The sequence below is a fragment of the Chelonoidis abingdonii genome, chromosome 11 (genome assembly GCF_003597395.2).
Source record: "Chelonoidis abingdonii isolate Lonesome George chromosome 11, CheloAbing_2.0, whole genome shotgun sequence".
In the NCBI taxonomy this organism is placed as follows: Eukaryota; Metazoa; Chordata; order Testudines; family Testudinidae; genus Chelonoidis; species Chelonoidis abingdonii.
Window position 1 is genome coordinate 48,601,080 of NC_133779.1, and position 69,844 is coordinate 48,670,923.

A 69,844-nucleotide genomic window follows, 5' to 3' on the forward strand; every position below is an offset into this window, starting at 1 on the left:
GAGTAACAGCGCTAATTGTTTCAAGGACTATGGGGAAAATGTATTCAGCTGCATTACTCTGGCTGGGGCTTGGGTCAATATTGACCTAGGGCTCTGTCTGTTTGCCGGCTGTTATTCCCATGGCACCAAGGATCCAATCCAAAGGCCATGAAAATCACTGGAAAGGCTCCCCCGGGGACCCCAGCGGGCTTTGGATCCAGCCCTGAGGGTGGCCCTGAAGATCCTTGTGCTCCAGGAGGGAGTCAAAGAGGCCCAGCCCGTGACAGGATTGGGCCTGTAATAAAATAGAGGTGGTGTATGCCCTATGGGGCTGATTTTCAGAAGGCATTCAGCTCCCCTCCCCCCCCACATGAAGTCCATGGGAGCTGGGAGTGCCCAGCGTCCCTAGGAATCAGGGCCTAGGTCACAAACAAACATAAAACGTGAAAACAAAAAAGCTCCTGTTTGCGCCTTCCATGCAGAGATCTCAAATGTTAGTGAACAAAGCCTCCCCTCCCAGGGCTAGGTCAATACCCTCCCCATTGTACCGAGGGGGAAACCAAGGCATGAGGGAAGCGGTTTACCCAAGGCCATGCAGCAAGAACCCAGGCGTCCTACCTCTCAGTCCCCACTGCTCTGCTGAGGAGGGACTTGCCCACACATGCAGTTACTTGGGAATAGCTGTTTGCACTTTAAATTCACGCCCTACTTTAATCTAAATTAACTACGCCCTAAATCCCTTTACAGAGAGAAGAATAGACCCTGAGCCCCAGTCCCCACTGCTCTGATTAGTGTATCCTGCTCCCTCCCAGGGGCAGGAATAGAATCCAAGAGTCCCGCCTCCCCGTCCCATGCTGTAACCACTAGACCCCACTCCCTGTAGTGACAGGAACAGAACTCGGTTCACAAGCTTTTTGAGGCAGAAACTGTCTTTTTGTTATGTGTCTGTGCAGTGCCTAGCACCATGGGGCATGGGCCTTTAGACGGTACTGCAACACAAATAACCACACAGGTGTCCTAACATCTAACGCCCCCTTTCTCTACCCACTAATCCACCCTGCTTCTCAGAGGTAGGGATATTCACAGGTCCTGTCTCCCTTTGCCCCCCTGCTGGGCAAGGAACCTAGGAGTCCTGACTTTAACCTCCTTGTCTCTCCCCGGATCAGCTGCTGCCCCCTCCCCTTCCTCTCTAGGTGGGGGTCTTTAATAGGTTAGTGTCCCTTTGACCCGAGGCTTGGGCCTGAGAAAAATAAATGTGCTAGCCCGGCTGAAGCAAGGCAGGTGGGTATTTCCCACTTAGCAGCTCTGACATTGATTTCTTAAGGACCCTTGGTATTCTCTGTCTCCCTCCTTGTTTCCCCCCAGCAGCCTCCTTTGATTTCACGCCACACAGTCAGACAGAATAATAGTAAGCAGGTAAACTGAGGTCCACATGATGCTTATAAAAAATAATGCATCTCCCTCATTTTCCAATGCCGGTCTCGCCCTCTCCCTAGATATCAGGCTGGCCCCATCCCAGCAGCTGGTGGGGCACTGGGCCTCCATTAACTTGGTTTCCAGTGTTGCCTCCCAGCTGCCCCCCCAAGAAAGCATGGAGTCCTCCCAGGAGGACATTGCAGAAGCCAGGCCGACAGCTGCCAACCTGGAGCAGATCCTACCCCCGGAGGTGCCTTCAGCCGAGACCTTTAGCTGTGATCCAGCACCCTGCCCTCACCCATCCCTGGAGCACCAGGCAGGCCAGCTGGGGATGCTGTCTGGGGAGTATCTGCAGATGTGTTTAAGCAGCATGGGAGAGTCGTCTTTGCACAGCAACCTGGCATCTGCTTTGCTACCTGCAGTACCTTCCTCAGACGTTCCTTTGCTACCAGCCAGCACGCCCCCATCGCCTGGGGCCTCCTGCATGGGTGAGTCGTATCATGCCAGTTTGGATGTCCTAGGCTCTGCTTCCCCATACATTCAGCCCAACCTTGCAGTTCAAGAAGCCTAGTCCCCGGGTTAGTCTTTAAGGCTACTGTCTGAGGCTGCAGGTTGCCTGAAATGCTAGCTGTAGGAGAGATGAGAACTGCTCCCATAATCGGTTGTTAACTCTGAAACCTACTGACTGAAAAACCCATACATTGGCCTTGTTAGCTAGTCTGGCAGAGGGGGAGGAGTCTGGCATAGGGGGAGGAGTCTGTTCAGAGCTGGAACTCGACAGAGGTAGGTTTTGTTCCTCGCTTTTCCGCTGGTGGGCTAAGTGACCTTTAGGGCCCTCTTTATGCTGGTTTCCCCATTACACAGATGGGGCTAATGATCCTAATTCTCTTTTGTAAGAGGCTTTGAGCTCTAGGGATGGAAAGCGCTAGATAATAGCGAGGGGCGGTTACTAAACAGACCTGGTTGCCATTCTTTCAGAAACCAACGCGGCAGTGGATCCCGAGACTGGGGAGTGGGCACTGGCCTAACCCTGTCCATCCTGCTGCTTTTCAGAGGACTGATCTCTTCCTGTGGCCGGCCGCACCTCAGATCCGCTTCTCTCCTCCCTGGTGCCATGTCCTTCCGAGCTGGAGTAGTGACCCCCTGTTCAGCGTCCCAGCGATACTCCCTACGTCAGGGGTCTCAAACCCAAATCACCACAAGAGCCACATGTGGACTAGCACGTTGGCCCGAGGGCCGCGTCACTGACACCTTTTCATATAAAGATACAAAAGCCCCTGCTCTGCCCTGGCCCTGCCCCCACTCTACCCCTCCATGAGGCCCCGCCCCAACCTGCCTCTTGCCCAAGGTCCCCACCCCATCTCCTCCTCCTCCCTGCCCCTATTCCAACCCCTTCCCCAAATCCCTGCCCCTGCCTCACCTCCTCCCCAGAAAGCGCTAAGGAAGCACCTGGAGGTAGGCAGAGAAGCAGGAATGCAGCATGCTGGGGGTGCGGCAGCTTGGCAAGCTGCAGCAAATAACCCCGGGGCCGCGTGATTGAGACCCCTGCCCTACATAATGGGGGACATTAACCGCTTTCCTGTTAATATGCTCCAGGGAGCAGTATTTAGAATGGCAGAGAATAAACCCAACATCAAAAAACACAAGACCAAAGCTAGAGGGTCCCACAGCAGAACCCCCTAGAGCCAGTGTACCCCAAACACTGCAGAGGAAGTCTGGCTTCAGTAGTTTGAAGTTCAGGCCTATGTCATGTCTGAAAAGGAATGGAAAAGCATCCGGAAACCTTCCAGATTCACACCTAAGCCCTTTGTACCTTCCAAGCACTTTACTTCCCACCCATCCTCCATTCTAGCAAAATCAGTGGCACCTTTGCAACCTTTTCTAGGCAGGAGCTGGGCACCTGTGAAATGCAGCCAGCTCTGGGCTGGAACACAGCAGCACCACATATGTTGTTATGGTCTGTGTGCATCCCACAGGGACAATTTGGCCAGAAGCTGGGGGGAATTCAGGCTAATTTTTTTTTAAATTGCAATTTGGGTTGTCTGAGTTGGGGCCCCCACTGTCAAAAGATCAAGCAGGCACCCTCTGAAAATCAGGCCCCTTTAAAGGGGTCTCAGAGTGGGCGTTCAGCGGGAAAAGAGGATCCCCTTTACGATCTCTGCTTCTCTCCCTCCACCCTGCCCATCTTCCCCTCCATCATTCCGTCCCTGCAGCAGCTCCTGCTGCTCATGGCTTTCACTCTCCCATGTTCCCCTTCCTCATGGCAAATCCTGTAGCCTCCCTGCAGATCGAGGGCCCCGTTCAATCTCTAGGTATGTCCTTAAGACTGCCTGACTGTTCAGTCTACATCCTTCAGCGGCGATCTTCTTGTGCCCCCAAAGCTTTGGGCACCTCCCTGATGGCTGCTGTTGGGTGGCATTGTCCAAGCATTTCCATCAGCACCATTAGTGAACAAACCCTGGTGCCAGATTACAGCTGTGCTGAAGTCCCATAGAAATGGGAAACCAGACCACCCAGCTGCCCTGTTCCCCATCACACCTGCTCACAGGTGTACCGCCCCACACCCGAAAGTCCCTTATCACATTTGCAAATCTTGATCTTTGCCATCGACCTGTGGGTAGGTGGATCTGGGCTTCCACCCTACGGTTGAGAGGTGCTTGAGAAGAACCTGTGGGATATAGAAGGCACCAACTGCAGCCTTAAAGCAGTGAAACGCCATTCTGTTGCTTCCGCTCATGCGAACATTTGTTTTTCCAAAGGCTGGTTTTAGCCAGCTCTTTTTAAAAGAACACAGTTATCTGCTTTTTTATATACACTTTAGAGAGACATCAGTATTTGTCCTAGAAACACAGATCTCACAGCCTGTCTGGTAAAAGTTAGGGGCCAAAACCTCATCTAGGGTTCCATGCATTCCTTTTGCAAGCATGTTATGCAAGCTGCAGGGTGACGGGATAACAAGCTGGTAAGCCAGTGTTGTATACTAAGAGCTGTTCCTCCCTCTTAAAGAGGCATTTCATGGTCAGAAGAGAGAATTGGCACCTACCACCGCTGCAGAGGATTTTTTTTTTTGGCCCACTAGACCCTGCCACACATTTATTTTTCTTGTTCACGTGTCACTTGCAATGCACCAGCTGCAATGTTCTTGTCAGGGGTGAGTGGTTCTCCTATAGGAGGTGGTGATGGTAGATGTGGGTCAACCCAACACCAAGTGCTATCAACAGATGAATTCCCCTTGACTGCAGAGGACTGTGGATGGGGGCTTAAGAGAAAGCATGTCGGGGAGGGAGGGCTGTTGCATTTTTGTCAGTGGGGGAAAATAAATAAATAAAGGCTCTTTTACTTTCGTAAGTTGCAGAGCTTGGTACAGTCACTTTGAACTACGTAGAGGTTCTTGTATCAACAGAGTGGAGCAGATTAAAAAAAAATAATCAGGCTTTCTATCCTGCGGGAAATTCCAGTATTTCTGTATCTGTTTGCAGGCTGATTTGAGGAAAAAAACCTGTCTCAAACCTTTTAATGAGCATAAGAATGGCAATACTGGGTCAGAGCAATGGCCCATCTAGCTCAGTATCCTGTCCAAAGAGTTCTAAAAAAATTCCAATTTGCAAGTGTCTAATTGTTGTGGGTTGATACTAAGCTCTCTGCCTTCTTGAGAGGCTGCAATGACTGATGGGAGTTATAGTTCTGGGATTCATGCTTGCCTGTGGGTTCAGTTCACTGGTTAGATTACATTTCCCATGAACCACTGTAGCGTCATGCTGCTTGATGTATCATGGAAGAGTAGTCCAGGCAGGAGGCACCATGGTAGCTCAGGGAGACAGAGTGTTTAAATTTTCCTGCTGGAAAGTGTCCATATAGGTGAAACCCCCTTTCCTGACAGGAAAGTGTTTCTTCCCACTATTCTTCCAACCAGCCTGAAAAGAGAGAAAAAAAAATCCGAACTGCATCAGGCTCCTGGTGTGGTCTCATCTGCAGGAACAGCCAAAGGAAGATGAAGCCACCAGCAGCATGGAATTCCTGCCTGACTCCTTCAGGCTTGCAGCCCTGCAGCATGAGCTTGGGGTTGCTTTAGCCCAGAATCATAGATACAGAAACATCACAAGGCTGGCAAGTTCAGTGCCAAAGCCTGCGAGCACTCAGCACAAGCGTGTGGGGTTTGATCTACAACGAACACTGGAGCCGAGCACCAATTGATCCTGTCTTTTTAACAATCATCCCGCTGGAATCCTGAGGTGGAAAGTCCCACAGGTTAGACGCTCCATGTCTATAGCGCTGTGAAGCGCACCCAGGCTCCTGGGGTGAAGCCCTGGCTGCTGTGAAGTCAACGTGAGTGGTGCCCGGTGACAGGATTTTGTCACTAGAGCATATCTGCACCACGCTGTCACAGCAATGTCTGAGGCCTACTGGGTGACCATGAGCAAATCACTTCCCTGCTCTGTGCCTCAGTTCCCCCACCCCCCTCCAGTAAAGTGGAGATAATGACATTGAATTCCTTTGGTGAAGAGAGCTAGATAGCATTAGAGGTTATTACTGTTATTCATAGACAGAGCAGACAGTTGTCCCATTCAATAACTTAATTAGCTGGTGGGGGAGGGGAGTGCATAAGTTCATCCCAGAAAGGGGCAGTGCCCTCCATGCTAAAGCTCTCTCTGCTCCCCCTTACACTGCTAGACCTGTGTGCAATATATCACAGCCAGCCACTCCCCCCAGACAGCTGGAGGCATGGAGCCAGAATGGATCCCTTGTCATAAAGGCAAGAACCCTTTAGATTAGAAATGGGACTGGACCAGAAACTCATTCAACCACCCTGGAGCCGTAGCGTTTGGATTCCAACACTGGGTCCCACCTCTACTTTAGGACTGTACCTAAGCTGATGTGACTAACTCACCTGTTTCTCACATCACATGGCAGCCAGGATAGCACTAAATAACGCTACAGAACAGCTGGCAAACATGCCTTGTCTGAGATCCAGAAGTAACCTGTACCTGCTGAGACACCAGTTTCCACAGGCCCAGAGCCAGCAGTGAAGCTAGGCTCGGCTTGATTCTCCACTCTCCAGCATCTTGCTGGGGATGGAGCTGACTCAGACATTGCTCCCTTAGCAACACCCATGTTATTGCACCATGATAGACACAGCTCAAACCCAGGCAGAGAGGATGCTACTCTACTACCTTGCACCTTAAGCTATTTGGTAACCATTAAAAATTCATCACAAACATATTGGCGTGACATATAGGAATTATTTCTTCCCCTGGGGAAATGCAGCCAGTTCTGGGGCTGAACACTGTAGCAGAGCAACAGTAGAGTCATCCAGAATGGGGAGCGACATCAGGTGCCAACAGAGACTGCGGGGAGAAAGGTAAGTTCCAGCGATTTGGAATTCAGCTGGGACACTCACTTTAAACAGCTTCCCTTGTACCCAAAATGGCGTTGGGCAATTCACTTCACCTCTCATCCGATCAACTACCCCTCCAGCAACAGAATCCCACCTAGCCCCCAGCTGGGACACTGCATCAGACCACCACACCAAATCGGCCATGACCAGTTCTTCTATGGGTCTGCCATGTAGGCACCAGCCAAGCCAGGTTCACCTGACAGCTCTTATGGGATTGGCTTTTTACTGTGACCCACCCAAGAGCCAGAAGCCCTGGATTGTAAAACTAGTTGGAAAAAAAATTAAAGACAGGCTACCAGAGAGCTGGGACCCAATCTGCACTAGAGAAAAGAAACTAGGATTTTGTTTCCCAGCCAATGGTGACATCAGCAAAGACTTACCCCCTTTCAATAATTTGTACTTATCTCCACCATTATCCCTGGTGGATGTTCCTGCAATGAAGCTGGAATGCCCTTTGACCCCTGGGTCTTGCTGACCACAATGGTCAGTCCCGGCTGAGCAGGACACATGAACATTTATTTCAATCCGTGGGGCAGCGATGGTCTTTGTTCACACAGCAGCCAGCCTGGGGCCCGACACCACTCGAATATACATTTACCACCAGCCTGGCCCTACATAAGTACAAAGCTACCAAAAGGCAGAGAGGTCTTAAAAAAATGTTCTTTAATTGGTCCAAAAGGCAGATCAAAAGATAGAAGCATCTGAAGAAAACCTGTGATCACCTCTCAAACACAGAGTGAATTACATACAGCAGAGTGAGGGTGCTTGGTGAGATTTCAAGTAACATGTTCAGAGCTGGCTCCTCTGAGCAAACTCGGAGTGAGAATAGGGGCGTAACAGCAATGGGACCTGGAACTTGCCAGCTGAGGGGAGTGCTTGACACTCTGAATTTAGAGCTTTCAGGCCAAGATTTTCAAAAAGGGACTGGTGATTTTTTGGGCACCCCACCTGAGGTACCTTAAAGGAGGCCCTGTTTTGCAGGCAGGGCCAAGCACTGATAAAAGAAATAAAGATCTGGCCCCTTTTAAGTGGACTCATGCTGGACACCTAACATTGATGCATCCCAAGATCATTAGTTCATTCTGAAAAGCCTCTGCCCTATTGGCAAAAGGCAACTTTTTAGCCGTCCCAGGTACAGTTAGAATTCACGGGCAGCAGATTGCTGCAAGCTCACCAGTGAGACAGAGTGTTAGAACAACATGACAACATCTTCTCCCGCCAAGGAACTGCTGACATTACAAAACACTCCAGTGGGTGGCACGTGCGGGGTGTAACTAGGTTGATCTGCTCACATGCTGGTGATTTATACAGCAAAGGCATGTTGCCTTTTGTGACCCAGCCTTTGAGGGAGAAGATGACTAGTGGTTTCTCCTTTTTAAAAAGGAGAGAAGATCATTTCTCCCAGTGGTGAACACGATCAACCCCGCTGTCGAGCCACAATCCCTCGCTGGCTGGTTTAAAACAAGAGCAGCAATTAAAACCAGAAGCGTGGTAGCACCTTGCAGAGTGCCCTAGGGGAAGATTCTGTATTTGTGAACGCCGGGTCAGGTGCGCTGATGGGTTGAGTGAAGGGAGAAGCTAGATACTGGCCTAGAAACTGCTAATGCTTCTGACCCCTTAAGTGAGGCATTTCTCAGGCAGGCCCTGCCGGATCCCAGCCCTGCCATGGAATGTATTCTAGAGCCCCCGGGGAGACCCTCAGTGCCAGATACCCCCCCCCCCCCCAAGTCTTTTAGAAGCAGTAAGGGAGAAGTGGATCAGTCCATCCTCAAGGCATCAGACAGCCGAACAGCCATGAATACAGGGCGGGTCTCCTGCCCACCTCCCCAAGCCGAGTGTTGAAGAGCCAGGATCCAGGGTGCAGAGGTAGGATTCCAGATCATTGCACTATTCCCCTCTGAGCTGGGAGTGACGAGGGGTCAGGACCGTGGAGATAGAGAAGAGGACACGCAACCATGGCTGTTAATAAATAAAGTTCCCAGGAGCAGCCACTTCAGGAGCCTCGGGGAAGCCCGAGGGGCTGGCGAGAGAACCGTGCCCGGCACTAGCTGTTTCTGAGTCCTGCCCATGTCGATCAGTTGATGGGCTGATACTGGGAATGCCGTTTCCTCTGCGCGAACAGCACCACAAGGCCTCCCGCCAGGAGGAGCACCACAGGGGTGCCCAGGGCCACAGCCACGATGGCCATCACGAGGGGAGAGAAGGCGTCTTTCGGGGGTGCGCCAAAGCCGAGCAAGGCAGACCTGGGGGAGGCAGGGAGCAAAGGAAGAGGCTAGCCAGCGATGAAGTGGCCCGTCTGGGTCAATCAACTGAGTCCGATGGCCTCCTTCCTGCCCACAACAGGGACAGAGGACAGCCTTGGGAATAAGGCACTGGGCTTGGAGACCTGGGTTCAAATCCTGCCTCTGCCCTGCAGGCCAGTCACTTCCCCTCTGTGCAGAGACAGTTGGGGGGAGTGTGAAGTAGCCTGTGGCAGAGGAAGCTACTTGGAGAGCAGGGAGAAGTGGGGCTCAGTGACTGACCTTTCCAAGCCACAGGCCTGTTGGGAGGGGGAGGGGGCAGCAGCACTGAGCCAGAAGCTGTCAGCCAGGAGCTCTCCAGGGCAGGGGCTGCACCGTCCATGCACAGCACCTAGGACTCTGCAGGGGTAGTGGGTAGAAGATGGTGGGGAGATACCACTCACCAGCTCAGGTAGCCCTTCTCAGTGTAGATCTCCCCATCCTCACCGCCAAAGGAGATATTGATGGCGGCAATGCGGTGGCTGAGCCCCAGGCCCTCCCCAAAGTAGGCGTGCGCGATGCTGGGCCCCGGCAGTGTCTGGTTGGTTGTCTGCAGGGGGCGGTAGCGGCAGTGGATGGCGTTCTCCCGACTGGCCTCCCTGGAGCCGTATGCCGTTGTCTTCCACTGGAAGAAGCTTGGGCCGATGCTGTTATTGCGGGACTCGGACACCAGCTGGGCCATCTGCCCCACCCAGAGAGAGGGGAGAGAGCAACATGTTAAGAGGGCAGACAAAGCAAGGACATGACGAGCAACTGCTTTCACGCTGGAGCAAGGGAGCTGGGAGCCAGGACTCCTGCGGTCTGGCCCCAGCACTGGGAAGGAGCATGATCTAGTGGTTAGAGCGGTGGGAGGGCAAGAGCCAGGATTCCTTCCAGCGCCCAGGACAGAATCCAGAGAGCACACCCTGCTGGTCAAAGCTGAGCGCCAGGAGCCAGGACTTCTGGGTTCCTTTCCCAGCTTTGGCACTGACTCAGGCAAGTGACTTCACTTTCTCCATCAAAAGACAAAAATTGCAACCCAACAAGCAATGTTTCTCAGGAAGTTTTCATTTTCCAGCCAACCCGGACTTAAATCTGCGTGTCCTCCCCTGCCAATATCACCACCTCTTCAGGTCACTAGGGCCATGAAGCACCAAGGGCCTCCACCTCTACCACTTGAGGTGAAGGAGGAACTCCACCCACTGTCACTTGTAGTAGACTCTTACCCTCAATGTGTGTGTCAGCCATTAGAATAGGATACCCCCTCCCCACCCCACCAACATGGATCATATTCACTCCTACTCCAGCCTCTTCCCTCCCCATTCTGTTCTATATTGGCTCCTAAATGGCGCCCATTACTGTGGTAGCTGAGCTTCTAACTGGCATCTGTCTAAGCAGCCGGATGACTTTCAGCAGCATAGTGCTCCCTAGCCCTTACCTCAAAGATAGTGGGCGTGTACTCATCATCAATGGACCGCACAGATTGAAGCCTCTTGCGCCCGCCTTTCTCCTCCACCGTCACCACCTCCAGCATGAAGCGAGAATGGTTGCCGCGTGGAGCCACGTTGTCCATGATGAACTCCACCTTGGAGCTGTTGGCGGTGTGCAGGAGGCAAGGGAGGGGGCTGTCCCGGCCACCCTGCTCGTAGGCTGTCACCTGGAGGCAGAGGCATAGGAGAGGAATAGCACGGTCCAGTGGGCCAGGACTCAGAACTTATGGGGTCTGCTCCCAGCGCTGCCACTCACCTGCTGGGTGATCTTGGGCAAGTCACTTCCCTTCTTTATGCCTCAGTTTCCCCTCACACCCTCCCTCGTCCATTCAGGTTGTCATCTCTTTCAGGCAGGGACTGCATCATGTCTGTGCAGCAGCCAGCACTAGGCGGGTACCCAGTGCTACCATAACAAGTGTTACAGCAAGGATATGGGGCAACAAGTGTTACAGCAAGGATATGTCATCACGACACCCCTTATAACTCCATACGCCCTACAGCGACCAGAAGGAGCCTACGGTGATGAAACTATGCCAGATTACCCAGCCTAGCAGCGTTACCATTGGAATAACAATGCACCTGAAGCCCTGGAGGATTCACCATCTCTTCCAGCCTTTAAGTCAAGCCCGAATGTCTCTCTTAGGGAGACACACGAGCTCCCCGAGAAAATATGGGCTGCATGCAGAAATTGCTAGGCAAGGTTCTCTGGCCTGTGTTATACAGGAGGTTTGACCAGAGAATCAGAATGGCCCCTTCTCACCTTAATCTATGAACCCTATGAACCTCCTCCCAACAGTCTTTGCGGCTTGGAGAAGGTCCGAGAAACCATTGGGTCTTGCTAGGCCACTGGGGAACCAGTGAGGAGTGGCTCATCCTCCAGGGAACGCGCTCGCACTACAGCACATGAGAGTGGGAGCCAGGACTCCGGGGTTCTATTCCCAGAAGGATAGAATAGGGGGTTTGGTTTCTGGCAGTCGGGAAGCAGGTCCCAACGCAGCCCCGCCTAACCATGGCCCTGCTGTAAGCTCAGGGAAGAGGCGAGGGCAAGGGTACATAAGGGGGGGTAGGGGTGGGGAATGCAAACGAGGCTGGGGAGGGGACCAGAGGACCAGCACAGGACAGGGAGAGAGTCGACAGCAACAGAGGAGAGGCAGCTAAGAGGCTGGCAGGGGGCTGGGGGGTGCATGGAGAGCGTGTAGCATCTCCCCAATGGCACAGGGGGTAGACCCAAGAATGCCCAAGGGGCCCAATCCTGAGCCCCTGGGAAGCCTCCCATCAGTTTCAGTGGGCACTTGGACGGGTGGCGGCAGACTCCTCTCCCGGGAAGGAAGCAGCATGAGGGAGAGCCGCCTCACCTGAAAGGAGATGGTGCCATTGCCAAAGGCCCCCCCGGGGTCCGAGGTGTCCACCCCCTGGAACCTGGCCGTGAGCGCCGTCTGGTTCACGGTGCGGTTCACGCTCTGCCAGGAGAAGCCAGCCAGGTCGTAGGTGGGGTAGAACGGCTCCTCCTGCCCCTTGGAGAGGGCCGACACATTGGCCCCGTTGTACTCGAACACCTGGAAGCAGGAGGGAGAGGGGCCTCGGTTTGCATTGGAAGAGACTTTAAACACCACCTCTCCCCTGCACATGCACCGTTGACCCCAGCCCCTAGGCAATGCAGGGCACCATGCCTGTTCCGCCTATTTCCCCAGACTACTGAGGGAGGCACCCTCCATTGCAAACCCCTCCCCCTCCTTTCATCCCACCCGCATGCTCACTGGGGCTTGTTCCCCTCCTCCCTCCCCAGCCCCAGGAAGGAGCTGCCTCCTGCCAGAAATTTAAAGGCACAGCACACAGGCTAAGAGGCAGCAGAGTTTCCCCAACTTGCATCCACAGCAGGGTTCCCACCACCCAGGAAGCAGATAGGGGACAGCACACTAGAGAAGGCTGTGTAGGGACAGCCTCACATCAGGCAGCAAATGGGTACAAACACAGGGCAGCCGGATGCCCTATGTGGCAGAGCCAGAGGCCACCTTCTAGGACCAGCTGTGCCAGGAGCTAAGTAGGTGGCTCCTTCGACTCTGACCCAGCCTCCCTCACCACTGCCGCCCCTGACCTTGGTGAAGATGATAGCAGTGGAGTAGACGACGCTGCCGGGTGGCTCGATCCAGATGGCCCCGGCGGGGGAGGCCGAGAGGAGCTTGGTCCAGTTGACGCGCAGGGCGCTGCTCTCGCTCCGGGTGTAGAGCAGCAGCACGGTGGGCGCCCCGATGCTGCTCCACACGTAGTGCAGGGTGTCGTTCTGGCCCACAGCTCGCACGTGCAGGAGGTTGGCGGAGGAGCTGTTTAAGCCGGGGATGGCCTGCAGGGTCACCTGGGCAATGGGAGGCAGAGTGTGGGCAGCGCATTATTCACACACACAGACCGTTCCTGAGCTCATTAGGCTCCGCTCAGCACGTGCCCTGCTGGGCAGTGGCAGGACAAGTTTAGACTAGGATTGTCAGCCCTGGATTCCTTAGGGCCACTGCGGATCTGGAGCTCTGCATTATATCGGCCTGTTAGACTGCCTGTACCTCTCTGGGACCCTATTGCCACAGCATCTAGGCATGAGAAAATCTTTGCTGTGAGGTAGCAAAGTATCCACCTTTTTACAGATGGGGGGAAACCGAGGCCCAGCAAGACTAAGCGACTTGCCTGATATCACACAAGGCGTCTGGGGCCAAGTTGGGAACTTCGCCCAGGTCTCCAAAACCAGAGGCTCACCCCCAAACCACCAGACCATCCTTCCCCAGCAGACAGGGCTTCACTCCCTCTCCTCCTACAGGAATGAGGTACAATTCTATAGTAACAAACAGCTGCATTTTTTAATACAATAGACCCCACAGATACTAAACCCAGTAAAAGAAGGTTTCTCCTAATTCCATCAGCTGTGCCCCAGATAGTGTCAGTCTGGGGCAAAAGGCTCCAGATATTGAGAGTTGGAAGACCCCCACTGCATCATCCAAGCCATCTAGACAGAGCTCCCATCATCGAGCAGTCTCTGGTTTTGTTGTGTGCTTCGCTTCGACCAAAGTATCTGACCAAAAGGAGCAGAATTCAATAACCAAGGGAAGGGAAGAACACAGATTTTCAGTTTCTTTCTGACGCCGGGGAAATGGGAGAATCGAGAGGTTTGCTGCTGGTCTTGCTTCAATGCTCTGATTACATGGGACAAACGACAAAAACTCCCCAGACACATCATAAAGCCTTGTCGAAACCCACAAAAAAGTTGCACCACTTCACCTATCCCAGGATAGCTGAAGCCATACAAGTGTGGAGGCGGCACACCAGTATAAATGGGATCATGTCTAACTATCCCTCTATGGGAAGGGAAAATAGGTGATACCAGTACAAGGCACCTCTACAACAGCATAACTGCAGCCACACTGGGAGGGTTGGACTGGTATAACAATATTTCTAACAAAAAAAATATATATATCAAATAAGTTAAAATAAATCACACTCCTAACAGAGTTATATTGGGACAAGCACAGTGTTTCATAGACCCACAGAAACGAGGGCAGGAAGGGATCTCGAGGGGTCATCTAATTCATCCCCACCCTCCAAGGCAGGACTAGGTAGAGCAGATCTAAGATGAGGTTTCCCTTCTTCCAGGCTTTATGAAACTAAAAAGGAAAGTCCCAAGAAGCCAGAGTGCTTTGCAGAAGGAGAAGCCCCACAGTTGCTAGCCTGGAGCCTGCAGGCTTGGAAAGGAACCAGCTCAGCAGTTCCACTTCCTGCTTTGACAGGGCACGTCAGGGAAGGACAGAAACTCTCAAGCAAGAGTCATTCCCCCGTGAGTCACCAGGAGAGGCCGGCTGGGGAGAGCAGACTGCTGTTGACAGCCAAGAGGGCGCTGGGAGGAGAGGGCTGATAGCTGGCCATCAAAGGGGGTTATTCATGAACTATACACAGGAACTAATATACCCCAAGAACAGGACCTCCAGACGCTTGCAGGACAAGCTCCCCCCAGCATTCACTGCCATACTGAGCTCATCTGCTGGGACCCCCCACCCGGGGCCGACAGGGGTCTGCCCGAGCCAGTCACTCCCTATCCTCCCCCCACTGAGGACACAACCTCAATTATTACTGAGCAGGCCCCCATGCGGTGCCATTAGCAAGGTTCTGACCCCCCCCCCTCCATTTCTTCAAGCTGCTTATTTGGGGCTGCCAAGCTACAGGTCTCTGGTTTATTTCACTCCCAGGCTCGTCTCTGGCCCAGCTGTAGGGAAGGAGCATTAGCAGTAGCTGGCCCAGGGTAAGAATCCAGCTTCCTGGCGAGCCAGCGCCCGCCCCTCCACCCTCCCCAGAGCAGGGCAGCTTGTTCCCCTGCTGGGACTCGGCAGAGGCTGCAGCAAGATGCCCACAAACGGAAGCCAGGACAAGGCGCTTGCACAGAGAGACAGACCTCAGCCAGCAACATCTGGGGAAGGGGTGGGGGGAATTGCAGGTAGAAGTAATTGAATGAATCCAACCAGCCCCCACCCAGCCCGCAAAGCCAGGCACTGCAGATCCCCGCCCGCCCGGCCTCTGCCTAGCCCCCCAAGGCGGCGCGGTCCCCTCTTTGCACGGATGTCCCTGGGGTCCGACCCCAGACGCATGAAATTGCTACAGCCACTAAACCTGCTTCTGCAGCAAAGGAGCAAAGCCCCCGGCCCCCCCGCTCACCTTCCTCCGATAGCCCCCCGCGGCCCCCAGCAGGCAAGAGAAACTCGCCAGCAGCCACAGGCCGGGGAGCAGCAGCCCACTTCCCCCCGGCATCTTCGCTACTGTGTTGCAACTCTCCCCTCACGTGCGCCTGCCCAGCTCGTCCCGCCTTAAAGGGGCAGGGCCGGCGTCTCTTAAAGGAGAGGACGGCTCTTAAAGGAGCCGCTGCCTGAAAAGCGTGTCCTCCCAGCTCGCTCACCTACAGTCTCAGTGACAGACTTGAAGGTGGCAATTTTACAACAACAAAACACAGACTCCAAGGTGGCCATCCTGCAGCAAAAAAACTTCAGGACCAGACTTCAAAGAGAAACTGCTGAGCTTCAGTTCATTTGCAAATTTGACACCATCAGCTCTGGACTCAACAAAGACTGTGAATGGCTTGCCAATTACAGAACCAGTTTCTCCTCCCTTGGTTTTCACACCTCTACTGCTAGAACAGGGCCTCACCCTCCCTGACTGAACTAACCTCGTTATCTCTAGCTTGCTTGCTAGCATATATATACCTGCCCCTGGAAATTTCCACTACCTGCGTCTGACGAAGTGGGTATTCACCCACGAAAGCTCACGCTCCAAAACGTCTGTTAGTCTATAAGGTGCCACAGGATTCTCTGCTGCTTTTACAGACTCCAAAGAGAGACCGCTGAACTTGAATTAATATGCAAATTAGATCCAATTAACGTAGGTTTAAACAGAGACTGGGAATGCTTGGGCCATTACACTAATTGAATCTATTTCCCTGTGTTAAGTATCCTCACACCTTCTATATCAGAGGGGTAGCCGTGTTAGTCTGGATCTGTGAAAGCAGCAGAGAATCCTGTGGCACCTTATAGACTAACAGAGGTTTTGGAGCGTGAGCTTTCGTAAGCTCACGCTCCAAAACCTCTGTTAGTCTATAAGGTGCCACAGGATTCTCTGCTGCTTTCACACCTTCTATAGGTCACCTCAATTATCACTTCAAAAGTTTTGTTTTCTCCTGCTGGTGATAGCTCATCTCAGGTGATTGGCCTCTTACAGCTGGTAGGGCTACTTCCACCTTTTCATGTTCTCCGTATGTATAAATATCTCCTGTCTGTGTGCTCCAGTCTATGCATCCAATGAAGTGGGCTGTAGTCCACAAAAGCTTATGCTCCAATAAATTCATTAGTCTCTAAGGTGCCACAAGTGCTCCTGTTTTCTTCACATACACTTAATGATCTGGGGTTTATTTGACATCTGTCATCCCAAAGCGCTTTGATCCAGCTCATTAGGGCCCCGAGCCTGGGCTCAGTCCACACATGGGGCTCCATGCGGGTGCAGCAGCCAGCCTGCCTCCCACAAGGCCCAAGATCCAGGCATATGCAAGTATGTCTACACTGCATTGTAAATCCAGGTCTGGGGACCCAAGTTCGTGGAGTGGGCGTTTCTAAGACTACACCTGAACATCAGCACTGCCTTGTAAATCTGGACTTACAGTGGCTGGACCTGGGTCTCATGACCGTGCTACTGCATCCACACTGCACTGCACAGACCTCCTGACTGCAGCTCGAGCTGCATCCACGCTACAAAATGACAGGGCTTGGATCCGAGTCGCTGCAGGGCTCGGGCTCTTGCTGACTGGAGTCAGACTGATTTGTTTGCAGAAGGAAGGGTAAGGGGCTTTGGCTCAAACTTGAGTCAGAGCCCAGCCTTACTGTGCCATGTAGACGTACCCTGTATATCTGCAGGGATCACTCCCCACACAGCTGAAATGCTGCCACCTCTGGGCTGGAACACCACAGCTGTGCCACGTACAGGTGGCAAAAGACAAACATACTGACCTTGCTGCCACGCATACATTCTGTTAAGATTTTCATGGCAGAAACTCAGTAGCTGCAGCACAAATAGAGGGTGAACTGTGGGGCAGTTAATACGACCTTTATTGGGAGAAAGGGGGACTTAGTTTCTCTAACAACTTCCCACATCTCCCCTTTCAATGGTCTCACATTACCATGACCTATTATTATGTATTACTGGCATTGCAGCAGTGCTTGGGAGCCTCAGCCCTGGAGCCTACCCCATGGTGCAAGGTGCTGTACAAACACAAAACAAAAAGACGGTCTCTGCCCAAAGAGCTTCCAATCTAAGCATAAGGCAAGAAACCCCATGTAAATACAGCCAGACAGGGGAGCACAAGGAAACAATGAGACAAGGTCAGGGTGGTGGGCAGTGGTCTCAGGCCACCAGCCACCTATTCATTGTCAAGGCATAACAGCAGAGGAATCTCCGTCCATCAGCTTCGCTATGGGAATGTGAGGACTGTTCTATTCAGCACGGACAACACCATTTTGTCTGCACACACAAGTGGCCCCGATTTAACTGAAACTGATGCAAGCTAAACTGCTCTTAGCGAGCTGTAAACTGACTTAAGTATGTGCACATGGGCGTTTGCATTGGTTTAGCTACATTGGTTTTAAGATTATAGTTAAATGGGTGCAACTTATGTCTGCTCTATTCTACAGAGGTTCTGATATCACACTCATCATCACCATAGCATCTGAGTGGCTTCCCATAGTGCACTAAGCAGCACGTGTAGGTAAGGCCTAAGTTCTGGTTGCGGAAACGTGGGCCTAGATCCTCAGAGGTAGTTGAGAAGATCTGGATGACGTTTAAAACTAGAGTAATAGAAATGGGATGACATTAAATAGTGCAAAGGCATGCGCTAGGAACTAACAACAAGAATTTTTGCTATAAGCTGGGGACTTATCAGTTGGAGGCACAGAAGAGGAGAAAGACGTGAGGGTATTGGTTGCTCAAAGGATGACTAGGAGCCAGCAATGTGATGTGACTGTGAAAAGGGCTAATGCAGCCCTAGGAAGTATCAGGCGAGGTATTTCCAGTAGAGACAGGGAAGTGTTAGTACCATTAAACAAGGCCACTAGGAAACCTCATCTGGAATAGCATGTGCAGTTCTGGTCTCCCATGTTTAAGAAAGATAAATTCAAGCTGGAGCAGGTGAAGAGAAGGGCGACTAGGATGATCAGAGGAATGGAAAACCTGCCTTACCAGAGGAGACTCCAAGAGCTTGGCTTGTTCAGTCTAATCAAAAGAAGGCTGAGTGGAGATACCATTGATCTCTATAAATACATCAGAGGGATAAATAACTTCTCTTTCTCCATGGTATTTAAGTTAAGACCACTGTGGACACAAGAACAAATGGATATAAAACTGGCCATCAACAAGTTTAGGCTTGAACTTAGATGAAGGCTTCTCACCATCAGAGGAGTGAGAGTCTGGAACAGCCTCCCAAGCGGAGCAGTGGGGAAAAAAAAAACATAACTAGTTTCAAGACTGAGCTTGGCAAGTTTATGGCGGGGATGCTGCGATGAGACTGCCTACAATGGTACATAGCTGCTGCCAGCAGTCACAGATCGGCTATCTCCAATGGCTGGTGATGGGACACTAGATGGGGAAGGCTCTGAGTTAGGACAGAATTGTTTTCCAAGTGTCTGGCTGGTGGGTCTTGCCTATATGCTCAGCGTCTAACTGATCCCCATATTTGGTGGAGGAGGAATTTTCCCCTGGGTCAGATCGGCAGAGACCCTGGGTTTTTTCACCTCTCTCTGCAGCATGGGGCCCGGGTCACTTGCACATTTAAACTAGTGTAAATGGTGAATGCTCTGGACCTTGAAGTCTTCGAATCATGATTTGAAGATGTCAGTAACTGAGCCACAGGTTACAAGTCTATTACAGGAGTGATTAGGTGATGTGCTGCAGCCTGCAAGGTACAGCAGGTCAGATTAGATCAGGGGTCGGCAACCTGTCAGAAGTGGGGTGCCAAATCTTCGTTTATTCACTCTAATTTAAGGTTTTGAGCCCTAGCAATACATTTTAATGTTTGTAGAACATCTTTCTATAAGTCTATAATATATAACTAAACTATTGTTGTATGTAAAGTAAATAAGGTTTTTAGAATTTTAAGAAGCTTCATTTAAGATTAAATTAAATGCAGAGCCCCTCAGCCCGGTGGCCAGGACCCAGGCAGTGTGAGCCGCTGAAAATCAGCTCGTGTGCCACCTTCGGCACTCGTGCCATAGGTTGCCTACCCCTGGATTAGATGAACACGATGATCCCTTCTGGCTTTAAAGTCTATGAGTCAATGGGGAAAAAAAGACAGTTTTAGCCCTGAGCAGTCTCCTCTCCCTCTGCTGCCTTAACTTGGATCTTGTGTGCCCCATCCAAAGAAAAGTGAGTGAGAGAGAACATATTAACACTGCTGACAGTGCAATCCCTCTTCTCTTGACGTGCTTCAAGCACACTGTCACACATGTTGCTCAGAGACTTTAGCTGTAAGTCAAGGAGAAAAGGAGGTTTTAAGGTGAAATTTAAAGAAGGGAACGGAATCAGTCTTGGAAAAAAGGGGAGGGTTAGATGGATGGGAAAGCCCAAGAGCACCCTGCAACTGTGCAAAGGGGAGGCGCAGAGGTGTGTGGAGATGGATTTGAGATTAAGGGGAGACAGAAAGAAGTCTGGGTGGAGCAAGCCCATGGAGAGATGGGAATTAGATGTGGAAGTGGACAGGAGGCTCAGCTTCTTGCAGCTGGGAAATCCACCTGGAATATTCTGGACCCTCCTGTAGTTTAGATGTATGGTGTCAAATCCCTAAAGATGGGACCCAGAAAGCGGACGTCAGGCCCGGTCTGCTGTAAATACATTTGTACTGGCACAGCATGACACAGTAAACATGGTAGCTAAGGAAGCACAGACCCCATCAGGTTGTCTGAAATTGAGTAAACCATCCAACAAGCATTAAATACACATACACACACCCGCAGCAGGAAATACACTTCAGACAGATTTGAAAATCATTTCCGAGACCCTGTAACTTGTGGGTAATGAGGAGAGGGCACAGATCACAGCCACGGCATGGCCACATAGCACAGGGATGTGGTTCAGGGGGAGTAGTGAAGCCTAGCACATGCAGTTCCTAAGCTGGTTTTATACACATGCATGGATGCGGTTGCGAGCATGGAATTCTTAGCCCCTGCCAGTGAAGTGCGGCTCCCTTAAAATACACTTATAGCTCCTCCCATTCGAGGATTTCAGAGCATGTTACAGGGAATATATTAAGCCTCAGAACGTCTACCACAATGGAAGTATTACCCCCTGGAGAAACTGAGGCACAGAAAAGTGAAGGGACTTACCCCAGGTCACAAGTCTGTGGTAGAGTTGGGAATAGAACCCAGCAGCCCTGATTTCAGTATCCCTTTGCTCTAAAATGCAAACCATACCCCCGGCCTCTACAGCGGTGGATTGACATCAGTGTCACGCAAGCAGAAACCTGAGTTTTTCAAATAAAAGCTCCAACTTAAGGTGGCTAGTTGAAGGTTCAGGTACTATACATCAACCTTCAGGATAGCTGGGTTAGTGCGTATCAGCAAAAACGAGGAGTCCTTGTGGCCCCTTAGAGACTAACACATTACTTTGGGCATAAGCAGTTATATAATTTTCATATAACCCACAAAAGCTTATGCCCAAATAAGTGTTAGTCTCTTAGGTACCACAAGGACTCCTTGTTTATACATCGACCTTGTTAACTACTTACATTCCAGGCAGCAGGTAATTAATTTCCCTTGGACTAATCCAATTTAGTACAAGTGGGAGAAGGGGGCTCCCAAACCTTGAACAGCCCCCACCTCCAGCATTCAGGCAAGGCAGACTTAATCTACTAACTAGCCCCAGCCCTATTTCAGTAGCCAAGCTTTGGTGCTCACATGCAGGGTCAATGGGCAGAATGATCTCCAAGTTCAAAGATGTGCAGCTCAGGGCACCACTCAAACTCAGCACCTCAGGGAATGAAGTGATAGGTGAGTAGAAGCCGATGGGGCAGAATTCTTCCTTACCTCCTTTTGGATCTGCACCGTGAAGTTACTTAAGCCACGGGAGCCAAAGGAGGATGAATGTAAATATATTCAAGGTATCAAAGTATTCAGTTAAACGATCGTTAACACTGCCCTATAATGACAACCTGAAGGAACAGTCTTGACTAGTCACTGCAGGGCAGAGTTAAAGTTGAGCATCTTTACCATAAAACGTTCAAATTTAAGTTTAACCTTCATCTTCATTTTCCTAGGTTTAGAATATTTGGCTCTGGGCTAATTGTGACATCCTTGTGAGGTCCTTTACGCCGATACTTATCCTCAGCCCTAACTCCATTTTAACAGACTTTTTTTTGTGGGGGTGGGGGAAAGAAGATATATGTGGGTTGAGATTTCCAGGTTCATGAGGAGTTAGAAACCCAATTCCCATTAAATCCAAAAGACAGTGGGCATCCAAATCCTAATCTTAAAATTTTAAATTTTATTTTGTGCCAGTGAAAGATGCCAGCCTACTTAGATGAGTGGCCAGTGCCCACCAAGTAACAGAAGGTCTACCCCTCAGATGAGAGAAGGGGAACTGACAGTCTGGGAGATGGAACCAACTGAGAATGGCAAGAGCAACTCAAGGTTCCTGCCCTCCTCTGATGAACCTCAGCCCCTGGAACGCGCAGATTTCTGTCTGCCTGGCCAGCTCTGAATTGCCAACACAGGAGCCATGGTCATTGGTGGTTCTGAAATAGACACGATGTCCTCAGTGCTGCTGGTAATGACCATATATAATAGTGTCTCTTTCAGACCCCTTTTGGGGTGGTCGGGGGGGGGGACGGGACACAATAGGTGTTAAAGCCCCCAAACCTAAGGGATCCCCCAAAGCCTGTCTAAGTTTTGCTTTTCCTCCACTCCCCATAGGAGATTTATTAGGACAGCACTGGCATGGTTTCAATCATGGTTGCTAGTAACGGAAATTCTTAAGAAACAGCACAGTGGGATAGTCCAGTGGACCAGCACATGAGGGTAGGATTTCATGCTAAGGGATGAGACGCTGGATTTCTGAAAGAGGCCTGCCGGAGACCGGTTGTCCCCACTCTGGAAATGGCTACCAAACACCCCACCTCGCAGCTCCAGGCTAGCAAGTCACATTAGATATGGATACAAGGGATCAAACAGGAGCGACACATTTTATTGTTGAAGCAAACAGCAGAAGTTACAGTATATACTTAAATTAAGTGTCAGTGTCTCCAAACAGGAGAGGAACGCACACGTGACAGCAGCCCGTTCCCCACAGTAATGGACCTTCACTCCCACCCACTGACTTCAGACAAACTTCAGACTGTGTCCAGGCCCAGGCCCAGGCCGAGGAGATGCAGTAGTAATTTTGTTAGGCTGTTTCCATACTGTAGTTCAAGGGGCATGGTTCCTCAAATCTTCTCTTACTCCTGGGCTGCATCTGGAGCTCCAGTCGATTTGCTTTGATCACCACCTTTTTTCTTATGCCCCGAAACGATGTCATCGATACGGAGAAGAAGGATGGCAGTCTGGGGAGAAAAATCCCAGGGCTGGGTCAGGAAGAGGACGTGCTGCAGCTTGTGCACCTTGCTGAGGTAGCCAGCTTTCGCTCAGGGCTTGCACGCACTGTATTCCCACCAATTTAACTAATTTGATTCTTAAACCAATTTGCAGTGGTGTAAAAAATACTTGTGCTCAATCCAGGGGAGACCCCACTGAATGCTGCTCTGAGTTACTGCAATGCCTGCTTTTAAATCTGATCAGCAGTCTTTGCTTTCAGTTCTTGGTAGTTTGTACACTTATACCACAGAAGAACAACAGTTAACCCAAGCGCACACACTTCAATCCTGTTGAGTCCCAAAGTACTTCACACCTTACCGCAATGCAGCCACCTCTGCAGTGGAACATGGTAGCTGCTTTAACAGCAAACAGCAACACAACATGGGGGGAAGTACTGAAAATATTGAATCCTAGAATAACTAGGTGGAAGGCATTTAGATACTGGAACTGGCTGGGAGACGAAGCTGATAGGGAAAATGTTTAAAGTTTTCTGGTGATGTGCAGGAAGGGAGAGAGTAACTAGTTTAATCTACCACACCACCAGTCTACTGAACATTCAAATCTTAACCTGTGGGAGAGAGAGGAAAGAGTCGTTTGATCACACCAATCGGTTAACCACGATGCAGGACACACAGTCCTACCAACTGGATCCCAGAGGTATGTTCTTTGACCTGGATTTCTTCGAGACTGTGGCAACATCCAGCCATAGATAGCACGGGCCACAATATCTACCAACCTTGTAGGTATGGAGACACAGTGGCAATTTCTTCCCTTCCCGCACACCATTTCCTGCTCTAGACACTCAAGCACAGAAAGTCAGCAACACAAAATCACTCATCAGTTGTTTCCTTACCTCCACAGCTGTCTTGTAGGTCTGTAATTTGACAGCTAAAGGCTCCCAGATCCCCAGGTCCTTCATGTCCACTAAGGCTCCAGTCTCGCCATTTACTCCCCAAGTCTGACTGCCTTCCTGAGTGTGTTTTGCCTGTAATAAATTGGTAATAAAGTCTCAAAACAACCCACCTTTCTGAAGGAAATCGGAAACACGGATTCACTCAGTTTTCTATGCAAATAGCAAGGAACCATTACAATTTTAAACATGTGTAAGTTTTAAAGGGACAGCCATTTTATTTATATGGAAAACAGCACTGAAACTGCTCTAAACACTAACTAGATTTAGAGAGTCATCAACCGAAGACAAATTAACTCACCAGCTTTGTTATTAAGATCTGAAACTAAGTGTAAATAAAACTCAACATTTATTTCTAAATCTTCTATGTCATTTGCTTAATTTTGGCATACTCACTCAGTTTAGACTTGTCAGTTTCACTTTCAGGTTCTCATGCACTAGCCAAAGCTGCAATATCTGGGTACAAACATTGCAGAGAAATGCAAAATAATCTTCTACTGATTTAACGAACAAAACTTGGAGATTGTGTCTGTATGTATTAGGTTTTGTAAAAAAAAAAAAAAAAAAAACTGTTACAAAGCTGAAATCTAGGTCCCCAACAATCTGACATGCTACCATTACCAAACGATCTTTCATGCTATTTCTACTCGCACAACTAGCTAGGGTTTCCAAAATGAAAATATATTTTAGAGATGCAAAAAAAAAAAAAAAAAAAGAGGAGGCTGATAGTAACTAGCTCTTTGGAGAAGTTTTTCCTGCCAGCTAGTATCCTATGGACTATACCCTTACTCTTAGTGAGGTTAGCATGCGGATGGTACTGGCTCCACAGTTCTGAATCAGTGTTCTTGGAATGACTTCCAGAGCCTGGGCGACTGCACGGTAAGGCCACTGCTCCACTCCTGTCATGACTTTAGACTTTTCTGTCAAAGCGTGAGAAACAGCCATCTCTGCAGCGCCCCCTCCTGGCACCAGCTGAGGATCTACTAGGACATTACGACACACCTGCATGGCATCCTGGAGGTTGCGTTCCACCTCCTGCAAAAAAAGAAAAAGGCAAAGACGTGACAGTTTTGCAGGTTTGCTTATTTAAAGCACAACAGCAGCATGCCAGAGGCTACAGAGCACAGTCAGGCCCATAGAATAAGGCCAATATTAAAAACTGAACCAACATGACATGGCTCCTGTTTACAGGAACACTAAATACTGCTTCAAATTCTCATCCGAGGCAGCAAGGCTTGCAGGTTTAAGCAAGAGATTAGGCACCAGCAGATCTGTGTTCTACTCCCAAATCTGGGAGCCACCAAGTTAGTTCCGTATGTCTTAGACAAGTCAGGTGACCATTATGTGCCTCATTTTACTTCTCTCTGCCAGATACGGGGTCAGGAACGAATCTTCACTCCAATCAGACTGGCATGAATGCACCTTGGGGGGGTGGGAGGGTTCCTTCCTTTGCAGCATGGGGAGTGTTGGGTTCACCTGGGCATACTTCACCTATGCAATTCGCTGCCATTGCAGTGCCCTTGGGCACTGGTGGCAACTTGTTCTCTCCTTATGCCACACATCATTTTTGCCTCCTGAGCACTGAAATGCTTTAGTCTAAGTTTTTGGGCTCAATATAGGGTGAAATTCAATGACCTGTGATACACAGAAAGTGAGACTAGATGATCTAAATGGTCCCTTCTGGCCTTAAACGCTATGAAACGATTTTAACATAAAAGATATATTTGAAAGGTGTTTTAACATCCTTGATGTAAGGTGCTACACAGAAGAAGCTGTCATAGGTGAAGTGCTATTAAAGGCCACACAGATTTCCACTGGTCAATTGTTTACTCTGGGAAATATAGATTTTTGCTTTTCCTATGCAGTGTTTAAGGCTGGAATTCCTTGTAAACCATCAACTCTTCCATTTTTCCAAACCATTTCACATTTGAGAGAGACCCGCTAGCAGTAAATCTTGTCACACAAGATGGCTCTGCATGGCAATGGAAAGCTGCTGGCAATTAGAAAGATGCTATGATGATGAATTAGTAAGCTTCTTTGCAGGGAACTCTGCCTCCTGGCATCAAGAGAAGGACTATCATGCCATAACTTACTGCTAGGATTTCCTTGCTGGCTCCACGCAACATGATAGTGCAGGCCTTAGGGTCTTTGCAATCTGTGATGAAGGTGAAATACTCATCTCCTATTTTCTTAACTTCAAAAAGCCTGGCTCCAGTCCCCACGTCCTCGTCACGCAGCTCATCTGCGCGGCTCACAATACGAGCTCCACAGGCCCTGCCACAAAGGAACAAAACAGAAATCCTTAGCTGTAGTTTGGGTTGCAGTAGAGTGGAGAGGCCCTATATGATCAGGGCCCCACTCTGCTGAGTGTGATACAAACGTGTAGCACAGACAGTCCACGCCCTAAATGTCCAAATTAGTTCGTAAGCTCAAGTGCAACACGCGAATGAGAGTTGGGGGGAGGGACTGAGGTAACAGTGAGAGTCCTGCTGAAATCAACAGTGCTATGCATGTGTGTAAATACTACTCAATGCGAGTGAGGGCTGCGCAACATGGTTCTCAACAACGAAGGTCTGTTCACCTGGCGATTCTGTTGTTGTCTGTTTTCCTCACTCTGCGGATGGCTGTAATGTTGGCTCTGATCAGGTAGTGCTGGGCTAAGTCTGAAACCAAGTTTGCACAGAAATTATTTTACATGGAAGAGTCACCACAAAGAGTTTCTACAGCTGATGATCCGCAGGTTTGGTTTAAGGTTTATCACCACTCTGGAAACCTGCACCAAGGATTATGAAAAGAAAAGAACCTGATGCTCAACACTTCTCCTAGACCAACAGCAAAGAAAAATGTTCCAGTGCTGCTTGGATAGAACTGTATTAGACATTCCAGACTCAGCTCCTCTGTATTCTGCCAGGTTCTTGCTCTCAATAGTGTTAAATCCATTACCAAACCGTGGGTCAAACCCGGAGAAAAGTTAAGCATCCACAGAAGTCACTGGAATCACAGGGGTCAGGTATCAGCTTAAAATAAATCATCCGGTAGGATGCACAGTCTGTATAAGTATCGCAACATCTGACTGACTAACCAGCGGAATCGCAAGCTTCCCAATTAGCATCTGTACAGTGGGAGGGTGGTAGTTATACTAAGCAAGCTACACATCCAGAAAAATTAACAAGTTGGAGATTTCTCTTTTACCCACCCACCCTGACTGTCTACAGAGTGAGAGGGTCTTTAGCACTCCATAAATCTAAGAGCCTGCTTTAATATTTTCTCTCTGAAAGGCAATACTCAGAACTTACCACCACTCTCTCACTTGTTAACACTAAAGGATCATGTTGAAACACAACTACAGTTATATTTGTCCATCACTCCACACAAATCATATACATTACCAGAGATTCCTTTCTCTGTGATGATGAGATCCGGTTTGACCCTTATCAAGTCCTCACAGATCTGCTGAATGTATTCTTCCTCCATTTGCAGGATGCGTGCAAAGTCTTCCTCACGCGTAATTTCAATATCAGTCTGCACAGAAAGAGAATTAAGGGGCTTAGTCTCTTTCTCCGGGGTTTTAACATAAATACAATGCATGTCCCTTAAATAAAACAATCAGACTCCATTTTTCTTGTCCGTTCAACAGGTGCTAAGACAGACTGAACAGAGAAGAGGTGAAAGGAATCGTTAGTACCCAATGAAAACCTGTTGATCCGATGAGTAAACCTTGGTGTAATGTCTTTCCATTAGTGTAGCACCAGAGTATTTCACTGTTACTTAGGATGGGGACACGTTTCTATGTATATTTTACTCATACGTGGCTCTATGCAAGACTTGAGCTGCAAGAAGCCCGGAGAAGCAGAAGAGAACATTCAAAACGCCCTGCCCATTATGGCATCGTTGGCTCTTTTCACCAGCATCATACAAAGACCTGCAGACATCTTTACACAAGACCTGCCTTCAGGGCCGGTGCAAGGATGTTTTGCACCCTAGGCGAAACTTCCACGTTGTGCCCCCACCCTGAGGCCCCCCTCCCCAGCCCTGAGGGCGACCCCCCTTCGCAGTCCCCACCCACCCCACTCTCCGCTCTGATGGCACCCCCCTTCTTCCTCCTCCCGAGCACGCCTTGCTTCGTCTTCTACTGCCCGCGTCTCGCCATGTCTGTGCCAATCAGCTTAGGCACCACAAGCCTGGGAGGTAGGAGAAGAGAAGCAGCCACGGCGTGCTCAGGGAGGAGGCGGGGCAGGGGTGAGCTGGGGCGGGGAGTTCCCCTGCGTGCTGCCTCCCCCTTACTTGCTGCAGATGGCCTTCCCCCGCACTCCCCTGCCCCAGCTCCCTCCGCCTAAATGCTGGCAGTGACCGGGGCAGCTGAAGATCCGGCCGCTGCGGTCGCTACCGAAGAAAATGGCAGCCCCCAAATCCCAGTGCCCTAGGCGACCGCCTAGGTCACCTAAATGGTTGCACTGGCCCTGCCTGCCTTACCTGGCTCTCTCCTTTCTTGTACTCCAGCGAACAGTCCAGAAGCACAATGCGTGGATTCTTGATATAGCGACGCATCCTTGGGTGAGTTACGTCTTTGTTCACCATGATTCCACGCAAGACACAAGAATCTTCGATCATGCCACCTGGAATCTGACAGACACATGCAGGGCATAGGTGAGAGTTATCGAAGAAAATGAGAAGATAAGTAACTCTCCAGATGACTGGGAAACCGATACAAATTTGGCAGATTGTAATCTCTAGCACAAATTTATTTTTAAAATTACAGCAAACAAACCAGTTTATACTTAAGGAGGAATTAGTTGCTTCCACCAAATTGTAAGGCCCTTTAGAAGGCTGAGGAGAGATTCCCAAAGGTATTTAGACACATAATAGGTTCCCACAATTTACAAAAGTGCCTACACAGATTGGGAACCGGACTCCCATTGATTCTCTATGGGAGTTAGGCACTGAACCTACCCAGGTGCTTTCATAAATCCCCCCAGGAGCCTAAATATTGGTGTAAGGCTGGCCCCACTTGTCCTTAAGTTTTAGCCCTATTTCTTCACCGTTCCTCTTGCACACTTTGTTTGACACACTGGCTTATTACCCCTTTTACAGTCCCACGCATTCTTGGAACCAATGTGTGGCTTCTATTTTTGATTGCTGTCCTTTCCCACTACACTGTACAACTGGCTAAGTTTCTACACTTGGATGCCTAATTTTAGACAGCCACTTTTGAAACCTGAATTCCAAAATCAGACTTCTCCTTTTCCAGTAGTGCTTGTCAAACACGTTAGCATCACTAGTCTCCTCTGAAGTGGTTAGCCCCATCACACAGATCAGTAAACGGAGGCACAAAGGGGTCATGTGACCTGCCCCAAGCCACTCAGGAGTAGAACACGGGCACCCCAATGCTCTAGCCACTAGAGGATCAGTTCTCCACTCTACAAGACTGAATACTGGTTCCAATGCCTTTAAATTCAGAATTTAAGAATTACTTTATGAGAGCACAAGCCCGTAAGTGTCTGAGCAGAATGGAAAGCTCTCAGAAGACTATCCCATGAAAATGTGTGTCTGTGCTTTTGAAATCAAATGAATGGGCCTAAAACTGTACCTTGTTTCAGTACTGAAAAGAGAATGTGCACTCTGTCTTAACTACTCGACTTGTTCTGGTCATGGTAGACCACACTAAGGTAACTACGGCAAGCTGGCCTACACTGTGAGTACCTGAGAAGACACAGAAGGCACTACTTACATTCCATTAGTTGTGATACTTTCTTGGAAGTCTGAAAAATCAGATATTCCCCTCTCCCATCAATATTACTTTTTTTCCATTTAGCAAACCTGGTTTCTAAAACTTTGAAATTCATTCCTTCCCCAACTCCATTCCCTTCACTGTGCCACAGCATCAAAGAAGATGAACAAAGTATAATATATTCCCAAGGACTGAGTTCCTGTTAACTTCGCAGCAGCACAACACAAAGCCTTTCCCACAAGGTCCTACATTAACATTATTTAGTATTTACATTATTATAGTGTGTAGCAGCCCCAGTAATGGAAGGGACCCCGTCATGCTAGATGCCGTACACACACAGAGCACACATTGTAGCATCAGAAAATTCCTCTGCCATTAGCAGAGAGATACAGAAAGAAGCGAGGGTCCAAAGCACACTTACCTTTTCTACTTTTGCATAATTCTTGATGTCAATTTCCTTTCTACCATTTTCCTCAAACTCGACAGTCTTGACAGCATCAAGAGCAATGCTGCAGGCCAAGTCAGACCAGTGGCTTATCGCCTTGGTGTTTATAGCACTCTTTATTATATTCAGCATCATCTCTCTGTTGTTCACATCAACTGGAGTGCTAGAGCAAAGAACAAACAGCACACGGGATATTAGTCACAGTACAGAAGGGAAGATTTAGTAAATAACCCAGTCCAGTTCTCTGAAGTTGCAAGACTATTCCCTATAGGGAGTGATCTTCCCCACACTGAGAGATAGTTAAAGATCAGACATGCTTAGCAATAATCAAATTACTGTGGGTCTGCTCAGAGACACTAGCCCGGAGGTATCGCCATTCAAATATCTATTCAATGTACTATGATAATTAACAGACAAACACACAAATACTTGTCTATAACATCCTCCCCCCCAAATAGAGCCATGAGAACTAGGTTTACATTATCATCATTGACACTTGCTAACTTGTGTGGCTACACAAACTGATTTCTGGACCTCCCTTTGAGTTACACTTTGCTGGGCTGAATCACCAGAGTTTCATCTTTACCCAGAATTGCACAGAGAAATAACTCCAAATCCAACCAGCACTGCTTACCTGATTTTGTTCAGACTGCTGATCATATCATCCAGAGCTTTACGATATGCACCAATGATCACAGTTGGATGCATCTGCTGTTCTAGGAAGTGCTCGGCAACAGCCAACATCTCTCCAGCTAAACAAAAAACAAAGACAAGTTAGTGGGAACTGGTGGCACATCAAATAAGGGACACCTAAACCACCTGCTACCTATTTTAGGAGCCTTGTAATCACCGACACATGTCTTCTATATTTAATCATGATCATTTGCTTAAACTAAAATATAAGCTCTTGAGGGCAGCAAATTGCCTTCAGCTGAAGAAGACCAATGGCAATGAGCCTCAGAGCCCAGGTCAACTGACTCAGGCTTGTGGGGCTTGCGCTGTGGGATGAAAAATTGCAGTACAGACATCTGGGCTCAGGCTGGAGCCCGGCCTCTGAAACCTGGTGGGAAGGTCTCAGAGCCCAGGCTTCAGTGAAAGCCCTGCAGCGCAAGCCCGACTCAGTTGACCTGGCCTCAGACTCACTGCCATGTTTGTTTGTTTTTTTCCTGTGTAGACATACCTTTACTTGTATGCAAATGGCCTAGCTCATTTTGGTGATAAAAACCCATCATATTCAGGCTTTCCCTAGCATAAAACTGTTAAGGGGTGCTCTGAGCATGCTCCCTGCATCTCTATCAGCAAATGCAAAATGTGGGTTCCTTAGCAGGAGACTCTCACAAACCCAGCGTGCAAGAGGAAAGAAAATTTTAAGTGACTGCAATGCTTGGAGGCGTAGTGGGGGGGAGGGAGAGAGAAGGAGGTGCCCCTTAGATAGTAACTCCCCAGTGACAAATCGCAAAAAATGTGCACAAAAGCAAAATGCTTAGCCCTTAGCCATCCATCAATCCACATGGCAAGCTGTCCAAAGTTTCCACTTTGTTTGCTGAAGCCAGTCTTAGAGAAAGTGGCTCACAATTAATGAGACAGCATTTGTCAATATCTCACAAATAGAAGAGCTTCAATGTGAATGTTAAAATGAATATCACTTTGCCATAGATGTATTAACCAAAACACAACAAACTTTAGCTGCAATCCCTCCTTGATTTAAAGCATGTCCTCACCAAGGATAATTACAGATGTGGTCCCATCTCCAACCTCCTCATCCTGAGTACGGCTGATCTCTATCATGGATTTTGCAGCTGGGTGCTGGACCTGAATCTGCAGGGAAGAAAACAAAATGAGAACACTTGGTCTAGAATGCAAGGTACTTGTTCACATTTAGTGGGAATGGAAAATCCAAGTCAGTTGTGAGCACAGAAAGGGGTTTCACCCCAGCTTGGCAAAGAATTTTCTTCCCAATACTGAGGCAGAAGATAAAATGATATTTATGTCACATCTCCAGCAGATTTTTAGGCACTAGGAATATTCTTGATATTTAAAAAAAAATCTGCATGGAAAGAGAGCAATGGTTGGTGTCTGTCTCTCTCTTTCTGAAGGCCTCAGTTGGTGAAAGCCAGTAGCCAGTGATGGATGCAACAAACAATTATAACAATAAATTAATGTTGAAGTTACACCAGCCTTGCAAAACCATTATGAAAATGTATTACCCCAAGTGCAAAATAAACCTGTGTTAAGCAAGGATAATGAAAATCAACTAGTGATATTTTACTCATCCCAAGCAAACAGACCAATAGAATTGTGTAAGTTGACTTACCTTTTCAATTAGAACAGAGGTGTCATCCGTAAAACTGTCAGTTATCAGTATTTAATAGAAATTATACAAACTGTAAACGTTCCAAGCCAGGGACCTTGCCTCTAACATGTCAGTAAAACACCTACCACTGTTGACACTACATAAATTAGTGTCATAATGATCAAAGACAAAATTCAGATAATGAGGTAAATTCTATTCTTGGGGGCATATGTGCACTTAAGAGAATTTAACCACAAAATTAGCATTTGTAACTCCAGGATGCAGCCTGGAGAGAGCAGGGAGAGGTACCATTCGGCCCCACAGGACCTCAGTGCTCTCACTCCCCATGGAAAGCTCAGACTTCTGGGCAGCAGGCCCCCTCTCCACTGCTAATCTGCCCACAGTCCAGGTTGTGCACATCCAAGCACTTCTATCCCTGGCTGCCGTCCTGCAAATTGGCCAGCAGCTAGGCTTTCTACATGGAGTGAGGGTGCCAGGGGCCCTCATGGCAAAAAAAGTTACCAATAAATGCCAAGCCTATTGCAAATATCCAGACCAATTAATACTGTATTCAATTGGACAATATTGGTTTTAGGTAAAACTTTTCTATTACAGGACAGTTGTTATGAACAGATTGCTATTAAGCAGAATCTACTGTATAAGGATTTTACAGAATTGTAGGCATTGTTTGGGGTTTGTTTTTTTGCCACCAACATATTTTTGTATAAATATTTCTCATTTGTTAACTCTACTGAAACTTACCCCCTCAGCCAACCACAGTAAAAGAGAAATGATGTAATAGGATCTGAATTTCAAATTGTTAACATTTATTTTGCTTTAAATTTAAGACAACTAAATATTTATTAGCTGCAAGGTAACAAGCTCCAGAGGCAAATCTGTACAAGTGACATATGCATATACCCTGAAACACATTTATGTGCCAAGAATGAGGCTACAAGTGGTTCTGTTATGAGAAAATTAGTAGCAACAGGAACTCAACAAGTTCCTTGTCCATCCTCTGTCTGGGTTGGGAGGATACTGTTTTTAAATACTATATAAGGGCTAGATATGATTATTTTCTAGAGTTGTCCAAATCACTACAAATGTACATTGGCAACGTAATGTGGAAATCACCGAGTACTTGCTTAAGAAAAAAGGTATCAAAACTGAAGACTCACTTCTCTAAGAATAGCATTGCCATCATTGGTCATCACAATTCCACCCATTGGATCCAGAAGCATCTACATTAGAGAAGAGAAACAGTATATAGATTGATCTTTAAGATACATAGCACTTCTAAGCAGAGTCCAGTGCAAAGACTACAACAAAAGCTCTTACCTTCATCATAGCTCTTGGTCCCAAACATGTTCGGATAACGTCAGCAATGGTCTAAAATGAAAGAAAAGTGAGATGATGCAGGAGCTGTTCATAACGAATGTATGTTCTGCCTCCCCCCCTTTTTTTTTTTTAAGCAAAACTCATGAGGAGGGGAAGAGAAAATATCAAGCGATAAGCTACTAAGCTGAATGTTACAGTTTTTGTACCAAAAAGTGACTGATGTTAATATTTAGAGTGTAGGTGAGAGAAAAATTCAATCCTAGTCTGTATTGCCTCAGTTCATTAACCTCTTATTACCAGACCTCTTCGTCACTAAACATGAACTTCGTGTGTTAAAACTCAGTGACGATATATTCTAACTGACAGCATCAAGAGTTAAACATGAAAAGGAAAGGTCTGAAACTCCTATTTCTAATATAACTATAACAGTACTAGTTAGGCAACATTTGACATATACGTAGTAAGGAAAGCATATATAGAGATGGCACACTCTTTAGTTTAAAGCCAGCTAGCGAGCTGGACAAAACTATTGTCCTGCTCATGCATGATTTAATATTGTGATATTAATTGCTGAACAAACGTAAGCAATCCTGAGAGTAGGAAGGCACTACCCATAAATATGCTAATACGTAACTGTCCCTTGTGAAAAGTAAACACCTTCCGCCGAAATATCCAGAATTAGCCAGTGTCAGGAGTAAGATAATGAACTAGATGGACCCTTGGCTATGAAGGTTGCGTCTTTGTGCACAGCCCCACGAAATGTTTCAATACATTCATGCAATTAGCCAGTACTGAGGTAGCTGTATACCAATAGACTAGAGTGTGATGCTACAGAGCTCCTTTTATATACGAGTTACAAAACTCTTTACAAAGAAATAGATAGGACTTAAATAGCCATATATTATTACCTAGATATCACAGATGAGATTATTAATTCCCAGGCACACTGTGCATGTTGCAATAAGGATTAGGTGTGTGGTTTCTACCTTGGAACTGCATGTAAATAACACTGAAGAACTGAACTGATTCAGACTTTGTCTAATGTTTCAATTTTTGCCCTGTACTCTAAAATATGAGGCTACCCATTCTGACTCTAAACTAACTCCTTTTAATCCCTTGGGTCCAGCAGTCAGGATTTCATTAACACACATTCAGTGCTTCAAAATTCTAAATGGGCTTGAATAATCCCTCCAAACTACACAGAAAATGCAGACCTTGTAATTAACACAAGTGACCCAATGATTTTACAGTTCCTTGGATGAAGCAAGAGCAAGATTTAATTAGGCATGACAATATGGCTTAAAGGTTAAAACAACAGCTGCCTCTATTCAGACATCAGGCACAATATTTTAACGTAATCATCTTCTCAGACATCACCCCAAACTACTTGCTAAACAAGGTGTCACGGTTCAGATGTATGCAGCATTCTGGATTAAAGTTTAATTTTTCTTCTACCCCTCCGCCCTTTTTTTTATTACTGACATCACTAGAATAAAAAGTTGTTCTATTCAATTGCACCTGTTATTTTAGCACAGCAAGGGAGTGACTGGCATTTCTTCATTTGAGATTTGTAAAGAAATATCAACAAGTGGACTATAAGAAAGTCAAAGGACCTGCTAAAAATGTTCCAAGCTCATTATGCTTTTGATTTCTAGTTTGCGAACATACTTGGTAGCATAAAACAGTACCTTAGCAGCACTGATGTTTCCAATCTGAACCTTCCTTCCAGACTCACGTTTTGTATTCTGACCTACGCATACAGAAAACAAAAAATAGCAACAGCATGAATATAACTGATCTTGTGAGCTCTTAATGGGAAATCCAATGCTGAGGAGGCAATACTGACAACATATCAACGATGCAATCTTACTCATGCACATGAATTATGGAGCCATGCATTTAAATAAGAGAGTACCCAAGAGGTATAGCCACCAGAATCAACCTGTGCCAACTTCCCCTCTTAATTTAAAAGAATATTAAAAAATAGCAACATTAAAGATTTCTAAGGTCATCTTCATTAATTAAGTCTCATGAGTAGAAAGTATGTTTTCAAATAAGGCAATATATAAGATGTCTTGACTTGTCACCAAAAGAGGGCCAATAGTACTGAAGATTCAAGCGAGTCAATATTCCTGAGAATCTACTATAAAATTACTATATGGTAACTTTATGGTACTCTGAAAAATTATTATTTTAAGGAATTTTTCTACAGCACCATAATAGATAGAACCACATTACAAGCATTAAGTTTCCATACTGCACCTCAATGACCCATAACCTGCCATACATAAAATAGTGTGTATTGATTATACTCATAACCGAGACTAACACCCATATTAGGTGATCTTCTCCTGTCACAAGGGTCTGCCCCAAAGAAACCCCACCCGTATTAAATGTAATGTCATTTATTTATTGCAAGCCCAGCTTGGATAAGCAAGGGATCCTTTTGTGGGGAAGGGGAGAAAACAAAAGTGGAGGTGGGATGGAGAGCTCAATGGTTTGAGCATTAGCCTATTAAACCCAGGGTTGTGAGCTCACTCCTTGAGGGGGCCACTTAGGGATCTGGGGCAAAATCAGTACTTGGTCCTGCCAGTGAAGGCAGGGGGCTGGACTCCATGACCTTTCAAGGCCCCTTCCAGCTTTATGAGAGAGGTATATCTCCATATGAAAAGAGTGAAATAACGGGAAGGAAGGAGTGAAAACTCCCACCCTCAATATTGGGAGGGACTCCAAAAACAGAAATAAACTCAATACAAGCAAGCTACAAAAGAGAATCCCCAAAGGGGGGGGGGGGACTTAGTAGCGTGAGATGGGAGCCCAGATAGGAAGAAATGCCAATGTAGAGAACTACAAAGGGGTAGGGAGACCCCACGGTGGGAGGGGAACATATGAGATACCTCATACAAGAGAGACCACAATGGGAGAGCACCACCAATCTAGTGGGACACACATGAGAAGAGAAAGGCTGTAAAACAAGAAGGGGGAACCTAAACAGGGAGAATATATAGGGGATAACCCCAAGGTGGGAGGAGAAGAGTGGGAGGTTCCCCAAACTGCAGGAGACACAACGGAGACCCAAACGAGAAGAAACCCCAATGAGAGCGGCACTTGGGAGGGTGCGAGGGGGGCACAATATGAGGGAAGATCAGAGGAAACTCGAAAAGGCCGCACAGGCGCCAGAGAACTGACATGGGAGGCGATTGGGGGGGGGCTGGACACAAGGAGCAAGGAAGGAAAGGGGGGGCGGAGGGGGGTTATGGGAAGCGCCGTGGGACGGGGGATGGGGGAGAGGCAGGCACGGGAGACCGACGGGAGGGACCCAGGGATCGCAGGAGACAGTAGGGGGGCGGTATTTGGAGACCCCGAGGGGGGAGTTTCCAGGAGACCCCGGGGGTGGGGGGGGGCGGGGGGTTACGAGAGGCCCCGGTGTCGGGGAGACATAATCTGGGGCGCGCGCCCCCCCTTCACACTCACTGAGCACGAGCACGGGGCGTTGGCCCATCATCCTGGCGGCGGCGCGGAGCAGAGGACCCGGCGCGGAACCTTCTGGACACACGCCGAACAACGCCGCTTCAGCGCGCCGCGTGACACCCTACCCCACCCGCCGCCGCGTCCACCAATCGCCGCCCGAGCCGAACGCCCGGCACCCAATAGGGATACAGGACCTCACGTGTAGGACCCGCCCCGCCACACTTCACCAAAAGCTCGGTTGAGCGGTGACTCCCAGCGCGTGGGGCCTCGATTGGAACTGCCGCTGTTGGGAGAGGAATAGTGCGCATGCGCTTCCAAAAGTCGGGAGACCGCGCCTGCGCGATTATTCGGACGAGGCGATTTCACACATGCGCAGTGCGCAGGGTCGTGGTGAGGCGCATGCGTACAAGCTCCGAGCAGCGGTTGGATGGACGGAGCCGGCGCTGCGTCCGTTGCGCTCGGGTTTCGGCTGTAGAGGCGAGTGGGGAAGAGAGCAGAAAGCGCTAGGCAGCTGGCTCTCGCCGCTGTGGAGGGCCTTAGGAGTCTAAGTCCCTTCCACCGTGGCATGCTGGGAATTGTAGTCTTACTCAGCGGCGCCCTCACAATGAGGCATCATGGGAGTTGTAGTTTGTTAATGAGCCATGTTGGCCCAGATGACCTGTGCTACCATGCACAACATGGGGCCTAGATGCATATTGTCTTTGGGGGCCAGTGCTGTGTTGGATGCCACTCACTGACCACCTCACCCCAGCTGCCCTCCATATGTAGTGCAGCCGGGACTTATAGAGCAAAAACAGCCATTGCCCCTGTAAGAATGAGTTCTTGACTTGTAAATGTGTTTTTTCTCTCTCTTAATGTTAACATAATTATGAAGCAGCCAACGCACATGTTGCCACAGTCCACTGTGGATGGAAATAGAACTGTCTGGTTGTGTGCCAGAGGCCCTATACTTCTATAATCTAATGAAGATTCTCCTTTAGCCTCAAAGCGAAGGACCTGTGAATTTGGAGCAGAGGGTTTGAACTCTAGCCACCTATTTATATCATGTAAATCACCCATATAGCTGCTACTGTAAAGTTCCAAGTGGTCACAGCTTTGTTTCGATATAACATCTCTTTGTATATTCTATTTTTTTCATTTTTAACCACCACAGTTTAAAAAGAAAGAATACAGTATAGGTCTCTAGCTAGCACACGCAGTCAAGAAGAAAGTTACATTCTAGTCTGTGTGTTTCCAACTTCCTTCCTTTAAAATATTCCCTTGGATAACATAGCTCTTTCTTTTCCATAGGCACAAGCTCTGTTCCTCCTTAGATGGAGCCAGAAACAGATGCTCAGGAAGAAAAACAACACTGGAAAAGTATGTTGAATGCATTTCTACTTCAGACACAAGCCAACCTTTAAAGGCTAAATTGGAACTTTTGCAGTGAAATTGACAGAAATGCTCCCTATGCCAAAACATAAGCTCTCTGGGGTAGAGTCCAACTTTTTGTTCTGTATTTGTACAGCTTCTGCCTCCATGAAGTCCTGGTCCATGAGTGAGGCTCCTAGGTTCTATTGCAATACAAATAATAAATAATATGCATACTGATTTACTACAACTTCATATTATATAATTCCTGCTATGAGTATATGTAATTTGCATGGTATTAGGGTTATGCATAGGTGCTGCTGGCTGGGTTGAGGACACTGCTTTGGAGAAGTTAGGTGCCACATATTATTGTATGTATACACACCACCACTGAAATGCAGCTAACAAAGGGCTGGATAATGACATATACATAGCACAACAGACGAAGAGAAGGGGATATTGTAGCAAATCTTTGCTTGTACAGACAGTACTGTGAGGGTCTGATTTTGAAGGGTGCTGAGCTCTGCAGGGAGTGGAGGGTGCTCAGTACCTTATAGAAACAGATTCTTAACTTTCATGAAAAGCAGATAGGAGAGTGTTGCCTAGTGACTAGAGCACTGGTCTAGGTCCGAGATGACCTGGGTTCTGTTTCCAGCTCTGCCAGGCCTGCTGGGTGACCTTAGCCCACTCACTTCCTCTCTCTGTATCTCAGTTCCCCTGTCTGTAAAATGGGGATAATATTACCCTCCTTTTGTAAGCACTTTGAGATTTGACGATGATAAATTCAAGATTAGAACTAGGGATTATTATTCTCATTTACCCTAAAGCCCCATTGGACCTCTCTGGCAGTATAAAGGGGCCATAAATCATAAAGTAACGTCCCTTTGCACAGGCAGAGTAGTGTAAAGCCATTTAGTGTCAATAAAGACACTCAGTTTTGAAGGGCTCATTGCAAAGAAAAAATATCAGAGCAGCAGAAGAACTCCTCCTTCGGAGTCTTGTTATCTCATTGTTAGGCCTAAATAAAGATATAGCAGACAAAACCAGGTATGCCAACCTGACCAAAGTCAGGCTAACAAAGGTTTGTGGGTAATCCCTGAGTGGAAAAGAACTAACAAGCAGCATGTCTCACGAAGCACTGGGGAAAAGTAAGATAAGAGAGAAGCTGCATTCCTGGCACAGTACCAGATGTGCTGTGTTAGAAGCAGCCCCTTCGAAGAATTGATAACAACTCTAGCTTCCCAGCCTCCTGATTTTCACTCCATAGTTTTGTTCTTTGTTTGTTTTTAACTCCCCTACATTTCTAACTTTAGGCATGCATGTATACTAAAGGTGTCTAGTTTCTAGTTGTAAAATAAAGGGGGTGGGTTGCTCAAGTGAATAATTTATAACGCGACGGAACTGTCTATATAGGCTTATACTAAGACGTAAAGAGCAGGCTGGTTCTCTCGGGAAACAAGCTGCTATCTATTGATGCGTGCACTTGTCAATAAAGAGCTTTTGATCGGACCTTGCTGGTGTTGCCTGTCTCTCTCGCGGTCAGACAACAAACTTTGCCGTCTGGGTTAAAGTCCCTGACATCATCAATATAAAAACTCATGAGAACAACAGTCGCTTGTTTTGCAGACTCAGAGAGACGATCCACTCAAAGCCCACGTAAGTATTTCCCTAATCTGGAATCTCCAATCTTTATACCTAATTTTACTGTAATGATTGTTACTTTAAGATTAGGTTCTTTTAACAATAGGACATCAAATAATCATGGTCAGCCAAATGTGTTAACCCAGGAGTGTTAAGCAAAGATCAATGTGCCCAAATACAGAAAGATGAGAGTTAAATACTTTACCACTTCATCAAGCTGGGGATACAACCAGCAGCATGGATTGTTCTGGAAATATAATTCACTGCTGAAGTGTGTGTATATACCTTTGGCTTTTACCATGGTCCCAAAACTCCCCAAAATTAGTTTGTGTCATTCTTACCCTAAGATTTCCATTCCAATGCAATCTGTACTTGCTATCCGAGGTTGTTGGAAATGTGTACCTAGTTTCTAGCAACAGTTATATCAGTTGGTTATTATTTTCACAAACCTCAGCAAAATAGTATTTTCTCTGTGTGCACCAAGAACAAAACTTACACAGTTTTTAATATATTTCAGTATAGAGGTTGCTGGCAAAAATGGTTAACTTTAGTATAGGTATGGCTTCTCTTAAAAATACATAATATATTGGCTATATCATTTTGGTAACACGTCAAAGCAGGTATAGCACTCTGAGAATGGATGATTTCTATTAGGGAACCCCATTTGTCATTTAAACAGAAAACAACCCCCAAAAAAGGGAATATTTATAAAACTGTATTTTATCCATGGTATGTCCTACACATTACCTGAGAGGCAGTAAAATGATGTGGCTAGAGCTCCTGACTGCACAATCAGAACTCCTGGGTTCTGATCCAGGCTCTGCTACCAACTTGCTGTGTGGCCTTGGGCAAATCATGTCATTCTCTATGCCTCAATTTCCCCTTCTGTAAAATTATCAGGATTCCTCCCTCCATGGAGTTGGAGTAGGAATTAACTGGCTAATGTCTACAAAGCAGCATTAACAACTAAAGCCTGATTTTTCATCACCCTGCATCTTTTTTGTCATCATTTTCACCAGTGCGAAGCTGCTGTAAAATGCTACCGGATCAGAATAGTGGTGTTTCGCACTAGCATAAGTGACAAGGAATAGATCCATAATATGCTACGTAGTAAGTCTATTAGCTTAGTGGATGGACTGGGACTCAGGAGTTGGGTTCCACTCCTGGCTCTGCCCCCAACCTGCTGAATGACCTTGGGCTTTACCGCTCTGTGCCCCAGTTTCCACAGCTGTAAAAGGGATAATGATACTTGATTCCTTTGTAAAGTGCTTGGAGTCCTACTGAAGAAAAATGCTATAAAAGAGCTAGGAATTATTAATCAATAGTGAAAAACATCCTTGTAATACAAAGCCTTTTTTTGATAGGAGAGGACAACTTCAAAGGCCCTTCCTCTTCTTTTAAGAAGCTATGTCCTGCCAAACCCTCCCCCAGCTTTCTTGAGCTTCCATCTTCTCAACGGAGGCCCAGCCCAGGTCTACCCTGTGCCCAGGCTTCAAGGAAAGGACAGAAAAAATTCAGTAAGTGTTGGAACCACCTCAGCTTTGGGATGGGAGTGTTCTCTAGCAGTAAGGAGTAGGGGGCTAGGAGTCAGGCCTTCTGGAGTTTATCCTGGTTCTGGGCAAGAGCAAGGGTTAGTGGTTAGGACAAGGCACTAGGAGTCAGGGACTCCTAGGATCTATTCCCAGGTCTGTGTGACCTTGGGTGAATCATTTCCCTGCTTGGTGCCTCAGTTTCTCCATTTGTAAAATGGGGATAATACCCTGTGCACTGGGCTGTGGCACAGCACAGTGAGGTTCTGGAATGCAAGTCTCTGTAAACAGGCAAAATTTCAATAGAATTACGAATCACTTAGCATTTGAGGAAGGGGAAAACCAAACAGCGCTTTGCTCCTTTTTTCTCCAGCCCCTGATCATCAGCCACAGGAATGCTACGGCCTACTGGAGTGCATGCACAACAACATCCAGATCCAAACCCAGATCGCTCTGGCACAACTGAGCATCCTGGAAGGCTTGCAGGAATCCATGAACTTGCTTCTGGCTAGCGACGAGGTGAAGAGGAAGGAACAGAGAGACCAAGAGGGCCTACAAAGCTCAGTCTCCTCCCCCACCTAACATAGCCATAGGTTTGGTGGCTAGCTTTGATTCTCATAGTCTCATCTCTGCGGCCTCGTCTCCTTTGCATTCACTCTGGCGCTGGTTATCAAGTGTATAGCTACAGGATTGGGGTTTCTGTTATCATGACAACCGATAGGGCTCTGCTAGAGGTGCTGCTTGGAAGTAAAACTATTGTAAATACTTTCAGTGTGAGTTTTCCTCAGGGCTACTCTAATTTTTGCTCTGCCTCCAGTGCCCCTTGCAGTATGTTCCAACCATGCCTCCTCCACTGGAGACAGGGAGTAGGGTGGATACAGAACCCTTATGCAAGCCCCATACCAGCTGGGGTGGCTCCTGCACAGGGAGGATTCCCAGGCAGGGCCGCCCAGAGTGGGGGGGCAATTTGCCCCGGGCCCCCCACAAGAGTTTTTCGGGGCCCCCACAGCAGGGTCCTTCACTTGCTCCGGGGGCCCCGGAAAACTCTCACAGGGCCCAGGCCCCCGGAGCTTCTTCTGCTCCGGGTCTTCGGCAGCAATTCAGCAGCGGGGGGTCCTTCCGCTCTGGGACCCACCACCAAAGTGCCGGGTCTTTGGTGGCAATTTGGCGGTGGGGACCCCCCATCGCGGGTCTTCAGGGCACTTTGGCAGTGGATCCTGGAGTGGAAGGACCCCCTGCTACCGAATTACCGCCGAAGCAGGGGGCCTTGCCGCCGAAGACATCAGGCCCCCTGAATCCTCTGGGCAGCCCTGTTCCCAGGGAGCTGATTCTGCTCATTTTAAGGTCCCTCTGCGCTGCCAGAGCAGCACAAAGGGACCTGGGTGTGACTGACAGTCAGGTTCACCATCTCTCCCCAGCTGAGGCTTCCTCATTAGAAGCCAGTCACGATGCTGTGCTCTGTTATCTGCTTTGGCCTTGATTGTGCGTCTTCTGGCTGGATGCAAGAGGGCTGGTTGGTTCTCTGGCACCCTGCATCTTGTGTAGTCTTTTATATGTGTGCAGTGGGGGTGTAAAACTACCAAATGAGTGTTGCACACCTGCTTGGTACTGGTGTGAATGAATACATGAGATAGAGGGCAATATGGGATGAGGCCCCATGTCTGTGCAACCATCTCGCCAGCACATTACAGCTGGGTAGTTCATTTCATCAGGGGATCCCAATGTTAATGAGAAGATTCCTCTCCACTTACCTCCCCTGGGACTTAAGTATCAGAAATGGAGAACATGAAGCATGGCCGAGGGGCCTGCTCTTTAAAAGTGCTGAGCCCCCTCAGATCACACCACAGTGGAAGTAAGCAGCTAGCTGCCCCCATGAGTGGGCAAAACCCTTTCATCTTTTCCAGCCAGATCCAGTTAGCAATGCTGGCAGGATCCTGCGGTGTCCTGTGGTCAGGTGCAAACTGAAAGACAAATGCAATGTACTTACCGCTTGAGATTCTTTTTTGATTAAATATAAATTTTTTAGAAAAAGGATATGCACACAGGTGTCTGTTCCCTTCCCTTAAGGCAGCACCATCCTCCACAGGAGTTGAAAGAGGAGGAGCATTAGGTTTCTATGTTCCCCCATCTAAAGCTCTATTGTGAGGCAAGGTTAGAAGACTGGGGAGGGTGGCTGCTCAGAACACGGGATGCACAGGCCAGCTGCACTGGGCTTTGAACCCCATATGAACTCTGTTTAAGAATGATTCCAGCTAACTTGGCTTCAAACACAATCAGGAGCAGTGTGGTCCAGTGAAGAGAGGGCTGAGTTGCGGCATCTATTCCTAGCTGTACTGCATAACATTGGGTATGTCCCCAGCCCCCTTCTGTGCCTCAGTTTCCCATCTATACAATGGGGATAATAGTGCTGCCTGCCACAGTGGGTTTGAGAAGAAAAACACTAAAAACTGTGAGATGCTCAGCTACTATAGTGATGGAGCCAGGCAAGTACCTTAGATAGACAACAGCACAGATGGGGTTCTGTACATGCAAAAGATACCCTACCAACCTATGGAATATGTGAACCAGATAATAATGGGAGAGAGAAATGAAGAGACCATGGAACAATAGAGGTTTCCCATCTGATGGGTGGAGAGAGGCACAGAGCCAGTGATGCACAGAGGTCAGGCTGGGGCGAGCAGCAGCTTCTCCGAAGATGGCTCCTGCACCCAAGAAGGGGAGCTGGTGCAAGGACAGTCAGGCCCTGCTGATGCCACCTTCAGGCATGTGGTTGGTAGAACTGCAGTCTAGGTTCCCGCCTGTGCATCCCTCTCGGGGGACTTGGGAGTGTGCAAGATGCAAAGCACAGCAACCCGCCTGCCACTCAGCTTCACCCTTGCAACCCCCTGCAGGCCTGGCCCCCGGGAGCCTTCCGCTTGGACACAGCTGCGGTGTGCGCAGGCGCGCTGAGCTCCCTGCCCGGCCAAGCGGACTCCAGTTCCCAGCGTGCCCCGGGGCGGAGGCGGGTTTCCGGGCGCTCCGTGCTGACTCTGGCTTCCGCTGCCGCAGGGCGAGCCGGGCCGCCGCGGTGAGAGGGGCCGGGGGCCCCGCGGGGTTCGGTCGGGCCGGGGGCGAGATTGTGAGAGCGGGGGGGTAGTGCGGTGCCCGGGGAGTCCGTTCGCGGTATGGGGGGCAGGGGGGGCCGTTATGGGGGGGCGGAGGTGTGGGAGGAGCATTGGGTCAGGGGGGATCCGGGAGGTGGGTGAGTGGTGGGGGCGCTGAGGAGGGAGGAAGCGTTGCAGGGGAGCCAAGGAAGACGGCGGCGGTGGGGAAAGGGGGTTCGGGGGGTCGAAGAGGGAGGAAGGTGCAAGCGGGACCCCGGGGGGCGATCGGTGGGTGGGCGGTCATGGGGTTGGAGGGGAACCGGCAGCAGGTGGTGAGGGTGGGGCAAAGAGGAGGGAAGGAAGTTTGAGAGGGCCCCGGGGCCGTGTGGTTGGGGGGACCATGGGGTTGGGGATCCGAGAGGCAATGGGGGTTGGGAGCCTGAGGGGGAAGGAGTTGATGGGAGCAGGGAGGGCAGGTCTGCGTAGGGAAGTGGTCGGGAGGACCATGGGTGGGAAGCTGTGCGGGAGTGGGGGTAAGGTGGGGGTTGGAGGGGACACAGGGATGGTGTGGGGAGCTGTGCGGGTAGGGGCAAGGTGGGTTGGAGGGGAGCCCAGGGGATGGTGGTTGGGGGGGGAATGTTGCAGTTGGAGGGTCTAAGAGGGAAGGAAGATTTGGATGACCATGGGGTGAGGGTTTGGGTTGGGAGGGCTGTGGAAATACATCGGGGAGGTCTCTGACTCGTCAGCGCTCCATGGAGGAAAGGCAGCTAGGAAGTTCTCCAGGCAGCCTATAATCAGGGTGTGGGGTTCCTGACTTACTGCCTGTTCTGGCTCCAGAAATGCCATGGAGATGGAGCCACGTGGCTGAGAGTAGCAGCCAGGCCCTAATGCTTCCTGGTAGAAGGAGCTGTGTGTACCGCAGAGACGGGGGACAGGCAGAACGTATACTGGGCATAAGGAAGCAATGATCTGTGGCTGTGGGATGAGGTGGTGGGAAAAGACATGACTGTGCCCTGTACAGGGGCTGAGCAGGAGATGGGAGTGAAAGAGCTGCAGTTAGCCTCCTTTTCATATTTTCATTTAAGGTAGATCACAGTTTCTCCAGCCTTTTCATGCTGTTGTCCCATATGTGTTAGAATAGATGGATCTTTTCCCAGACCCAACCGCTTCACTACCTGGTTATCAAAATATAATTTCACAGGCCCCTGGGAAGGGCTCTGTGATCTAAGACCGCTGTTTAGGAATCACTGTAGTAGCCAATTGCTCAAGACTTTGTTGTGGCTAGGGAAGGCCGTGGCACTGTAGCCTAGAAATCTCAGAACCTACAGGATGAGAGGTTTCCTGGGAGACCTATGGACAGGCATTTATATTGGCTATGATTTAAGGCTAGATCAGCAAGGTCTGGTTATCAGCTATCAAAAGAGAGGATGAGCACAGAAAGCCAAGGGAGTGATAGAAGCTTAGTGGAGTGAGTGGGGTGTCAGATCATCAGGACAGAGCTCTCTCACTCTTTTTTGTCTGGGAAGAAGAGGTTTGTGCCAGAGCTGAAGAAAAGGAGTGTGCACTTTGGAAGGGTCTGCAACCAAACAGCGTTTGGATGGGAGCGAACTGGTGTTTGAATATTTGTGTGTGAGAGTAAAGATATGAAATACATGGGCCCTCAAGTTAACACTGTCTTAAATAACATGTTCTCTGTTCTACTGCTAACAGCTGATATTAAATTGATGACATTAAAAAACAAACCTTTAAGCCATTTGTTTTTCTCTCATCTGAATATAGGCTAGTCGTTTTCAAGGTTATTTCTAGTCAGTTGCAATTCTCAGGTGCTAGCACAATGCTGCAGTGTTTGTTTGCAGACACTGCAGGGGAATGTTGTTGTGGAGTGTGTTAAATTGTTTCCACTGGATTTCAAAGGAGAAATAGCAGAAAGGTTTTGTCTGGGCTTAGATATGAGTCAGTAGCGTGCCCTTGTTGCCAAGAAGGCCAGCAGCATATTGGGCTGAATAAGTAGGAGCATTGCCAGCAGATCTGGGGAAGTGATTCTGCCCCTCAATTGAGCACTGGTGAGGCCACAGCTGGAGTATTGGTCCAGTTTTGGTCCCTCCACTACAGAAGGGATGTGGCCAGATTGGAGAGAGTCCAGCAGAGGGCAACAAAAATGATTAGGAGGTTGGGGCACGTGACTTATGAGGATTGGCTGAGGGAACTGGGGTTATTTAGTCTGCAGAAGAGAAAAGTGAAGGGGGGATTTGATAGCAGCCTTCAACTACCTGAAGGGGGGTTCCAAAGAGGATGGAGCTTGGCTGTTCTCAGTGGTGGCAGATGACAGAACAAGAAGCAATGGTCTCAAGTTGCAGTGGGGGGGGGGGCCTAGTGTGGATATTAGGAAACACTGTTTTACTAGGAGGGTGATGAAGCACTGGAATAGGTTACCTAGGGAGGTGGTGGAATCTCCATCCTTAAAGGTTTTAAAGGCCTGGCTTCACAAAGCTGTGGCTGGGGTGATTTAGTCGGGGTTGGTCCTGCTTTTAGCAGGGGGTTAGACTAGATGACCTCCTGAGGTCTCTTCCAACCCTAATATTCTATGATTCTGTTTGTAGAAGCTTCTTGTCGCTACAAAATGAGTGTCCTAATGCTTTCAATGGCTTTAATGATGTTAAATAACAGTAAATAGACTAGGGTTGTTGCAGCCATGGTGGTCCCAGGATATCAGAGAGACAAGGTGGGTAAGATAATATCTTTTATTGGACCAATGGGCATTGGTCCAATTAAAGGTATTACTGTGCTCACCCTGTCTCTTTAATACATTTACCACACAGTCACAGAGCACCCAGGGAAAAAGAAACCCAGTATCAGGTCATTGCTTTGCAGTTGTCTCATTCTGGTAGAGAAGTGTCCAAAATATTACAGATGCAATTGCACTGGCACCATACTGAACGAGACTGATCCCTCCCTCCTCTATGGTATGTTGCTTTCGTGTACAATGTCTTAAACCACGCAGCTGTCTGTGCTTCATAACACATTGCACTTATGTATCTATTCTGCTGTCTGCTATTGCCCCCTCCAGAAGGCCACTACCTCCAATTTTTCCTCTTTAGAAACTCGGGCATTAACAGTGAATGTTTTCTCCTTCCAGATGAAGCTATTAGCTCTTGCTGTGTTTGCCCTGCTGTCTGTTGCTCACAGCGAAGAGGGAGCCAGGCTACTCGCCTCTAAATCTCTGTTAAACAGATATGCGGTGGAGGGCAAGGACCTGACTCTGCAGTACAACATCTACAATGTTGGCTCCAGGTAAGGCTGGTCTGTGTTCTTGGTACCTATCAGGTGCTTGGCCCTGAAGGACACGGAGTGTTAGAGGTGTGTCTCTGCAGTGTGTGTTTCACTAGCTCGGGGAGGAGGGAGACATCTAGAGTAAAAACCTTTCTCAAGCTCCTCCCTTACTCCTCCCAAATCCCCTCTGGGGGCAGGAGCGAATAGAGGGGAAGAATCTCTATTCATAGATTAAAAGTCCAGAAGGGTCCACTGTGGTCACCTAAAGTTTTCTGTTACCACTGTTAAAATGACTCTGTTCTCACTGGAGTCCATACGACTGTTGACTTGAGTAGGAGTAAAGTTGCAGTGTATGAGCCCCCTCTCAGGCCCACTTGGGAAGGGGCATTATATGTGGCTTCGAGAGTAATGAGACTAAAGTGTGCAGGGATTTTTTAGGGTGTGGGGGAGGATTGTGATTCTGGAGGCTGTGAAAGGGTCTCAGTGGATTTATGCGTATGGGAACAAATCAGTGTTCATTGTGTTGCTATTTTAGACTCCATGGCTTCTCTCTCTGTCTCTCAATCTCCCCTTCACCCTCAAAGCTCATGTCTAAGCTCTTACCAAGCTCTGGCACTCCACTCTCTAATCCTCCTGTTCACCCTTTCCTCTCTGTTCCAGCCCTGGTCCCTGCCTTCATCACATGCATCTTTGACTGCATCATCATCCACTGGTGTCCAAAATGCTGCAGTTGAAAATCACCTTCCTTTCCTGTCACTCGTATCCCCAATGCGGGGCTCCCCTCCTCACATGCATGGACCTCCATTGGCTTCCCGGGCTCTTTCCACAGCCAATTCCTTGTCCTCTGCTTCATGGCTTCTCTCAGCTCTTCCCTCTTATGCCCCAGGTCCAGCTCGTCCTGCTCAGCAGTCATTTCTCCTTGACGCCGTCTTCTACCTCTCATCTTTGTGGCTTTTTACTCCAGATCAGCAGCTAGCACTGAACTTTTCCCTGTTTGTGAACCAGCCTGTAGCATCATAGGGTTAGAAGGCACCACTAGGATCATCTAGTCTAACCCCTCAGTGGGACTCCCACTAATGCATACCCCAAGCTCTGTTCATGACCCGCCTCTCTGTTGTGTTTAGTGCGGCTTTGGATGTGGAGTTGTCGGATGATTCTTTCCCCCCGGAAGATTTTGGCATTGTCTCTGGAATGCTTAACGTCAAGTGGGACAGGATTGCTCCGTATCTTTTTGCAGTTCGAAACAATCTCCCCTTATGCCTTGTCCCCTCTGATGCCCAAGGATACCAAGACACTACATATCCATGCATCATCCCTGAAATGCAAGCGCACCTGACTTCTGGCTAAGGCTCTGAGGGCAAATCCCAATAAAGTGCCCTGGGATCTCTAGTGTCCTTGCAAACAAGAACTAGTTCTCGGGTCTCACAACACATGGCCGCCCCTCACATTAAATTGCGTGGAAATCCATTCATCTGTCAGGGAAGGAGGAATAGATGAGTTGTCCCTGTAAGGGTCTGAATCTGTAGTTGAAGGTGGTTTTAAGATTTCAAACCTGCTGGTTAGACCACCCTCCCTGTGTTTTGAGTCTTGCTCCCCCTGTCCCCTGGAACAAAATGCAATTTGTTTCTTTAACCATCTGCTACCCAGAGCCAGCAACGTATCTCACACTGTGGTCCTGAGGCCCCTCAAAGCTGGCTACTTCAACTTCACCTCAGCTACCATCACGTACCTGGCACAGGAGGGAGGGCAGGTTGTGGTGAGTGGCTACTACCTTTCTTGTGAGCTTGATCATGTACAGGATCCTTATGGCAGATCTCACAGCCAAGATGCACAGTGTGTGCTCCTAGACACAACCATAGAGGGATGACAGATCGTGTCTCTCTCTTCTCATGTAGTGCTTGTCACACGGCGCCTGCAATGCCAGGAACAACGGGCAATTGCTATTTCTTTTCCCTCCGTTTCAGGTTGGCTTCACCAGTGCCCCTGGGCAGGGAGGAATCCTGGCTCAGAGAGAGTTTGACAGGAGGTTTTCCCCTCACTTTGTAAGTACCATTAAACCAGTAATCCATTTTCTCGCAGTGACTGTACAGTTCAGATCAGCATTGGCCTTTTTCGTGCGCGTTGGCTCATGGCGTGAAAGCAGAAGCCCAGGCACTAAATTAAAAGCCATCTGGGAAGCAAGTTTTTGGGGCAACTTCGGCAAAATGTTGCAAGAAGAGTGAAAATTAATTCATCATGGGCCGTTAGACTCGCTTCTAGGAATGAGCCTGTGTTGTAGGGTTCGGATCAAAATGCTTGGGTCGGGGAGTGGGGCGCTCAGGTATGAGAAACTGGGAGTTCAGCTGTGCATAACCCCTCTCAACTCTACTTCTAATGGGTTTTCCCCTTCTGCTAGCTCGACTGGGCAGCTTTTGGAGTGATGACCCTTCCCTCCATTGGAATCCCTCTGCTGCTGTGGTACTCGAGCAAGAGAAAATACGATAGCCCCAAGACCAAGAAGAACTGAGGAAAGCCAAATGCAGCCAGTGCCCAGAGCTCAGGAACCCCACTTAGATATACAGTGTACTCAGAGTAGCAGCAATCAACCCTCCAAATCAAGTGACTGGGCCACCAGGGGCGGGATTTGTATAATTCTTGTGGCCAGTTGCTTTCTTGAGGTTTTTTTTTTAACCCTTTCTCAGCAGATCTGGAGCAAATACCTCTCCGGTCCAGTTCTGTTGTAATTAAGCTCCAGATGCAGCCGCAGTACAAAAATGCTAATAATGCCCAAGGAGTGTGGGGCTGAGAGCCTTTCTGCAGCATCGGTGGCATCACCCCTGCTTGCCGAATGCCAGTCATATGTGGCCAGATCTCCTCACGCCACAATCCTCCTCGATCTTGGATCAGCCCATCACCCTCGCTCCCCAGCATTTTATGCTTCTTACAGCTGTCACTGAGAGGACTGATCAAGTGACGGTAATGGAGACCTCCTTTCTATGCAGGTTTATTAGAGCCGTTCCCTCTCAGCCAAGCAGTGGCCTATGAACCCCCATAGAAAGATGCTGCTCTAGAGAGAATGTTGGCTACGTTGTTATATTTTGGTGAGCAATTGACCGCCGTTTTTCTGACTACTCTGTTGGGACATGTGTGACTACGCACCAAGGGTTTTATAATAAAATGAACACCACAGAGTGAGTCTCTCTTCTTCTACCAGTAAGTCCCACAGTTGGACTGGTGGGTTTCAGGAGCCATACCTAGAACTACAGTAAATCCAGTGGGTGTGGAGGCTCTGTCTGTATGCACCAGCAGCTGGCAGATCCAGCTGAAAGAGTATACCAAGCCCTTGTCTTCACTAGGATTAATGGTCTGTGTTTAACACGTGTTAAAATCCTACTGAGGGTTACTCCAACCCTCCCTCCAGGGTTCCTCATGAGCAGTTGCCACATGTTAGAACTAGAACTCAGTGTAGATGAGGCATATTGAACAGTCCACTTTTTTTTAGACTAGACATTGCCGAAGAGCTTAAAGTCTAAGACATGAGATGGGAGAGAAACAGCCCTACCAACGGTAAGTGACTTGCCCAAAGCTGCATAGCCAGGAATAGAACCCAGATCCTCCTAGCTCCCAGCCAGTGCTGGGTGCTCAGTACCACGCTGGCTGACACGATGCTTTGAAACACCTGGTGTCCAAAGCACTGCAGAATGTGTGGCACATAACACTGCATTTGCCCCAGGGAGTGGATTAGCTTGGATGAGTCTAGAGAAAACACGTTTACAGCCCTCAAGAGCTGAGAGAAAATTGAAGTGGGTCTGCTTTCCCTGCTCAACTCTCTGTACCTTTGTGTATTGGCCGCTGGCTTCTGATGAGTTTTGAGCTGCCCTGCCTAGGATGCTGTCCTCTGGAGCCTAGCTTCCAGCAAAGGCAGGAGGCACCTGCGTTCCCAAACTGCTTGCTGTCGTCTTATAATTCTAGAAGATTTAGAGTAGGAGCCCCAGCAGTGGGACTTATTTTTTTCAAATGAAAAAGATTTTCATAAGTGAAAACCAGGCCTGGGAGGTTCCCCTGGTGGCCCTGCTGCCCTCTTGTGCTTCAGGTCCATTTTGCAGCTTACCTGTGCCCTCCTGCAGTGAAGTGACTTCTTACAAGTCAGTTCTCTGAATTGCCGTTCTAGAGATGTCTACCTTGATTTGGTGGTGGAGTGGGCCCTGACTGGCCTTGGGCAGTGAGAATAGATTAATGTAAGCCAGGGAAACCACAACAAAGGTCCCCATTGGAGATGAGTGCATGTGACGTTGGGTTGGGGGGGAATAGACATGGGTGTTTTTTGGCAACCTCAGAAGAGAGTGCAGGGATTGGCCAGATCTGAGGCCCATTGCTAAGGGCAGCGTGTAGCGAGCAGTTTGCCCTGTTGCTACTGCACAGCCTGTTCTGGGCGAAGAAACCTTTGGTCTGCAGGGCTGTCAAACCAGCTCTAAATTCACACACACGCGATTCAATTTAATCTGCGCCAATTTCTTTCCAGCCCCTTCCAAATGAGAATCGCAGAGAGCTTCATGGCCATTCATGAATTAAACCTTTCAGTCCCTCCCTCACTGGAATTAACCATCCCCGTTTCACATATGGGGAAACTGAGGCATAGAAATGGATGTCACTTCCCTCAAGCACTCGGAGGGGGAAGAACTTGGGTCTCCTGCCTTCTAGCCCTGAACCTTCTCTATGTGCCCCATCATCTTTTCTCCTTCAACCAGGCTTCTGCTAACAGGACCCTGATGGGTGCTGCTAAAGTAACTGCAGGATTATTTATTTTTGCCACTCAGAGCAAAGCGGTCTTGTTATCCAAGAATTCCGTGTCGGTGGCCCAAGCTCCCAGGCTTTGCTGGAAACAAACACTGCAGCTTTGTCACACGAACAATGTTTCCAAGGCAGGATTTCTCACCCCCTCATCCCAACTGCTTGCTGCCGCCACCGGTTTCACCCTTTGTTTTGACTGAGGAGTGTTGCAATTGGCAGGATCAAGGAAACCATTGATGCTAATACTGAACAAAGGCTCCGCTCCACGAAGGGTGTGCAAGAGGGGGGAGCCTTAGAAGCTGAACTAACAGGTCTAACTGGCGCATCCCACTTCTCCGCACTAATGCTTTGTCCTGCCTTGCGTTGAGTGTCCCAAACAAGCTTTGTGAGCCTTGGCTTTGGGAAGACTGTTACTCATCCCTTGCAGCTGCCTCTCCTGGTCCCTGGTGATCTCTGATAGGATGGATTGCAGGCAAACAGGTGAGAACCAACAGATACACCTTGCACACATGTTGCTTTATTTGCTGCCTTTCAAGTTCTGTGGGGGGTTGCTTAGAACAGAGGCTATCAACATTTCCAGATGACTGTCCCCCTTTCAGGGGTCTGATTTGTCTTGCGTGCCCCCAAGTTCCACCTCACTTAAAAACGACTTGCTTACAAAATCAGCCCTAAAAATACAACTGTGTCACAGCTCACTTACAGAAAAAGGGCTTGCTGTCTCATTTTTACTGTAGAATTGTAAAATAACTCAATTGGAATATAAATCTTGTACTTACGTTTCAGCATATAGTATATAGAGCAGTATAAACAAGTCATTGTGTGAAATGTTAGTTTGTACTTGCATCGCTAGCGCTTTTGCTGTAGCCTGTTGTAAAACTAGGCAAATATCTAGAGGAGTTGATGTACCTCCTGGAAGACCTCTGCATACACATGCCCCTGATTGAGAACTTCTGGTTTAGAAGGACCTTGAGAACCGCTGGTCCTGTCTCATCTGTGGAGCCTTCGTCGGCGAGGCTGTCAAGCCAGGACCTTACAATGGTAGCATTATTTATTGGTATGGTGGTAGCACCTAGGAGCCCCTGTCACTGATCAGGACCCCCTCGTGTGCAAGGTGCTGTACAAATATGGAACAAAAAGATCCCTGCCACCAAACTGTCTTAACATTTAGAAAGACACAAGGTGGGTGAGGTCATCTGGTACTGGCCCAGCTGTTGTTGGTGAACAGAAGGGACTGGTGTGGCTAGAACAATACTGCATACATCTAAAATGTGTGAACTTCACAGCTCTCTCTACGTGGAGTAATAGTACAGTGTGCTTCCCAGGGCAGGAGCCTAGTGTTTTCTGCCCTCTTCCCTTCCCGCTCCCCAGGAGATGGGCGTTCTCCTCGTACAGATGGGAAAACTGAAGCTGAGTGCCCTGTATTTAGACTGTCACCTTGGGGACAGTCATGCATTTGCTCACAATGAGATGATTCTAGGAACAGATGCAGCCTAAATAAGGAGTTGTCTGTGGAACTAGCTGTAGGCCTTGCCTGGTCACTGGGGAGAAGAGGGTTCGCCCCTCACCTCATCTCTGAGGAAGGAAGGACTGGAGAGAAAATCAGGCACATGGGCTGTGTGGAGACTACCCCCATTGATGGCCAATTGCAGTCATGGCAGCAGGACATGGAGACTTCAGGGATGAAGGTGCCTTTGTCCACTAGGGGTCAGTGGGGGTGCCAGCAGTTCCTAATAGTGTCCCTTGTAGTGGGTGCTCAGGTGCTAAAGCTTGAGGGAGACACACCAAGACCATTGTAGAGCTGGCCCATGCCTGCTGCTCTGTTACGCCTGCTCCAGGCTGGATTGAAAACGGATCCTGAGGTTGGAAGCCTCCACTGGCCTCTCCACAGCTCTCCATGTGGAGGAGTGAATTCAGTTGCGCTGTGGCTCCTCCGAAGCAGTGTGCAGGCCCGTGATCCTCATGCTGGGCCTGATTCTTACTACAGCCTGCAGGTAGCACTAGCTCATCTTTGGAAATCAGCCCAAAGGTCCCGGTGTCACCTGTTTGCTTAATAGGATGTGGTTGTGTTTACTGAACTAGCCAGAATATGGAAGAAAGGGCGCGATCACAGACAGAGCCAAGGTACAAGCTCCAGGACCTGCTAGTGGCTCTCGCTCGGGAAACCTTTCATGCTAGATAAGGGCTAGCTGGATCAGTGCTAGAACTGTCTGAAGAGCAGCCAGATGCTGCAACGTGTGTGTGGTCAGTAGGGGGTGCTCATCTCTCTCAAGTAATGTTCCTGTGCACCAGCAGCGCTGTGATGCGGTACCAGGGATGCTTAAAATGAACAAGGCCTTAATTATTTGTGCATAGTCCCCTGGAGGGCTCTATTTTTAAATCTTGTTCCTGCTATTATGGCAGGATCCCAGTCCCGCTGCAGGGCTCTGCTTGCAAGCTTTAAAAACCTTCCTCCTGGCTTGGAAGGTTGGAAATTAAACTGGTATGTTAGCGGCCAGGGTAGGTTCCTCATTCCCCCACTCTCCTAGGAGAGACCTGGTCCATCCGACAGTCCACCCCTATCCTGAAGGACCTAATGCATTAAGCAGTTGGCCATGTGCATCCGACACCTGGACGCAGTTGGTCTGGTTGGGGGTCCACTACCATGCTCTACCCAGCCAGGCCTCGTCTATCGGGCAGCCTGCTCCATCCAGATGTGGCGGGTACGTTGTCTTGTTCCCCATGCACCTGGGGTGCTTGGCAGCAAGTGAGGGGTTAACACCCTGGCTCCCACAAGGCAAAGAAGGGACAGTCCCAGAGCTTGGAGCTGATTCGGAGGCAGGCGGTGGCTGGACCTACTGTTTGGAGAAGGCAGCATCGTGTGGGCAGGGTGATGTCATAGAGGCCTGAGTCACCGCTGCAAAAGGTGTCACCTCCATTGTCCAGCCCTGGCCAAAGCCGTCCTTATCACTGCTCCCAGGTGGGGCTCCGGCTGCCTTGTGTGTACCTGCTACAGCCCTGCACCTTCCTTGGCCAGGCTGGGCTGAGCCTGCACGAGTGAGCTTTGGAGACTGCCACGGGGGCAGCCAGCGATAATTCGCCCTAGGTCTCCCACGCCTTCCGCTGGAGGGTCTCAGAGCATGTTGCCCACGCTCATGACTGAAGCCCCTCGCCCAACTGGGGAGGTAGCTCGGTGTCACCCCTTCTCTGAGCTGCAGTTTCCCCAGCTGGGGACAGATGCCTACTCCTGCTCTTACCAGTAGATCTCACTCTACTGCAGCCAGGAATTCAATCCAGCAGTCCTGGCTTAGCCTCCTTCTGCCTTAACCATGAGGTCATGTCACTTCCCTGTCCCTGCGTACCATGACATGTGGGTGCTTAGTGCTCTCTGATCTCCCAGAGGAAGCCATCGTGGTTTGGAGATCTTGGCTCCAGGGAAGCCAATTTCCCATCTGCTGGGGGGAGCTGAGCTCCCCCAGACAAGCACCACTTTTGGGGATCACTGTCAGCCAGGGTGGGAATACAGATCTCAGTTGTCATCTGCAGGATGCTGCTCCCCCAGCCCTTAGTACCGCGCTGGGCCCTGTCTGCTCCCTTTCTGCAACACCTCCTGTCTCCCGTCCCGGCTTAGCAAGGCCTGACTGAATCGCTGCTCTCGACTGTGGGACTGTCGGGTTAGGTCTATGCAGCAAGGAGATGCCTGTGGCTGGCCCGTGCCAGCTGACTTGGGCTCGTGGGGCTGTATCCCTGCTGTACGGACCACTGCTCCAGGACCCTGCCAGGCGGGAGTCTAGTTCTCTGTGGGGCTCCTCTGTCTCTGCTGTCTCTCCCGAAGAAGATTCCCTAGCACCTCACAGACAGAGTGATTCTTGACATCCCAGGGAGGCAGGTGACGGCAGTCCCCTTCTCACAGGTGGGGAAACTGAGGCACCCAGCCAGTAAAATCAGAGGCAGGATGAGACCTCAGGACTTAACGCATTCCCAGCCTCCTGCTTGCCCTCCAGGCTGCTTCCAAGGAAGCTTTTCTTTCTTTCTTTTTGGTCCAGGCTGCACCCTGGGTATTTTGCAGCCTTCAAAAGACAGCCGCTTGCTGCTGAACCAAAGGTGCCCCTGCGGTGCCGCCTCTGTCTTCCGGCGCAGCCCAGCGCTCGCGTGACCCTCGTTGGGGCAGGGGCAGGGGCAGGGGCAGGCGAGGGGCTGGGCTGGGCTGGGCTGGGCTGGGGGAGGATGCAGGCGGAGCTGGCCCCGAAGGTGAAGGGTTAACAGCGGGGAGGATCCGAAGCGCTGGGCGGGTCTCGGCTGTTTGATTCGGGTGAGCGAGGAGACGGGGGAGGAACCTGCAAGTCGCGAAGAAGCGAGGCTGGAAGCAGGAGCTGCAGGAGGAGAGGGGGGTCCTGCCGGGGCACAGCGGATCCTCAATCCCGCAGCCCTCCCCAGGGGAGCAGCCGCCCCCCCCAACTGCAGCCCAGCAGGTAGGTTCCTACCGCCGCTTTTCCCCCATCACCTGCAACAGGTGCGAGCCCGCCCGTGCCGACCCCTCCGGGGGCTGGGCCAGGTGTGTCTCCCCACCTGGGCTGGGGTCGCCCGGCGAACTCCGGGGAATGGGCTGAGCCCTGCCCTGCCCCCTGGGCTCGGTCTGTTGACGGTCCTGTGGCTTCCTGGGTAACCTTTGCCCCGTGCTTTGGTGTTAAAAAGGGCGAGGGAGAGGCGAGTTGGCAGCCGTCTCCGGGGCTAGTTAAAGCAGCGTCGTGGCATAAAGGTAACTGCTCCCAGTACAGCTTCCCCCGCCCGGTAAGGGGAACGAGCCATACCCGAGTACCTGCGTCCACACTAGCGAAGAGCACTCGGAAATCCCACCCCTACCAACAGAGCTGTGCCAGGACCAAATCCGTGTGTAGCCCAGACCTTTCGGTCTGTCCCAGCTCTGAATTCTACCACCTGAAGCCCTGCCCTGCCCTCCAATTTTAGCTGTGAGGTTTAGGAGTGTGATTTTATTATCATGGGTTATTTTATTTTACCAACACAGGCATGCTGCTAATAGCCCCAGCCTATAACTGCAGTTTGAACTGATGCTGCTTGGTGGAACTAGCAGAAGCTATTTGGAGACAAGCACTCTTATACCAGTGTAACTGTGTCCACACTAGACAGTTTTTCCATACTGGAGTAACTATACTTGACCAAACCCTCTAGCGTAGGGAAGCCCTCAACAGATGTCGGATTTTTCTCCCATGGAAGCAGGGGCAGCAAATCCCATCTGGACGGCTGGAGCATGTGGCTGTGTTTGGTTATATTGAAAGTTTGGGTCAGCTTGGAAAAGCGACAATGGAAATATGGCAGGTCTGCTTCTTGTGCGTATCACCTTAGTGACAAATGACAATATAGTGCCATGAGCCCTGCAGAGCCGGCCTGGTTCTGGGTACAGGAACTCCAGAGTGCTCTACTTCATGCATGAGCAATCGAATTGCTTCCTCTGTTCCCCTGGAGTCACACCTGGCAGGCCCCCATTGAAGGCTGGGGTGTTGCCGAGGGCAGAATTTGGGTGTTGAGATGCAAAGTGGAAAGAATCCAAGCTCTGACTCTCAGATCCCCAGCTGGGTTTGCAGGGCTGGGTGTTTGGGATGGGTGGAGTCAGAAAAGGAGAAGGGAAATCCCTTTGCTACAGAATCCTGGAAAGGTAATTTCATGGAGCCCACAAAATCATTTTAAAGAACTATGTCTGGGGGCGGGGGGAAACCTGGCTCTGAACTCACCCTACGGGAAGCTGCCCCATCCCTTTTGCAAGTGATTCTCCTCTGAACCCATTTGCTTCTAATGGGTGCAAAGTGCTGGCTGAAAGGCCCCATACAAGTGCAAATCTGCTGCTGGACCAAATTCATCCTTGCGTCACCTGGCTTCCCCGGAGTCATGGCAGGGATGCACTTTGTAGCGTTCTAGCATAGACCTCAGGGCCCTCACCCGTTGCATGAACAGAGTGTGTGTGTGTGAGGGGGAGATGACTGGACCGCATGAGATGAGCAGGGCCGATCTCAGCACCCATTGTAGAAACAGCCCCGACAAGCAAGAGGCCATAGAGTCCAGAGCTAGACCTGGTTCAATGTTTCAATCGAAACAGTTTTCCATCTGAAAAATGCCATTTTGACCGTGCTGAATTGTTTTGCCAGATTAGATCCATTTCGATGAACTGGCATTCAGGAAACAAATTTGGAATTTCTTTGGGGAAAATGCTGCAACATGTTGTTTCAAATGAAAAGTTTCCTCTCTTTTTGGCTCCAAAATGTCTTTGCCTTTTGAAATTCGCTTTTTGCTGTATAGCTGTTTAAAACGGTCACATTAAAACGTTTCATTTCAATTGACCTAGAAGGATCTTTCCCCCCTGAAATTTTGTTACAGAAGAACTTCCGAATGTTTGTTTGGCTTTGGGGCCTGATTCAGGATGGAAAAAAATGTTAAGCTTGAAATATTTCACTGGATGGGCCCGACCAGTTCTACCTCCAATGGGCCAGAATTCCCCTCTCATCCCCCACGGGGTCCTTCTATGGTGGCAGAGAGACACGTTGGTCCATAGGTGGGCAGTTTGCCCTGGGCTGGGCCTATTCTGTGCATATCAGACTGGGCAGCCATCTATCTTGGATTGTTTAGACACAACAAATCCTGGATCTTGGCAGGGGATTAGACTAGAAAACTCTTGCCATCCCTTCTGACCCTCTGATTCTGTGACTTGGTCCACTGCCTATTGGGAATTTTCATTGGGGGTGGATTGCATGTCCCACATCAGCAGGTTTTTGATCCCACCCCAACCCTCTGTACATTCAGGGCCTGATCCAACATGTGCTGAAATCCAGTGGAAAAACTTCAGCTGACTTCAGACTTGGGCTTTGGATCAGGGTTTTAATAAGATTTTGATCCCCTCTCCCCTAGGAACTTGATTCTTTTCTCGCTAGCCTAAGCAGCGCCTGGGTTTGTACTTGGGGGACTTTCCCCTAACCCAGAAAAGTCAGCACTGAAAGGAACATAAGAATTGCCAGACTGGATCAGACCCTACAGTAGTGGATGTGAGATAATCTGCCCCCCAACATCAGGTCTTATCCTGACCCCAAACAGAGCCTGGCTCAACCCCAGAGAGATTTAATATCCCTTCCACAATCTGCTTGTATTCGCTAGCCTAGCTCTGGGTAGTCTTGCTAGCTGTATAAGCGTCCAAGCCCCTTTTGAATCTTGCTGACTTTTTTGCCTTTGGAGTCATCCTGTGGCAATGAGTTCCACCGTCGAACTGCATACTGCACAGGGAAAGAATTTCCTTGTATTGGTTATGAACTTGCCATGGTTTAATTCCATCTACTTATTCCTATGTCAGAAGACAGGGAGGATCTGGATCCTGTGGGGGAAAGGGATTCCAGTGGCACCTCCCTCATGAGGCCGGCCAATTTAGCAAGGTCTTACCCGTGTGGTCTATCCCTATTATGTTGTAAGGATAACAAAGCTGCTCATCAGTTGAGCCAGGAGCTGCCGCTCCAGTAACACGATCCACGAGCCTCTTTGTCACTCTTAGGCAGGTGGCTGTTGGAATTCTTTGCAAAACATAAACACAGGTTTTAAGAGGGCTGGGTGTTGATTTTAGCCCCATTCGTAAGTTACAACTGAGTCCACCACAATCGATTCCTTTCTGGGGGCCCCTCGGGACTCAAATCCTTGCTGTGATTTGAGCTGTTCCGGGATGAATCTAGCAGGCAGCAAGATGCTTGGCTGAAAGAATGACCTGTAATAACCAGGGCAGATTCAAGAAGGAATGTGCAGGGACATTCTTTATAGCACGAAGGCATGTCTTCCTGAAGCTAGCATATAAACTCAGCCTGGAGCAACCAAGTTTTATAATGTCTGGCATTTAAACCAGAAGAGATGTTTTCAGGATGTGCACGCACACAATGTTGTGTTTGGATAGGGGTATGTTTGAGTCTGTGGTTGTGTCCAGGCATATAAGTGACCTATACTATCAAACAGTGTATTCAGAGCCCTTGCTCTGCTCCACAGGAGTGGATAAGAGTATACTACAGCTACCAGCTGAGGGAGCTGCTCTCTCAGCTCAGGTGGTGTAGTCTCATGCTTGAAGGTCTGGATTTCAAACTACATCACTGAGCCCAAAGGGGGCGATGTGTCTGTGTGTGTCTGAATCTTTTGTATACATGGGCGTGTTTATGTAGGGTCTGTGCATGCACCTATCGAAGGCATTTTGGTGGATGGAGAGAATGTTGCCTAGGCTAGAAAAGGCGCCAGGCGGTGAGCTGGGAGTGTTGGACAGCTGGCTGTGAATGAGGGGCAGGATGGTGCAGTGGTTAGGGCTTGGAAGACATGGGGGTAAGTCCCAGCTCTGCTGTAGACTCCCTGGGAGATGTGGGCCAGTGTCTGGGCCTCTGTTCCCCATCTGTACAAGTGGAACTAACAGCAGCTGCCCTGTGTCGTGCGCTAAAGATCACGAGGTTTCTGGGGCGGATGCAGGATGGGCCCTGGTTTTTCTCTTTGGGATCTTGGCCAGAGCCGCCCTGTTTTCACACTGTTCCCTGCTCGCTGGCACAGCTCCTACATGTGCACGTTTCGCTCCTGAGCAGCTTCATGCCCCGATCCAGGGAGGGGAAGGAGCTGGCGGGGGCAGATTGTCTTGGATAAAATAATAATACCCAGCTGCTAGATGGAGCTCTACTGATGGAAAGCTCCAAGTGCTTTCCCAAGTGGTTCAGTATGGTTAACCCCATTTTACAGATGGGGAAAATGAGGCAGAGGATGTGTTTTAGGGGGCACGGAGCTTTGAAGTGCCGTGGGCTCATGTAACCCCTGGGTGAATGTGTTTGAGGGGCCCCCCTTTTGTGCCAATCGACAGTGATTGTGAGTGTGGATTTCCCTGTGCTCCCTTGCAGTGGTAACCGTGTTGCCAATTTAGTTGTTTTCCAGCACCCCCTGGAAATTCATACACCCTCGCCCCCATTTCAATTCCTGGAGAAAACACTAATCAGCCGCTTCCCTGACTGTGTGTAGGCCTGACGCTGAGGTGTAGTCAGCGGTGCGTTTAGCAATTACCAGATGCCCTTCTAGCCAGATCCAAGACTTCCACTGTAGCCCCACGGGCTTGGCTGGATCCCTTGACAATTCATGACTCAAGGCTCCGAGATCAGCAAACAGACTCTGCCACAAACAACCCACACCTTAATGCCGTGTTTCCTGGGCAGGCCGTCCTTGGGCGCTGCAGATCCAGCGCCCAGAAATGCGCAGCAGAGACGATGCAAACAGAGAGTAAAGACAGAGAGATTTTTTTTGTTTGTTTTTGCGGGGAGGGGGGCTGGGAGGAATGGAAGAGGAAGAAGGGATGTCTACAGGGCCGAAGGGGAGTGGATACCATCGTGATCAGAGCCAGCAGGAAGAGAATTTAAGTGCCAGCGGGTGCCACCTGCTGTTGTCTGCACACCTTGGATTCCATTTGTTGTGCCAGTCTTTTGATGTGGCTTCTTGGTAGGTGACGCACGGCTGTGAATAGGACAGAATACCACACAGGCTGCTGCAACAAGCAGTTGCCCCCACTCCAGCTTTGGGTGAGATCCTGGGCAGAACACTCAGGTTTCTTTAAGCCCCACCTATATGGGCAGAGGGGAGCATTGTCCTGATCTATTATCATCAGTTTTGCGGTAACAGCTGGGAGCCGCAGTCATAGTCCAGCACCCCGGGGTGCTAGGTGCTGTACAAACACAGAACAAAACCACAATTCCTGCCCCAAAGAGCTTACAGTCCAACCTAACAGGACATGGCATTTATACAGGGCATAGGTTCTCAGCCTGGGGTTGGCAGAGAGAGGTCGGAGTCCTGACTGGCTGCTCATATTACTGAATGGAAGGGAGGTCCTAGCTAGATCCTGGCAGGTTAAGGGAGAGTTCTGATGCTGTGTTCTTGATATGAGACAGGTGGAGAGCTGCTGGTCTGGTACTGTGTGGACATTGATTCCTCTTTTCATCTCCCTGAGAGGTGGGTCTGGGTTGTTCCCTCAATTTTACAGAAGGGTAAACTGAGGTACAGGGGAAGTGACTTGCCTGAGATGCCACTCTGAGTCAGTGGCAGAATCCACAGTGGGGCGTCCTAGCCTGATGCTCTGAGCCCTGGCCAGCATGCAAATCCCATGGACATCAGCGAGCACTGGAGGGCAGCATCTCTCAGGGTCAGGTCCTGAGCTTGTATTTCTGGTTGACAAGCCTCGCTTGGAGCATGAATCTGCCTTTCAAAGAGCAGACTCGCCTGGGCCTGGGTCTGATTGGACACAGTTTGCTTCCCACTTGCTGGAAAGGGCTTTGCTGCTGCAATGTGACACGGGTGTCTCCAGTGGAACAGACCTGCAAGTATTCCTGGGCCTCAGTTTCCCCATCTGTGAAACAGGGAAAGCAGCACTTCCCTACCGTGCAGCCCATGGAGAGGATACACACAGGCTGCTGGGGTGCCCCCTGCCTAGATGCATTGTTAATTTGTCCCTGCATAGGCTACCGGATGAGGGAGCTTGCTCTCTACAACCGAACATGGCGTTAAGAGTACTGTTCCCATGATTCCAGCAAGGGGGTCTGAAGACCTGACAAGCCACGTGTTAGCCAATAGCCTGATAGAGGCGTGTTGCTCTGGGCATGTTATTTAACAGGAGAGAGTTAAATGTAGCTCTACCTGCGTCCCTTGCCCTCCTCCACATCTGCTCTGCTATCCTGCATGGTCTGGGGATGTTCCCGAGCAGGATTTATAAAGAGCCAAAGAAAAGGCAGCCTGAACCCTTCAAGTCAATCCGTGCCACCCGCGAGCCCAGTGCAGGATGGGCTGGGAGTGACGAGGGCTAAGCCAGTTGCCCACCAGCGTGAAGTGCTTTGCTGCAGTTCAGTCACATCGCTTTAAGAACAGATTTAAGCTGAATTAGTGCAACTTCTGTGTGGAGACAAAAATCGAGCTGCCAGGCCTGACTCTCTCCCTCTGCCTTGTGCAACCACTCTGGTTCACAGTGAATGTAAAATGCAGCTAGATCTGGGTGTTTCCCACCCACTTTGTGTGGAGGTAAACGGTGGTCCCTACCCTTGCAATTATATCCCAACTCTTGTGATATTTACTATTTTTTTTCCTTCAAGCCTCAACTCCTGGAGTCATCTGATTTGGGGAGAACATAAGAACGGCCATACTGGGTCAGACCAAAGGTCCATCTAGCCCAGTATCCTGTCTACGAACAGTGGCCAATGCCAGATGCCCCAGAGGGAGTGAACCTAACAGGCAATGATCAAGTGATCTCTCTCCTGCCATCCATCTCCACCCTCTGACAGAGGCTAGGAACACCATTCCTTACCCATCCTGGCTAATAGCCATTAATGGACTTAACCTCCACAAATTTATCGAGTTCTCGTTTAAACGCTGTTGTAGTCCTAGCCTTCAGAACCTCCTCAGGCAAGGAGTTCCACAAGTTGACTGTGCGCTGCGTGAAGAACTTCCTTTTATTTGTTTTAAACCTGCTGCCTATTAGTCGCAAGGATTTGTTTAAAGTAAGTTTCTAGCTCTTGTGATTGCTGAGGGAAGCTGGATAACATGATCCCAGCATGACCTGAAAGGCTCAGAGATTAGGAGGCAAAGTGGGGGGAAAAAAGAAGCCAAATTATTATTATTTTTTTTAAAATCTCATGATTTATCAGCTGATCCCATGACTGCATGGGGTTGATGCTGTTATGTAAATGACTCCATATAGCGCGGGGCAGTGGTGAAATCAGAACCTAGGGGTATGTCCTGGCTGATGTCATGGGGAATTTTGCCATTGACTTAAACAGGGTGAGAATTTCAGCACTAGTCCAGTGATTTAAAGAGTTCCCAGCACCTGTATCTCTTCAGACACGGTGCTTCCCATGTTCACATTCTTGACATTCCAAACAGTGCCCAGTAAGCAGGCTCGGAGGGGTTAGATTTATATTGGTAAATGTCAGTAGGTGTTGATTTCACTGAACCCACGCTAAAGAGAGGACAAACCATTTCCATCGATAACAATTGAAATTTCCAGCTAGGCAAAGCAGGAAAATTGCTGCTTGAGAGAGCTTAACTTAATGATAACGCTTAGTCCTTCCACCCAAATGCAGGGCAGTGGACTAGATGACCTTGCGAGGTCCTTTCTAGTCCTATGATCCTGTGATTTTTTTTTTGTGTGTGTGTATTTTCAAGCTATGTGTATTGATGTTGACAGTTTGTGACTTGCTGGTTACAAAGTTTCACTTTTGATGTCTTGGCGTCTGCTGTCATTCAATAATTGTCTGACACCTACTCCCATAATTTCTGGCATCTGTGAACATTTAAATAGATCAAAATAGGGGAAAAATGCATAAACCCCATAATTTTGCACAACTCTGAAAATGTATATTGATAAAAATACACATTGATATTATCCACTGAACTAACAATTGAGTTCTGCCAAACCTGCTAATACAACTTTTATTAGGCTTTTTTTTTTTTTTTTAAATTCTTGGTCACTTTCTCATTATAAAACCATGATCTAGAGAACAATAAGGATGTCCAGGAATCTCCCACACGTTATAAGGCTGCAACTCCATCAGGAGTGACTGGTGAGCTCAGAAATTGTCAGCACGATGCCTGAATAGCTTTCCCCCCCTTCAGTTTGGGAGGCTTTGCTGAACACCAGCGAGGGATGTGATCAGACAGTTAAAGCCCCTGATGTGGAATCAGAACTCCTGTGTTTTGTTCCTGGCTCTGGAAGGGGCATAGGAGACTGGGAATCCGGACTCCTGGGTTCTAATCTTGGCTCTGCAAGGGAAGTGTTTCCTACTGGTTAGAGCAAGTTTTGGACATGTCCAATTGAAACGGTTCATTTTGATGTTTCTGAAATATTTCGATTTTGTTTTTCAGGCTGAAGTCACAAAATTGAGGGCGGGGGCGTTGCTCCCTGGGGAAGTGAGCGCTGGGTGACCATGAGTGCTGGCGTGTCAAGGATATGAGTCTGTTACAGCCCCCGCTAGGGTGGTTTGGTTGTCTAGCTCCTGCTATAGTAGCTCCTGCTTTCAGCTGTCGAGGGCCCCAGTTCAACCCCTGGTGGGTACCATGCGCTCGCAAGTGCTTCCCAGCTGAGGTTGTCCAGGTCATGGCATTCGCCTCCAGGTTCTCTTCCCTGCTCCTGCTGATGAGAGCCTGGCCCCTTTGCGGATAAGGACTGCAAGGAGTACAACATGGGACTCCCCAGACTGGATTAAATCTGGGGGGGGGGTCGCATGGAGTCGCGCGTCTCATCTCTGACAGTGGCCAGCACCAGCTGCATCAGAGGAAGGTGCCGGATCCCTGCAGTAGCAGATGAGAATGTGGGTCAGGCCCAGAAGCCCTGTCCCAGCCCTCTCCTTGCTCTCCCAGAAATCAGACCCATCCTCCCAAATCTCTCTTCTCCACCCCTCCCCCACCCCTGGCATTTCTTTTTCTTTTTTTTTTTCTTTTTGTCTGTTCCTCCCCCTCTCAGCAGCTTGGGTCTCAAGCCTGTTTACATTCCCCAGCAGCACACACAGCGTGTATGACGTGTTTGTCTGATCTTCCTTCTTTGAGGGTGAGTCCTGTTCTGGATTAAAACTAGAAAGATGTGTTGGGCTGATGAGCTGTATTCATTCACTACCAAATACTTCTTCTAAAAGTACAGGCAGGATGCATGCAGGGCTGGGCAGGGCTGCGTCATCGTCAATTACGTGTTTGATCTGTTTCAGAAGGAGGCCGCATGTGGGCTAGGGGTAGGGAGTCAGGATTTGTGGCTTGTATTCTTGGCTCCAGGAGGGGTGTGGGGCCTGCTGATTAGAGCAAGGGACTTGACGTCAGGACTCCTGGGTTCTGTTCGTAGCAGTGGCAGAGAAGTATTTGATTGGGAGTCAGGACTCCTAGATTACCAGCTCTGCCACTGATTTTTCCTTGGGTGACCTTCGGCAAGTCACTTCCTCTCCCTTTGCCTGTCTCCCCATTCGTAACCCCCCCCCAACCCCAACCCCTACCAAAACAATACTCAACTCTCCCCCTGAGGAGTGGGTGTGAGAGAGAACAAATCACAGAGGCCAGATGGTTGGTGGCTTAATGCACACCTGGAAGAAGCTCACTTGCTACTGTGAGGAGGAAGGTACTTGGATTGCAATCTCTTCGGGCCGGGGCTCTCATTTTGTTCTGTATTTGTACAGCGCCTGGCACCGTGGGGTCCTGGTGCATGACTGAGGCTCCGAGATGCTCTGATAATTGAAAGAATAATTCATAAGAGAAGATATGAAACCGACTGTGGAGTCTAGACGAACAGAGATGTTGCCCCCCCCACAAAGGAGTTTTGAGGGGTGGGAGGCTAATCCAGTGCACTGAGCTCCTCAGATGGAAGGGGAAGGCTGATTTCTAGTCTCTCTCTCCCCATCTGAGTCACCCACCCTGCCTGGGTCATCAGCAGCAGACAGACTTCCCCTGCTTGAGCTAAAAGAATTGCTCCGCTCCCTGGCAGCAGTAGTAAGCCTTTATCCTCTAGCAGATCAGCTACTGGCTGGAGTGGGGACACATACGCACATAGCCAGTGGGTCATGCTAGCCCTGCAGGGGGAATTGTGGCCCCAGAAAGAGAATCCCATGGGGGGGGGCACTTTGATTTGCTTTTCAGTCACTTTCCTGATTCTGGAGCTGTGGCTCTGAGATGGGCGTTGGCCTCTTGGAGTGGTTCCCTGGGGAAAGACTGGCCTGTCCTCACCCCCCTGCCCCTCCCCACGCACCCCAGTGGGAATCCTGCTTTGTTGTGCACACTCCTCCAGGTTTCCATGGGAGCGCTTCCCGCCCTGCACCCTATCAGCTGACTGCCTTTTAGATCGGCTTCCTTTTTCCTTCTGTGTTAGATATTCCCACCCACCCCCGTTAGCTCCTGGCTGGCTCAGTCCAGCCTGCTGAGTGGTCAAATCGGTGCTGGCTCCACCCAAACTGCCCGTTCCCCAGGACTCCTAAAGCCCCCTTCTCCAAGCCAGACCCTTCCTCTCCCTCCACACGTGAGTCCTCGTTCGTCTCCTGTTCCCAGCCCAATGCTCCTGATTCTTCTCTAGCCCCCAGATTTGCCCAACATTACATAGTAAATTGGTATCAGAGCTAGGAATAGAACCCAGCCATCCTAGTGCTCGGTCCCTGCTCTAACCACTAGACAACACCCTCTTCCCAGAGCTGGGGATAGAACCCAGGCATCTCCCAGTCCCCTCTGCTATCACACTACCTTGCTGTGAAAAGAGAACTAAATTTGTCAGGAGTCCTGCCCCCTTTGTTCTAATCCCTAGAGAGGCCACGCTTCCCTTCTGGAGTTGGGATGGAACCCAGGAGTCCTGATTCCCAGTGTCCCAGCTTTAACCACTAGACACCACTCCCCTCCCAGAGTTGGGAAATGGATCCCAGGCTCCCTGTCCCCTCTTCTAACCACTAGCTCATGCTCCTCTCCCATTTTTTTTCTCCGTCGGTATATATGGAAAATTGGTAACTGGCCCTAGGACAATTCAGCAAAGATCTGACAGCAGATAATGGGCCGAAGGGGAAGAAAGTTCTTGTCAGCTGACTGTGCCTGGGCACTCGAAAACAGGAAAGCAGCTGAGCTCATCCCATTTTCCCCGGGGCGGTAGCGAGGAAGTTTGTATGTTGGGGAGAAAGAGGACGCCGCCGGCTGGCCACAAGCGTGGAAGGTGTCAGTGCAGTCAGAGACTGGAGCAGGTGAAGAGGGTGAGTCTGTGGCAGCTAGAACAGAAGAATGGGGCTCATCACACACGGAGGAAAACGCAGGGTTTGGTCGGTGACTGAGCAGGGCTAATAGGCATGGTGTTAAAGATGGTTGTAGGATGGGCAGCATGATCTGGTGGAGCGTGCACTGAGCTGAGCCTCAGGACTTCTGGGTTCTATGCCTGTCTCTGCCACTGGCCTGCTGGGTGACCTTGGGCAAGTCCCTTCCCCTCTCTGTGCCTCAGTTTCCCTCCTGCCCTTTGTCTGTTTTAGATTGTGAGCTGTTCCAGGCAGGGCACGGTCTCTCACTGTGTGTCTGGTGCAGCATGTAGCATGTTGAGGCCTCTAGGTGCTACTGTAATCATAGTATTCTAACCAAGGGCCCATCCATACTAGGGCTCCTAACATTGCAATGTCATTAACCTCCCACCCTACGTGGGTCATCAGCAGGGTGTGACCAAGGATCTGCAGCACAACTGTCTGGTACTTGAGCTAAAGGAGTAACTCTGGCAGTTGGCAGCAGTAGTAGTCTGTTATCTTCTATGGGCAGATAGGGCCATGACTAGGGCTCTACCAAACTCACGGCCATGAAAAATGCATCACAGACCGTGGAATCCAGTCTCCCTCTGTGAAATCTGGTCTTTTATGTGCTTTTACCTTATATTATACAGATTTCATGCAGGAGACCAGTGTTTCTCAAATTGGGGCTCCCGTCCCAAAAGGGAGTTGCGGGGAGTGGGTCACAAGGTTTTTTTAGGGGGGGTTGCAGTATTGCCACCTTTACTTCTGTGCTGCCTTCAGAGCTGGCTGGTCAGAGAGCGGCAGCTTCTGGCCAGGCATCCGGCTCTGAAGGCAGTGCTCCCCTAGCAGCAGCGCAGAAGGGTGACAATACCATCCTATGCCTCCCTTACTTCTGCACTGCTGCCTGCAGAGCTGGATGGCTGGAGAGTAGCAGCTGTTGACTGAGGATCCAGCTCTGCAGGCAGCAGCGCAGAAGTAAGGGTGGCAATGCCATACCAGGCCATCCTTACTTCTATGCTGCTGCTGGTGGCGGCTCTGCCTGCAGAGCTGGGCTCCCAGCCTGCAGCCGCCACTCTCCAGCTGCCCAACTCTGAAGGCAGCGCCACCGCCAGCAGCAGCACAGAAGGGCAGCTGTACTTCAACCCCCACCCACCCCATTACTTTGCGACCCCTCCCCCCAACTCCTTTATTGGTCAGGATCCCTAAAATTACAACACCCTGAAATTTCAGATTTAAATAGCTGAAATCATGAAATTTACGATTTTTAAAATCCTATGACTGTGAAATTGACCAAAAGAGACCATGAATTTTATAGGGCCCTAGCCGTGACCCATATTGAGGGTATGTCTTCACTGCAGAATTGGTCTGGACTCCTACCTGGGTGTTCCTCCTAACCCCCAACCCGGCCACACACACAACCCTCTGACCTGAGTTTGGTTCGACTTTCAACCTGAGCTTACTGGCCTGGCTGAGAGGGGGTGAGAGAGATCTCTCTAGTGTAGATGCAGGCTAAACCCCTTGCATGCTGATAGTTCTCCAACGCCTTTCCACAGCTACAACCCTGTGTGGCCGGAAGGACAGACAAGTTATCCCACAATTTGCTGGGAAAGAATCCT

At 49.3% G+C, this 69,844-nt stretch overlaps 4 protein-coding genes across 4 annotated transcripts in view; 2 read left to right on the top strand and 2 right to left on the bottom strand.

Moving 5' to 3' along the window:
• Positions 1–7,438: 7,438 nt before the first annotated feature.
• Positions 7,439–15,328, bottom strand: GLMP (glycosylated lysosomal membrane protein). Its single transcript, XM_032792152.2, has 6 exons — positions 15,225–15,328; positions 12,634–12,891; positions 11,894–12,094; positions 10,487–10,705; positions 9,474–9,751; positions 7,439–9,033 (listed from the first exon to the last, which is right to left on the bottom strand). Exons 1-6 carry the CDS (start codon positions 15,315–15,317, stop codon positions 8,865–8,867), a joined length of 1,218 nt encoding a protein of 405 aa, XP_032648043.1. The 5' UTR covers positions 15,318–15,328; the 3' UTR covers positions 7,439–8,864.
• A 6,933-nt stretch (positions 15,329–22,261) lies between these two features.
• CCT3 (chaperonin containing TCP1 subunit 3) lies at positions 22,262–36,997 on the bottom strand. The gene is made up of 14 exons (XM_032792153.2): positions 36,852–36,997; positions 35,066–35,127; positions 33,378–33,428; positions 33,218–33,280; positions 31,468–31,564; positions 30,381–30,498; positions 29,723–29,909; positions 28,047–28,196; positions 26,963–27,095; positions 26,155–26,236; positions 25,667–25,847; positions 24,363–24,608; positions 23,517–23,648; positions 22,262–22,632 (listed from the first exon to the last, which is right to left on the bottom strand). The coding sequence occupies exons 1-14, from the start codon at positions 36,880–36,882 to the stop codon at positions 22,528–22,530; spliced, it is 1,638 nt and encodes a 545-aa protein (XP_032648044.1). The 5' UTR covers positions 36,883–36,997; the 3' UTR covers positions 22,262–22,527.
• A 7,366-nt stretch (positions 36,998–44,363) lies between these two features.
• On the top strand, positions 44,364–50,891 carry SSR2 (signal sequence receptor subunit 2). Its single transcript, XM_032792157.2, has 6 exons — positions 44,364–44,435; positions 47,588–47,742; positions 48,846–48,944; positions 49,369–49,477; positions 49,686–49,763; positions 50,117–50,891. Exons 2-6 carry the CDS (start codon positions 47,588–47,590, stop codon positions 50,225–50,227), a joined length of 552 nt encoding a protein of 183 aa, XP_032648048.1. The 5' UTR covers positions 44,364–44,435; the 3' UTR covers positions 50,228–50,891.
• A 17,093-nt stretch (positions 50,892–67,984) lies between these two features.
• ARHGEF2 (Rho/Rac guanine nucleotide exchange factor 2) overlaps positions 67,985–69,844 on the top strand; it is a 116,299-nt gene continuing 114,439 nt past the window's right edge. The window contains exon 1 of the mRNA XM_032792158.2: positions 67,985–68,210. The gene's annotated coding sequence lies outside the window, so the exon portion shown is untranslated. The remainder of the gene's footprint in view (positions 68,211–69,844) is intronic.

Excerpts from the sequence above, each read along its gene's own strand:
- GLMP (XM_032792152.2), bottom strand. The coding sequence starts at position 15,317 with ATGCCGGGGGGAAGTGGGCTGCTGCTCCCCGGCCTGTGGCTGCTGGCG. Across the intron at positions 12,095-12,633 it reads CTGCTATCATCTTCACCAAG|GTGTTCGAGTACAACGGGGC; the intron begins GTCAGGGGCGGC and ends TCCTGCTTCCAG. Across the intron at positions 9,034-9,473 it reads GAGAAGGGCTACCTGAGCTG|GTCTGCCTTGCTCGGCTTTG; the intron begins GTGAGTGGTATC and ends TGCCTCCCCCAG.
- CCT3 (XM_032792153.2), bottom strand. The coding sequence starts at position 36,882 with ATGATGGGCCAACGCCCCGTGCTCGTGCTCA. Across the intron at positions 31,565-33,217 it reads GCAATGCTATTCTTAGAGAA|ATTCAGGTCCAGCACCCAGC; the intron begins GTGAGTCTTCAG and ends TCTTCCCTGCAG. Across the intron at positions 29,910-30,380 it reads AGCAGTCTGAACAAAATCAG|CACTCCAGTTGATGTGAACA; the intron begins GTAAGCAGTGCT and ends TCTTTGCTCTAG.
- SSR2 (XM_032792157.2), top strand. The coding sequence starts at position 47,588 with ATGAAGCTATTAGCTCTTGCTGTGTTTGCCCTGCTGTCTGTTGCTCAC. Across the intron at positions 47,743-48,845 it reads ATCTACAATGTTGGCTCCAG|TGCGGCTTTGGATGTGGAGT; the intron begins GTAAGGCTGGTC and ends TGTTGTGTTTAG. Across the intron at positions 49,478-49,685 it reads AGGAGGGAGGGCAGGTTGTG|GTTGGCTTCACCAGTGCCCC; the intron begins GTGAGTGGCTAC and ends CCTCCGTTTCAG.